Genomic DNA, 72,089 nt, shown 5'->3' with positions numbered 1-72,089 from the left:
GGCCCTTGAACAAGTATTGTCAGATATAGGTCTCCATGGGGGCAATGTCAAAATCCAGCGGGACGAGAAAAGATCAAGCAAAGAGAAGGATGCTCCTTCCAAACCATCCATTGGGGGTGTCAAGGCTTGCAAATTTTTATCTAAACCACTAGGCATAAAAGATGTGAATTTGACAAAGCATGGAAGGGTATGTCTTTGCATCTATGTTAGCAAATTTGAGAATTTGCAATGGAAAAACTACATATGGCCGGGAAGGACCAGGAGCCAGCTACTTACAACACCAAGGTTGAGGTGTGGTGTTCCATACGTGTGCTCTTTTTTATTTATGACAAGATATTGGTCACAAGAGGATCTCAGTAAGTTTAAGGAGAACCTACAGCTTCTGAAGAAATTATTCAAGATAGCATGGATAGAAACACAAATTACTCATTACATGGTACTCTCAAAACAATTTTTATGATTAGAATTAACTATGTCATTGTCTGTGCTAACCAAATTTTCTTCATATGCATCACATCATTTTCAACCATTTAGCATACTTCATTCAAAATTACAAAAACCCAGGCATATGGAATACCCAGGGCTTAGAAAGTCTCATTACATGGCGATGAATGCTTACTTCAGAGACACTCAGCATGGTGTCTCCCGAGACAAGGAAAACAATCTGAAAGAGATTTTCCAATGGTTCTATCGTAGAATCCTTCACCACATGTACTAGAAGAGAGTATTGGCATCTTCGGGAAAAACACAAGAAATTAGAAAATTACAACAAAGAAAAATTAAACGGTCTAAGGCTTTCAACAACTCCAATGCTCAAGAAGGCCAAAGAAAATGGAGAAAGACACTTGAATATGTCAACGATAGGTGGAGCAAGAAATTGAGTGCTTGACACAACATGTACTTCAATAAATTACGGGAAAATTAGACAAACGGTAATGTGTTTACCACAAAACATGTACAAATCTGCAATTTGCAATGCTTAAGACAATATGTACAAGTCATAAGTTGTGTTTCAACTTGCTGAGATTTGAGATATATGTTTTGGCACATTGCCCTTATATCTTGACATCATGTGTTTGCCATACTCTAAGCGCTCATTTGCATCTTGTTTTCCTAAGGATAGTTCCATTTCTATATATGCGGCACGGCCACCTATATACCCACGACTATATCCAGAACAGTCTCCCAAAAAAAAAATTCGACAAGAATGACTTTGTCCACGTTGTTTGGTAGCATCAATCCACCAAGGAAGCATGATAGTGTCTTCATGGCAAATGTTGCAAGAGACACTTCTTGCAACATTCCATTGTGAAATACGAGTATTGGTGCCTCACAAATTTTGTCTAGATATTGTGAAAGAGTTGCATCTCTTGCAAGATACTCTCAAGTCCGATGACGGAGGAATTCATCCTTTTCAACAATCGAGGACTGCAGACAGAATTAAGTGTCAGATTCAGAGAAAGACAAGGGGTGGGGGGGGGGGGGAGATTACCATGAAACTTTCATCTTGCATCCAAAGTTCGTCCTCTATTTCTTCATTGGTCGTTGAGGGCTTCTAACTATTCTTGATTGCTTGAAAATTAGCCTCATCAAGGAGTGTCTCCTCATCAAGTTTGTCCTCTATTTCTTCATTGGTTGTTGAGGGCTTCTAACTATTCTTGATTTCTTGAAAATTAGCCTCATCAAGGAGTGTCTCCTTATAATTTTTTGCTTTTTGGAAACATAATTTGAGGCACTCCAATGGGTTGTTGGAGGTTTCCATTGCCTCGTCATCACTGTTATCTTCAGAGAAAAAGTTACTCCTCTCCTCGTAGAATTTGGAGAGGGTGCCTAGTGCAAAGTCTTCCCTTATACTAGATATACTTTGAATGTCATGGAGAAAAATTTATATCTTGCTACCAAATCTAAATTATGGCACATTAAGAAGCATCAACTCAGCTTGTTTCTCATTGAATCCAATCACATCCAAGGGAAGCTTGTTTTTTGATGTTTTCACAGACAACATTTTGCATTGTTCAACCTCCTTTGCTTTAGCCTCAAATTTAATGGCCTCCTCTATCTCTTCCACTTTGTTGTAGTCCTTTTCATTGTCCTCTTGTTCATCTGGAGGTAGATCTTGTTCCTCCATGATTTCATCAGGGTTTTTCATAAGACTAGTATGTAGTATATTTAGATAGAAGAGAAATCCAAAGGACTCCTGGATAAGCTTGCACTCCTTTTTGTGAATAGGCCACCATAAGTGTTTGTATCACAATGGAAATTGATTGTATTTTTTGTATGAAACTCCTTTGGGATCACAATTTTGAAGTAAATAGCCACCTTGACATCAAGACTCACCCTGCCCTTTTGCACCTCCAGCTCAAAACTCTCTCTTTTAGTCCTTAAGAAATCGGTGTGCTGAGCAAGAAGATCATCAAGATTAAAGCTAGCATTAAACATTTTGGATACCTTATGAAATTTTTCATCATCTCCTACATATATTGCAAAGTCAGACAGCCTTTCATCCATGATTGCAAACTCGTCCACAACAAATGTCTCTTTTTTCATCTTTTCTTTTGTGTTGCACTTTGTAGGTGGCCCACAGACAGTGCACTTGATGATGAAAAATCCACCCTCCTCTTTAGTGAGTTGAGCAGAAGAACCTTGGGGGTTGCATTGTCCTCCTGAATTCTACTATCCTCTTGACTTTCAAAAGGTTTTGACTCCACCTCTGCAACATCTACATCTGAGTTCATGACAAGCTCCTTTGTTGCCATACCAAGAATATCTAAAGGCTCATTGAAATCAAAATTTTGTTTCACTGAACCTATTAACAATTGCAGTGAACAGGAAGCTGCTTGTTGCTGCCAAAACAAACACTCTGGATCTACTTTAGATCTCTTTCTTCTATGAGCCTTGATGCCTGGAAAGTAGGATAGTTAAAAATCACCAAAAAAAAAAAGCAAAGGTGTATGGATGTAGCTATAACTATATAATACTATATAAAGAATCCTGCTTTAAATACACACACACGCAAACACACTCTGAGACTATCTCTCTTTGGTACTATGGAATATATATATATATATATATATATATATATATATATATATATATATATATATATATATATATATATATATATATGTATGTATGTATGTATGTATGTATGTATGTATATAGTCCTTCTTGGCTCGCTCTCTCTCTCTCTCTCTCTCTCTCTCTCTCTCTCTCTCTCTCTCTCTCTCTCTCTCTCTCTCTCTCTCTCTCTCTCTCTCTCTCTCTCTCTCTCTCTCTCTCCTCCTCTAAATTTCTATGTCTCTCTCCCTCTAAATCTCCCCAAGCTCACACGGTGGTGCTCGCCAGCATACGGATGTGTGTGACAAAGGAGCTCCAAGAACTACGGCTTCAAGAAGAGAATGTCCTCAAGGTCCGCATTGGAGGCTTACCTCAAGTGTGGGACATATACAAGGAAGGCTTCATCGAGCGCATCAACTTTCTCAATGAAACCCTCAAACCCATTCATGTCAAGATAGAAGTTGTCACTTGCAAGGGCAACAACAAACACATGCCAAAAGGACATGCCATTCTCCAATTTGGGGACAATGAGGGGCGGCTCCGACTTCTCCAACAATTTGGGGACAATGAGGGGGGCAGGTGCGACTTCTCCAACAATCTCACCTTCTCAAAGATACTAAGTTTTGGATCGCAAAGGAACTCACCCCGCTACAACTCAAATGCAAAATTGAGGAGCTCAAGAAAATGCACGCAACAGCACCGGACCAAAGGTAAGTAGGTGTTAGCAGCAAGCTAACTCGGATAACATTTTTTGGAGCTTTTATTATAAAAACACTTATTATTTTGATGAATCGGGAATGTTGTAACTCCTACTTTCCAGATAAACGGTGTAATTGATGAGCCGGGGCTACAAGCTTCCACATTCTATCAACCTATCTTTAGTTAGAGCTCCCAGATTATTAGTTTTGACCACCGAAACCTTGGCTAAGGTATAAAAGCTAATTTTTGTAAGTATTTTGTAAGTCTTTGAATAATAGAACACATCATGAGCTAACGGCGCCCACTTCTCTCCTTCTCATGCTTCCTACTCCCTTCCCGGTTGTCACATTGTAGTGTCCTCTGTTGCATTTGCAACCGCATGTAAGAGCTCTACGCGTTGACTTTAGCATTTCATGGTAATCCGTAGCTTTTGGTGTCACCGATCCGCGGCCTAATTTCATCATAAGTAGAAATTTACGCTTTAAAATCATAAAATAATTATAGGTGGGGTATTGGAGCATCATTGCTAAGCATTTAGATGCATTCTGGGTCGAAAAAGACTAGGTCAAAAACTCACTGTTGTTAATAATTGTAATTTTTGCACTTAACCTAAAGTGAGATTTGAGACCATAAGTATGTGTCGTTAGGTCTCATAAACATGTCCTAGAAGTTTTGTAATGTTTGGAATTCGTTTAATGCTATAACGGTTATGATTCGTTGTCGATTAGCGACTAGCTTTTGGTGATTTCGATCATTTGAGTGTAGCTTGAGTTAGATGCGAGTTGTCTGTTGTTTTCCAAGAGATTGACAACCTCTTGTAGCCTCTATGCACTAGTCAAGTCAGCTTCATTCCATGGATTGACAATTATATTCGTAGTTCTCGCTATGTCTGCAATAAGATAGGAGTGAGGTTAGACACCCGTCCCACATTTGGCGCCGCTGTCGGGGATCGAAGAGACCTAAACTAGGAAAGACACGAGTGTCTTGTGTAGTTGTCCTTTAACTTCCTCTAGGATCACCTAGAGTCAAAACTTTCTTTTTAAAACCGCATAGCTTAAGATTGTCGTCTTTTGCTGTGTAGAGGTATCTTGGAAGTAAGTGTACTTGCTAAGTACCTTTTAGGATTGTAAGACTGTAGGATTAGATTGGATTTTGAGAATGATTGATGGACGAGACAAGTCTTAAGGTCAAGGCTCAAAAAAACATAAAAAACAAGAAAACAAGTGTTTGTGGACACTTTTCACAACCCCATTGCAGTCGAATCTAGGAGTAGGGTAAGTAGAATCCGAGGTGGAATCTCAAAACATTGCTCTCTCCATAAGAATCAAATGTCTAACACTACAAAATTAGACATTTTTGCACATTTGAGTATACCACAAGGTCAAGCATATCAAATAGACCACACAAATCAAATTTGGTGGAATTTGGATCACAAAAGTGCGACTTTAAGTCAGATTCTCAAAAATTGAGTCTGCGGACACAAAACAGTTGATAACTTGAACAAATTTTGTTCAAAGTCGGTGAAACTTGTCCACAGCCCTTAACAAGTTGAATACTTGGCAAAACAAGCCAAAAAGTGCAAAAAATAGAGAAAAGTAAATAATCACGATTATTTACTTCTAATACACAGAGACAAAATTTTGGACTTTTGAGCTTGTACAGTGTTAGAACAACATAATACAAGACCACTGGTCAATTTTTGGGTTCAATCGAATCCAAATTAGTATATGTTCACTCAATTTCCAGGTTGCAGATGAGTCCTCTGGCTTTTTGCAAAAGTAGAATTTGAAAGTCTCAATTGCTGACTCACTTAGCTCAAATTGAAGTGATATACATAGACCAATCACGATAGTTAGCAAAAAATTGTATAGCCGTTGTGAAAGAATAGCTAACTTGATTAACATTGATACAAGAATCGGGTTGCAGACAAGGAATTGAAAGCTTGACAGGAGTTGCAATCAAGTCAAGTGGAAGAAACCGATAACGAGTCAATCCAACGGTTGACAGGAGTTGCAATCAAGTCAAGTGGAAGAAACTGATAACAAGTCAATCCAACGGTAAGTACTCTATCCAGGGCTTCACAAGTCTACATGAACCTTAGATCTGGTCGAATACTAGCAAACCAAGGCATATTTGGAGAGACCGCTAGTAGAGTATCCATCGTAGAGAGTGTGAATTAAGGCGATCACTTGGACACTATCTTTGAAGAAGTCTTAGACACTTTTTCAGAATCAACATCTGAAATGTCTTCCTATTTGACTCATTGAGGAACCGAATGACAGTGCGGTATAAGCACATACTCACATTTTATAAGTAATGGCCATGGAGCTCAGGTTTAATTGGATCCTAATGAAGAGTATGCCATCCGCATTGATGACCATGACATAGAATTTGAAGAGGAAATTAGGGCAAACAAAGAAGGAAAAATATATATAGATAAAAACGAAACTCGATATTTGCAAGTTGAAAACCTTGATGTGATAGACAAATGGGGGTTAGAAGTAAATTACCATAATTCCATATATGGCAACAAAAGAAGGACCACCGACTTTAGAATTCGAGGGATACGATCAAGATGATTTGAAGCCTTTGAAACGGCTTAGCACGGATAATCCTAGGATCGGAGTCTATTGTTGGGAGGATAGAAACGTCAAAGATCTTCTATGGACTTCTCACGCCAAATCAAGGCAGTTAACACTTGTGAAGATCATCCATATCTTCAAAATCAAAGACAAGGGTTCAGCAGATCTACCAACCTACCTATTTAGGGATTGTTATAACAATAACTTTGTTACGATGAGTCCTGAGGAGGTAGAGCAAACCAAATACCAAGGGTACTCCATAAGAGATTGGATATTGGGCCAAGGATCAGAAACCATTACAAGAGAGGAACTCCACGAGAGATCTTTTGGGCGCAATGTTAAAAAACCCGAACCTACCTCATCACAAAGAAAACCGAGTGACAGTAAATCCAGTCCAAAGCTACATGAGTCACTATTTCCAATAGAATGGTTTGAAGGACTCGGGACATGAACAACTGCTAGAAGACCAAGAGTTGAACCAAATAGACGCTGATTTTTAAAAATGGGTCAGAAAATACAATGGATCTAGGGATCCATATGAGCACTTAGAAAGCTTTAAGCAAGTGCTAAGATCAGAATGCATATTTGATTTCCATACTCAATTCGAGGGATTTGGAATGACACTAGAAGGAAAAGCACTGACATGGTTCCAAAACATTCCACCGAGGTCAATCATGGACTTAAACACATTAGCTCAAGGATTTGTATCTGCATGTTCCAAAACGGGGATCAGACATAATACGGTAGCTCAAATCTATAGCTTCAAATAGAAACAAAGTGAGTCTATTAGGGATTGTGTAGCTAAAATGAAGCAATATATTGCAAGATGCCAAGAACTAGAAATACCTGCAGAAGAAAGATTAGTATCATTGTTTCTAGAGGACTGCTGAACAAAAAACTTTATACTATATTGTATAGCAAGAAACATATGACCCTAGAAGAGTGTGTATCGGATGCCATTGACTTGGGAGACAATTGTGAATATTTTCAATGAAGATGATGTCCCCAAGAATAATCAAAGTGAGAAAACAGCATCCACCCAACCAGCACAAGTGGGAACGGTTGCTGCAGTACCGCTTACAGCCATAGGAGACATGCTCAAAAGGATGAATAAAATGATGAATAACATGCAAAAAGCACCTATGAGGGGACCAGGGCAAGGGATACCTCAACAGGGATAACCAATTAGGCCACAGAAATGGTGTGCAATCGAAGTTAAATGGACCAATCATGAGACCAATGAGTGCTATTACCAACCAAAGTATGATGGGAATGTTCAATATGTGCCTATGAGGCCACAAGGACAACCCATGTATAGATATCAACCTAATATGACACCAACTCAAAGACCACAAATGGGTATGGAAAGACCTTAACCCGTGTTGGGTCAACAACCTCCTTATCATGGACATAATGTAGTTCTGATAAAGTACATGCATTCTGAGGGAATCATAGATGAACAAGCACTTGTGTCTGTTACACCCTATGTTGAGCCTAGTCCATCTACATTAATGGTAGAAGGAGAGTGGTATAGTTCACACCACCACCAATGGAAGAAACTGTAACTTATGCTACACCAGAGCTTGCACTGATGTACTATGTAGCTAATCAAGGTGTTAGACCTCCGATGGTAAGACCCATGATTAAGCCAAGAACTAGAAACTATCATAACTGTGGTGCAGATGATCACTGGAAAAATAAATGTCTAGAGTGTGACAAGAACATTAAGCCAGTTGAAGCTTTTTGTATACAATGTTGCAAAAAGGGATGACACTTCCCTAAAATATTGTCCAAAAAGTCCTTTAAACAAGGGTAAAACAATAGTGAACGTAGTCTAGGTGATACCTAGTAGCTCATTGGAGAGTGAACCTTTTGTTCCAATCAAGGTAATCACCAGAGCCCAGGCTAAGAAAAAGAAATATAACTCCTCTGATGACTCAAAGAATACTAAAATTTCCTCTCAAAAGACCAAGAGAAGAAGAAGCCAAAGGTATGAGATAAGAAAACAGAAACAAAGGACTAAAATCGAGGAGAAAGCGAAGAAACTATTCTAGGAAAAAGTGAAAGAAACTGGAACTGAAATCAAGGAAACCATGGTGAAATCTGGAGGATTAATTTTGATAGACAGAATTTTTGAGCCAATCAATGCAGCCTTGGAAGCTTACCAAGCGGGTCTTAAAGCAGGCCAAAACATGGAAAACAAATGAAAAAACTATCCCTCTCCAAATATGGAAGCAGCTAAGCTTAAAGCTTATCAAAATCTGGTAAGAATTACTCAAGAGATGCTAGAAAAACAAAAACCCAAGCTCGAGAGTATAGCAAAACCTGAGGAGCTTGTGGTAGGAACCAGTAAACCCCACCTTGAAACTAAAGAGTCAGAACTCATAGTGCCTGACAGTGAAGATGCCTTAGATGGAATTCCATTCGTGGAAGAAGGCTGGCCGGGACACTTATGGAAAAAAGTTAGAGAGATTAATGATGGGAGCTTAACTTTAAACTCAACTCCTATAGAGGAAATTTGGTTAGACAATCTACCTCCTCATAGGGACATGGATGTACAATCCTTGTATGGGGATTGCGGCTCTGAAGCTTCAGGAATGTCTAAACCAATGACTCTGAAAACACTTACCCTCTTACTTGGGAGACAACAAAGACAATTCCATAGTGTGTAAAACCATTCAGATAAAAAGAGCGGAACAGACCCTAGAGGTAGACAACATCCATTCAATCATGTCTACACCCATTCAATGCACTCTTACCTTAGGAAAACTGTTAAAAATCAGACTATATTTATGGAATGATCTATAGAAAACTCTAGAGAAGGTGGGGATAATAGGGCTAATCGCAAAAAATTTGGCAAAATTGAAAAATAATTGGATAACAAAGAGATTAGATCCGTCCCTATGAACAAAGTCGGAGAATACTACGAGAGGGAAGAAGGAAACACAACCCTTCCAGTGAGATATAATGATGTAGAAACCATGGCAATACTGGAAAGTGGGGTCAACATAGCCATAGCCACAAAACTAGTATGGGAATCATGGGGAAAACCAGCCGTTAGACAAACTCAAATGAAATTGCAATTGGCTAATGGACACATCGAAAAACCCTTAGGACTGCTTGAAAAAGTGATAGTTAGTTCCTGTGGAATTGATTATCAACATACTTTTGCAATAGTGGACTTTGGAAAGAAACTCAATTATGAAATCATCTTGGAAAGACCTTTCCTGCGACAAGTACAACTCATTCAGGATTAGGGAAACAATTACCTGTACTTGAAGCAAGTGGGATCAATAACAAGGGTTAATCTCAAAGATCACACTTATAAAGATGTCATGAAAACGCCCATCAAGAATTTGACTCAATCTCTTCGGCTAAAACAAATCTTCCATCTTGGTTAGACAAAGATACACCTATTTGGATGTGTGGAGCCTCAGAAAATGGGAGATTAAAATGAGAAGAATGTATCTTAGAAAGGGATTGCACAGATAAAGCCCATATACTTGAACCCTTTTTGGACATTTGTTTGATCCATTTGAGTGGACTCAAATTTTAGCAACAATGGATGTGTATGTAAATACGTCTATGCCTACTCGATTTTGTAATGAGGATGGCTATTGTTACCATATACATGTGGTAGTGATGTGTGTGAACACAGTAGGACCGCCGGGGCATTTTTTCCCTCTTTAGGAGGTTTTTTTCCCTGTGCATTGTATATACGCCCATAACTCTAGGGCTATCTATCTTTCCATTGCACACTAAGTTATACACTCTCTATTGTGTGCCTTGAGCTCCCTTCGTCTTCTCCAAGCTGTGTGTCTTTCTCTGCAACCCTAATTCCAACAATTGGTATCAGAGCACGTCACGTCCTCCAGGGCTTAGTCGCCAGCTGCTCCAGCATACGCCTGCTCACTTTCTCCGATTTCAGTGAGCTTTGGCGAGTGTTCGCAGGTCGACAAATATTTTGGGATCGCTTGAAGAGCCTGGTCTGCTCAGAATTTTGATTTGGGCTCATTTCGGCCTCCGTTTCCACTACAGGCGGTACTACACAGGCTATTTTGTCATTTTGTGCAGAATTTCTGTCAGTTCCGTTTTTTGCATAACATGTGCCTTATAGTCTTCTACGGTTTGTGCTATATAGCACAGGTTGTTCCCGCTACATTTCTCCTATTTTCGGGCAGTTTTCACATCAGGTGCAGCATTTACCATGGCTGACAACAACAACACAGATGTGTTCACGATTGTTGCTGCTGAGGACAGGTTGCATGGGGACAACTACCCTATGTGGGCTTATATGATGCAACATGTTCTTGTGTCAAAGGGTGTCTGGAACATTGTGCAGAGCATTGATGTACGTCCTGGTTCTGAGGATGTAGGCGATGTTGAGGATGTTGCAGGTCTTGCTACAAGGATTGCAGCTGTTAGAGTTGTTTTGCCTACAAAAGAACAAGCTCATTGGGATGTTAAGGATACACAGGCTCATGCATTGATTGCGTTATCTGTGAAGCGCACTATTGTTCCTCACATCCGTTCAGCAAAATCTGCAAAACAGGCTTGGGATATTCTAGCAGGTCTTTATGCAAGCCGCAATGAGGCTAAAATTGCTTTGCTGCGTAAAGAGATGGAGTCGAAGATTATGGATGAGGAAGATGATACGGACACTTTCCTTGCTAGTGTCAAGGATATCAATGAGCAACTTATTTCTGCAGGAAGTTATTTCAGACAGTTCCCTTGTGCAGACTGTTCTTGATGCCTTACCAGATTCTTACCAGACTTTTGCTGGTACTTGGAGACTTATGACCCAAGGAAATCCTGAATTTGTCAAGTTTGATGCATTATGCACATTGTTGTTGCAAGAGTCACTGTCCAGAAAAAACAGGACTAGACAGCGTGCAGTTGAACAAGCTTTTATTGCTTCTCAAAGAAAGGGTGGTAACAGCAATGCAGCCACTTCTTATGGTTCTGCTACGAGTGGCAAAAATTATGTTCCTAATGCTTCTGCTGGCAGCAATCGTCTAGAAATTCTAGTGATAAGGGCAAAAAGAAGATACGTTGCCATTATTGTAAAGCTAATGATCACTTGATCAAGTCTTGTCCTAAGTTGAAGTCCAAAGAGGCTAAGAAGAAAGAGGGTGGTTCCACTGCAAATGCTGGTTCCACTACAAATGCAGCCATTGTTGAGTCTTCTGTGAAAGGAGACTGTGTTGCTGATGTTGATGCAGAATGGGCTTTTAGCGTAGAGTGCACTTACAATCCTGTTGTCCATGATGCATGCTTGTCAGTTGCTGCAAATTCACATGTGTGGTATTTCGACAGTGGTGCTACAAAGCACATTACCTCACATCGTGAATTGTTTACCTCTCTCAAGTCTGTCCCTCATGGGAATTCAGTCACTTGTGCCAAAAACGCCACTTATCCAGTTCAGGGAGTTGGAAAGATTGTGCTCACTGCTGCTAATGGCATTTCCTTCACACTTGTTGATGCACTTTATGTACCTAGGATCAAGAAGAATCTCTTGTCTGTATCTGCACTTGCTAGACTTGGACTTGTAGTCAAATTTGTGGATGACAGATGTACAGTTCATGATCTCAGTTTTGGTGATGAAATTGTTGCATCTGGAGACAATAATGTAAGCTCACAGGACATTGGTGATGTACTAGAGACAATAATGTAAGCTCACAGGACATTTATGAAACTTTGTTGCCTCTTTTCAGTGGTGGAAATACGAATGTAAGTTCCAATGAGGCAAATGTACAGCCTATGGGGGTTTCTAAAAATGTTCTAGATCAGCCTATTACTGATGTAGATGTACATGATGTACTTGATGAGGAAAGGGCTGAAAATGAGTAGGCTAGAGGTATGCCAAAATGGCTGGTGCACACTTTGCGTGACAGTAAATTGGATGCACCTTTGTCTAGTCGTACTCGTTCAGGCTCTCGCCATGCATCTTATGCATCAGATTGTTATGCTTTGGCTGTGTCTAGCTTACATGATGTTGAGGAGCCTCTGACTTTTGATGAAGCACAAAATTCAAAAAATTGGATGGCTACCATGCAATCAAAATATGATGCACTTATAGAAAATGACACATGGACTTTATGTGATTTGCCTCCTGGCAAAGAGGCCATTGGTACGAAGTGGGTTTACAAGTTGAAACGCAAGGCGGATGGTGAGATCGATCACCATAAGGCTCGACTTGTTGCAAAGGGTTATGCACAGCAAAAAGGCATAGATTATGAAGAGACTTTTTCTCCCACTTGTCCTATGACTACTGTGCGTTTTCTATGTGCATTGGCAGCTCATTTTGGTTGGGATGTACATCAATCAGACATTGTTACTGCTTTCTTGAATGGTGACATATTTGAGGAAGTTTATGTAACGTAGCCTCGCGCTTTTGTCATAAAAGGACAAGAGGACAAAGTGTGCAAATGTAACAAGGCTTTGTATGGGTTGAAGCAATCTCCTCGTGCTTGGTATGAGAAAGCTAACACTCATTTGGTCAAACAAGGCTTTCGTAACAGTCCAACAGAAAGCACATTGTATGTAAAGCGTGAGGGTGATGTACTTCTCATTGTGGTTCTTTATGTTGATGATTTGCTGATCACTGGACCAAATGAGAGACATATTGCTGAATTTAAGGCTGATTTGAATGCTACTGTCAAGATGAAAGATTTGGGGTTGTTGCATCATTACTTGGGTATACAGTTTAAGCAGTGTGATGGTGGTATTGCCTTGTGTCAGAAAAGTTACATAGAGACATTGCTATGTATGTTTGGACTTGAGGATTGCAAACCTATTGCCACTCCCATGGAAACAGGTTTGAAGTTGAGTCTACATGATGCCGGTGATCCTGCTGATGTCACTCTTTATCAAACTGCTGTTGGTTGCCTCATTTATTGCCACTCCCATGGAAACAGGTTTGAAGTTGAGTCTACATGATGCCGGTGATCCTGCTGATGTCACTCTTTATCAAACTGCTGTTGGTTGCCTCATTTATGTATGCAACACGAGGCCAAATATTCAGTTTGCAGTCTTACAGGTCAGCAGATTTATGCATAGCCCAGGGTCTAAGCATTGGTAGGCTGTCAAGAGGATTTTCCACTACCTTAGTAGCACTTTACATCTTGGCTTGTTTTATCCCAAGGGGGGATCATTGTCGCCAAACTTACATGCTTTTTCGGACTCAAATTGGGCTGGTTGTTTTGACACGCGAGTGTCCACAAGTGGTTTTTGTTTCATGCTTGGCAGTTCATGTATATCATGGTTAAGCAAGAAGTAACCTACTATGGCCACTTCGAGTTGTGAGGCTGAGTACAGGGCAGTCTTCACAGCTACGGTTGAGTGTGTATGGCTCAAACGCCTTATGGATGATTTGGGTGTTGGACAGGACACTGCCAACACTATCTACACTGCCAAAACTATCTACACTGACCGTCAGAGTGCATTGGTAGTTGCGAGGAACCCAGTTTTTCATGCTCGCACAAAGCACATTGAGGTGCATTACCACTATGTCAGGGAGAGGCTCTCAGCAGGAGAGATCAGCTTGGCTTATGTGCCAACACAGGACAACCTTGCATATCTTTTCACAAAGGCATTGTCTCGTGAGAAGCTTGAAGCTTTCCGCAAAGCTTTGGGCTTACTCCCCTTTGTGGATTGATCATGTCCTCAGGGCATGGCACTTCCCTTTACTCATGTGTCAGCTCTTGTTCACCGCATCACTCCAGAGGGGATTTGTTACCATATACATGTGTTAGTGATGTGTGTGAACACACTAGGACCGCCAGGGCATTTTTTCCCTCTTTAGGAGGTGTTTTCCCCCGTGCATTGTATATACACCCATCACTCTAGGGCTATCTATCTTTACATTGCACACTAAGTTATACACTCTCTATTGTGTGCCTTGAGCTCCCTTCGTCTTCTCCAAGCTGTGTGTGTTTCTCTGCAACCCTAATTCCAACAGCTATGACATAATTTCCATACAAATGATCTCAACCCTTCACATTGAAGACAAAATTCAAGAACCCAAGGACTTAATGAAAGCTCAGTTGACAGCAAGTCTTTTTAGACCTCTACTATGATGCTACAGACGAGTTAGAAGAATGTTCAGTTACCTCAGATAATTTGAGGTCGAAAAAAGAACATGTGAGAGCTAAACTACTCAAAGGAGGGGAGGAGAAGTTTTTTAACTTTCCAAACTAGAAACCAAGAAGAGAGAAATGGTATAGAAGAAAAAGAGACATCAAAAACTTGAAATCTAAACCTATGCCATCAGTTTCTTGTAGAACATAGTTTCTGATGCAGATAGATGCACATGATTGTGTCAAAGACAAAATCATGGGTAGATATCCTTCAGACGAAAAGCAAGAAATATCAAAAACATCGAGAGAAACGAGAAAGAAAACTCAAGAAAAACTTAAATACTAGGACAAGGATTCAACCGTGACACGAGTTGAATTGAAAAAGAAATATCAAGAGTTAAAGAAATCTCTAAAGGAGAAGCACACCACGGAAATGGAAACCACCGAGGAGGAAGGTAAGGATGTAATGAGTGTTCCATCCCATTACAAGAAATATACTCTCCAAGATCGAAAGATCATAGTCAAACAACTTGTCAGGGAACTAAGAAACAAGGGTGAGTCCTACGAAGGACCTGAAAACGCAAAAAAGTTAGATCTGGCCGAACCAGGAGAAGAGCCTCGACCTACCTACATTGCAAACGACCTGACGGAATAAGAAGAAGAGCTTTTGTTAAGCTTACTAAAAGAATACCGAGATATGTTTGCTTGGTCTTATAAGCATCTCAAGGGTGTTGATCCAGAAATATGTCAACATACCATACCTATGAGATAGTGCAAAACCAAGAAGACAAAGGCCATATACTTATAATGAAACATTTGCCAAAAAGATCAAAGAAGAGATAGAAAAGCTCAAGGAAGCCGAATTTATTTATGAAATTGAACACACACATTGGGTGTCTCCAATTGTGGTAGCACCCAAGAAAAATGGAAAATTAAGAGTGTGTGTCAATCTCAAGAAAGTGAATGTAGCTTCCATTAGAGACAGCTTTCCTCTTCCAATCACTGAGCATGTTTTAGAATGAGTTGCAGGAAAAGAAGCTTACAGCTTTTTAGATGGCTTTTTGGGATACAATCAACTTTTGGTTGATCCAAAGATCAACATAAAACTGCCTTTGCAACTGAATAGGGTATTATTGCCTATTGGCTTATGCCTTTTGGATTAATTAATGCTCCTGCCACCTTTCAAAGATTGATGAGCCATGCTTTTAAGGAATATCTTTGGAATTTCTTGGAAGTATATATGGATTATCTATGTGTACATTCATCAATCCGGGCTGATCATTTTGAACACCTCAAAAAGGTATTCGAAAAATGTAGACTTTATAGGATTTGCTTAAATCCTGAAAAGTGCACATTTATGGGTAGACAAGGAAAAATTCTTGGACATGTAGTGTCTAAAAATGGCATAGCTACTGATATGGATAAAATTCATGTTATTGTTAAATTACCTAGACCGACAACAGTCAAAGGGGTTCAAGCTTGCATGAGACATTGTGGATATTACATACGATTTATTTACATGTACGCTATAATTGCAAAACTCATGTACAGCTTAATTACACTCTTTGAATGGACGAATGAGGGTGAAGAATCTTTCATGGAGCTTAAGAAATCCCTCACTTCAACCCCAATATTGAAAGCACCAAATTGGAATAAGATATTCCACATACATGTAGATGCTTCCAATTTTGCCATTGGGTGTATACTAGCTCAACAAAGAGACAAAAATTTTGATTTTCCTATTTCTTATGCTAGTAGACAGTTGAATACGGCAGAGAAAAACTATACAACCACCAAAAGGGCAGGATTAGGAATGATCTATGCCGTAAAAAAGTATAGACGTTACCTATTAGCTAACAACTTTGTGTTCTTTGTGGACCACCAAGCCTTATTGTACTTGGTCAACAAGCCATGCAACACAAGAAGAATAGTGAGATGGTTTGTCATTCTTTTGGAATTTGATTTCACTGTAGTAGTGGAAAAGGGAACCACTCACCAAAGTGCAGATCATTTATCAAGGATTATTTCAGGTGAACCACCAAAGGGAGACGATGATCTACCAGATGCATATCTGTTCTCTGTGGAAATGATACCCCGATGGTCAAAAAATATGGTATCATTGATGACCATAGCTCAAGTGGATTTGCAAATACCACTTCCTATTACAACCGAATTAATTGGGCAATCAACTATGTATCAACTTACTACCCGAAAGATTGTACAAAAGAAATCGGGATGGAATATTGCCTTTGTGTATTAATCCTAAAGAGAAAACCTAATACCTAAGTAAAGCACATATTACCATAGTGGGAGTTCACTTTGTGGAAGACCAAACTATGCAACGGATATTGAGACTTGGAGTATTTTGGCCAACCATGATGAGCGACGTTCACTCATTTGTAAAAAAATGTCATCAATGCCAGAAACAAGCACCCATACCTCGTGTGACATTGTTCCAATATCATTCGTTCCTAAGTGGAGTAACTATCTAGTTACTTACTTATCAAGCCGAACATTTCCTGAGGGTATGAGTAAATGCCACCAAAGAGCAATTGAAACAAAAGCAAGAGACTATGGTCTTATTGGAAATCAATTGTATCAAAGAGGGAAGGATCAACATATGTGTCTTTGTGCAAATGAAGATGAATATATTCCCATTATAAAACAAGCACATGCTGGATTAGTTGGAGGTCACTTTTCTAATGAAAACATCGCAAGAGCAATCTTGATGGCAGGCATATGGTAGCCAACATTTTTTGCAAATGCCAAAGAATATGTTTGAAGGTGTGATGCATGTTAACGAGCAAAAATGCCAACCCGTGTAGATAGCATGCATTTAAGTCCAATGATGGGGGCTAAAGCTTTTGCAAAATGGGGTATAGATTTTGTCGGGCCAATACAACCACCGGCTTATAGAACCCAAGATCAATATATCATAGTAGCTACATACTATTTGAGCAAGTGGGTAGAGGCTAAGGCAACCCAAAAGAATGATGCCAGAACCACAGCCGCATTCTTGTATGAGAATGTGTTCACAAGATATGGACTGCCAATAGAAATTGTCAGTGATAGGGGAACTCATTTCCTCAATGAGGTAATTGAGTATCTGCTTAATGAATTTATGGTCATCCATAACAAATCAGCTCCCTATCATCCACAAGCAAACGGACAAGCTAAGCACACGATAAATTTTCTTAGCTCGGTATTAATTCAAGTGGTTAGTTCAAGATGGATTGATTCTGAAATGAATCTCCATGCCACTCTATGGGCTTATAGAGTCTCATTCAAGACAGCTTTAAATGCTACACCCTTTAACCTTGTTTATGGTCTTGATGCCATACTGCCGATAGAATTTCTATTTCCGACACTAAGTGTAGCTAAGGATCTTGAGTGGACTGGACATGAATTGTCAAAGAGGCTCAAAGATTTAGGAAAGCTTGATGAGCAAAGGTTAACTATTGTAGCTCACATCTATGCACAAAAGAGGGAAAAAAACAATTTTTTGGTTCCCATCTAGTCACAAAAATCTTCAAGAAAGGGGACTTAGTTTTAGTCTACCCCCTTAAACAACACATTTCCAAGTTTAAGAAAAAGGGAAACGGACCATTTATCATTGAAGATGTATCCCCAAGTTGAGCAGTTAAGTTGTCCACTCTAGATGGTGAACCAATGGCTAATTGGATTAGTGGATGCCGTTTAAAGAAGTACAATTTGCCACTAACCAATGAATTGCTAGAAAAGATACTTGAACCAAAACAGAGAAAGATGAAACGATAGTAGGTCATTGACGAAGCACAAGAGGAAGCTCTGCTTCAAGTACTCAAAAGGAAAGCTTCTCTCAAAAATCAACAAATACCTATTCTCATCAACACTCTGGAACTAGATAAACGACTATGGGAATTACAAAAGGATTCAGTGTCAATAGATGATGGGTGGTTAGAAGGAATAGACCTTTGAATCAATGTACAAGTGAACAATCATAGCACAAATGCATTGGTCGATACAAGAGCTCGAGTAAATGCAGTCAGTTATTCCACGTACAAGAAAGCAACAAATCAGTCTTTGACATCGGGAATATCGGCTATCAAAGGATGCAACAAGAACCCAACACTGACATTGGGAGTAGTCAACTTAAATGTGATAGCACATGGATGTTTGCGTCCTCATCATTTTGTATGCTTACCAGATGAACACATGAATGAAACAATGATTCTTAGAATCAAATGGATGCAGACATACAAGGCAGTACCAAATTGGGATACCAATCAACTCAAGCTATCACCTAAACGTGGACAACTCATTTTCCCAATTGCACCAAGCAAAGAAGAATGGAAAAAAGGTTACCAGCCAAAGAAGCCACAAAGCAAATAATCTTCTCCATCCTATAGACAAGCAAATGCTACAAGTAGCATGCAAGGAGTCAGGCATATCTGGCTATCAAAAGCACAACTCAAGGACAAGACGTTTCAAATTTGGATACCCAAAACATCATCTACTATACCAAAGAAGGTTCCAAAGTTAAAAACACAAAGAAGAGCATCTTCGAGCAGGGAACCTAACACAAGATGTATTTGGAGGAAAAAGAAGCACTTATCTTCTCCGCAAATTGTACAGCCTATGAAGCAATGGAGAGTTAAGTCTCAAAACATTCAACCACAATAATTCATCAAAGAAAAACCAAGATACGAATGGCAAGTTAAAGCTCAACAACCGTCATCATTGATCCTAACAACTAAAATCAACGTGCCAAAACATCCTGATGGTACAATAAAACAAAGAGAACACAAGCTACAAGGTTTGCTCTTTGGAAAACAATAACAAGAAACCTCGACCACAGAAACCCTTGAGTTAATTACTCAAGACCCAACTCTTGCATAGCATAATGGTTTGAATTGCATTGATCTTCAAAGCATGGTAGAGCCAACCAAGGCTATGCATAGACACAATTCTTCAACCCATGCACATAGTCGTCTCGAAGTACACCATCTAGGAGGGGTGGAAGGGAACTAAGTAATTAAAGGCAATGTTTCAAGAGGGAGGATGTTAACGTATGATTTTTTGCAAAATTACCTAATAATACCCTTACAAAATCATCAACTGGGAAAATTTAGCTGATAACATCTCCTCGATGAGTGTAAATAGTGTATATACTATCAGAAAGTCATCAAAAAATGATATTTTTTTGTTATTTTCATCATTTTTCTTGATATTGGGACTTAAAAATAGAGAAATCCACCAAAAAACAATAAAGCAGTGTTTCTCAATTGATTTTCTTAAATATTGATTTTTCACTTTGCTTTTTTTTAGTGCATTTTATTGTTTTCTTTGATTTTTTCAATAAACAGGTCAAACATTAATAATAAATAGCAAATGAGCTGAGATGGAGAAACTGAAGATACGCTAATGATCAAAAGGACAAGGCGAACAGGTACAAAAAATTTCAATTGAATCGACAGATGGAAGCGGGAAGCCTAAATTAGGCTGCCAAGGCCTACTTTCGCAAATTCTTGCAAAATGAGCTAACGGAATCCGATTGAAGAAATTTTTGAGTCAACCGCCACATATCTCGCTACCTATAAGGCATCCCGCTAACGGCGAGGCATCTTGCTAACCGTTAGGCATCCCGCTACCCACGAGGCATCCCGCTAACCGTGAAGAACAAAAGAGAGCCGATAACCTCAACTTAATCTTCGCTAACCGCGGAATCATCTCACTACCCTGAGGAACAAAAGATATTTTTCAGCAATTCTTCTCTTTAAATGATTCTTCAAACATGATCAACCAATTCTTCATATCAATTAGTAACAAGTTATCAAACAATAACAATTTACTAAGCAATAACAATTCAACAAACAGTGATAATTTATCAAACAGTTCTTTCACTAATCTATGAAAACATATGCTTGTTTCTTGAGATAGAATCATGTTTCTTGGACGGTTTAAGGGTTTCCCTATGCTTGACTTCCAAGGTCAACATGGATAGCAATCCAAAATTATAAATTTGTCTTACCGGATTAGCGACATGTTCAATTACCTCCCATATTTGAAGTTGAATGGTTTCACTTTCTTTTGGAGTTAATACCTCCGCTTGAGTTATGATTGGAGTAGATGATATCGTCTTTTGCACCTTCTGTAAGATGGAACAACATAAGCAGCCTTCAATCTTCAAGTCACTCGCTTCGGGCCCATCATATTGAGGTAAAGAAGAGGGAAAGAGAGAAAGAGAACTCAAGAATCCGAAGGGCAAACGACGATGGTAGAGAAAGAGTTGGTGATGAAGATGGCTTGGGGAAGAGATCTTGAGGGAGAGAAGGTAACTCCGACGTCAAGGCAAGAGAGCTTTCGCTTCTGAGAGTGTGTGTCAATGTCTCTTGAAAGTGAAGGGAGAAGGGTCTTTATATAGGCTCTCAAGGACAGCTAAGAATAGAGGGAAGCAAAGAGAGGTAAGTTCGAGTACGTTCACGGCTTTAAATTTTTATTTTTATTTTTTTTATTATTTCTTATTTTGCGGATGACAATGAGGCCCCAAGTACTTTGAAACATTTGGCGCGATTTTGAAACACTATGAAATCCCTCAAAATTTAGAGATCCAAGATCATGTGTTGTTTCTTCCCATAAATCCTTGAGCTAAATTTTTTCGTACTTTATACTTTTGCATCGTTGACTATGCCAAAGAGAGTATCATTTCTAGCTACTAGCACCATTGTTTTAATGAAAGTAAAAGCTATAATACATCTACATAGAATAGATTGATTTTTTATCACTAGGTGCTTTTGGCCAGCTTTTCAAAATGCTAGTGTAATACGTTTGATGAGAAGTATCAGACAAGCACCCCTTCATTGTGCAATTTTTACAAGCATTTCAAAATGCTGACAAGGAGTATTGAGTAGGATATGAAGTGATAAATCGAACTCAAAAGAATGAGAAAGTATCTGAAGACGGAATTTTTTTGTAAAGCCTTTTGAAATGTGGATAATGTTTTTTTAAAGCAATATTCACTCCAATAAGAGTGGGTGATGATTATATTAAATCAAATAAAAAAGAATTGCTATAGATCCATGCTCACACTGAGCCAAAGAGGACAACCACCAACCTGAGACACTTATAGATACCTATATTGGTTCTTAAGAGTGAGCTTTTTTACAAGGAATTAGCTCAAAACCTAAACAATAGGGTAGAGGCAACTAAACCCGACAATACAAATAACAACTATATGTAGTGTCATGAGAGACATGATATCTAATGGTCTCCCACGCCACCCGAAAGTGCATCTGGTATCGACATGCAAAAAAATCACTAACAAATAGAAAATAAATCAGCTGAGCAAGGTACCTTCATGAACCAATTTGATCCACGTAGTAGCTCGTAGAACATATAAACCAACATTTTGAGGAGAGTGGCTTCAAAAAAATAAGAGTGATTTATACTCACCTATTGTCAAGTAGTTAAACCCTTCACCACTTTAATCATTTGGGAGCCACTTGAAAACAATAACTTGTTTAAGGTTTTATAAATCATAGAAGATAAGTTGTTTTTAAAAAATAGGAGACTACTTTTCACCATAGCCACTTGAAGAGCGTTTGGAAACGCTAGTGAAAAGGTTTGAGTAATAAAGAAATTGGTTTTCAATCTTTGAGTGGGTATTCCATCCTCACCATGGCTTATTGGGAAGCATTTGGAAACGCTTGTGTAGAGGGCTTGGTGAGAAGAGGGGCAAGGCAATTTTTTTCAAAAATTTTTTTCAAAAATTGAGCGAGTAATAATTTGCTCACCATGATCGATTGTGAAGCATTTGGTAATGCTACTCCAAAGGGCTTGGTGAGAAGGGTGCACATGGTGAGTACTAAGTATGTAGTAATGTGCTCACCATAGCATTTTGCAAAGCGTTTTGAAATGCTACTCGAGAGGGCTTGGTGAGAAGAGTGCACTTGGTGAGTACTAAGTGCATAGGGATCTACTCACCATAGACTTTTGCAAAGCGTTTGGAAACGCTACTCGAGAGGGCTTGGTGAGAAGAGTCGGCTTGGTGAGTAGTAAATGCATAGCGATCCACTCAGCATGACGTTTTGCAAAGAATTTGGAAACACTAGTCGAGACGGGTTGATGAGAAGGCCATCCCTTTGTTGTCGCTACCTAGTTGCTTCCAAACTTGTTGTAGAAGAGGTGAGTGACTAAGGTTGTGCTCTTGTGATTAGAAGAGAAACACGGTTGCATGTGTTGTGGGGTGTTGGTGGCGTGGGCGTTTAAAGGACAATGTATGGAGATAAATCAGAGGATGACATACGACTTCCTTTTAACGGTATTGTTTTGCATGCAACAAATGGTGAGGACAACTATAGTGGACTGAGTTGTAGATGATTACATCCCAACATGTTGATCTTAGATGGTGGTGGCTATGCACAAAACCACCTCGTGTCAGCTTTAAAAATCTCTAAGTGGATGTCCTCATACCTCGTGAAACTTCATAGAGTTCTGTCAATGATATGACATCTTTCATAGAGTATATACTACATGTACCACCTAATTTTTGCACAAATTGTGTCAAAACTAGTTGCTTGTAGCTTGCATTTGGAAATTCTATCAGCTAAGGATCAATGACACTACAAACTTTAACATCTAAGCACTAAAATTGGTATTCTCAACTTTTGGTTTGAATGGTTTGTGACAAGGCCCATTGTGGATGAAAAATCCAAAATTATGCTAACCCCATCAAATATTTCATCCAAAAAGAAAACCATAGCTCTTTACTTGAAAACGAAGACCTCATCCAACCCACATGACACAATCTGTCACAAGCAACTCGTTTTTGGCTTGAGAGGTGGTAGTCAAAAAAAAATTCACGTCCTTAGATCCAAGCTTCTTCCATTTTCATTCATGTCTCTTTTCTTCCTCTTGCTTCTCTAGTTTTTATCAATTGTTCTATTTGCCATTGTAGTCAACGCCCTTGGCTATAAGTCAAACCTAGGGTGTGATTGTTTATGACCGCAAATAGCAATAGTTTGGACGACATTGAGTGACTAAATTAAAGTTTTAATAGTGTCAATGTATGCCACCCAATGGACCCTATAGCTAGGCAAATGCATTATTATCAAGCCTTTTTGTGGGAAGATGAAAGTAAGATTCAATTGGAGTTACTTTCAGATTTGATAAGGCACCTACCAAGAATAAATTGGATGACTATTGGTTGCTTTACATTGATTTATTGCTTTCCCAATAGGTGCCATATTGTGACCATGCAGCTTGCTACACACTCACCATTATGGCTCTCAGTATAAGCAGTGTGGAAGTTAAGGGCCACCTTGAACAAAGCCCCTGTTTACGAGGAACCTCTCATATACCATGGTCTCAATAGCACTCTCTACATGATATCGACTTATTGAAATGTATCTATAGATGGTTCTACAAGGCCATATACTCAAAGAGCGTGCCCCCAATCACTCTCTCTCTCTCTCTCTCTCTCTCTCTCACACTCACACATGCACACTTACATTGTAAGCAACACTTGCTCATTTTTTTCCTTTTTCCAACTCTTTTCAACTTGGCTATGAGACTAAAGTGATTTACTCTTCAACACTTGGGAAGGTAAACTTTCACTTACTTGCTTTTAAAAAAATGTTTCAATAAGAATAATGAATCTTTTATATTTAGTGAAATTAATGAATCTTACAGGGTTATAATAACCTCACTCATATATTGTGCACTCCTCTCTACTTTTGATCAATAAACAACGTAAGGTTGATGAAGGAAAAGTGACAATTTTCAAGCATAAAATAATTTTGTAGAAAAGCTAAAGAGAAAGTCTTCAATGCATATAGCATATAATACCTACGTATTACAAATTTGGTTTTCTTCTTGTTGACCTTTGAGCTAGTTTATTTAATTTGGTTTTGTCTAAAAGTTATGTTGAGACACGCTTTCTCTTAAAATTTTCAAACGGCTACAATACTATAAACCATTTTTACAACAAATCGAGTGGCATCCACTCAAGGTCTATAATATAAGTCACTTATCTATCCAGACATTGCAATATAAATAAGTGATCTTTTTTGTTAAATTTTCTTGCATAGTTGAAAAGTTGATGATTGCAAAAGAGGGAAGATATGATAAGTGCAAAAGAGGGAAGATACGATAAGTGTCAAACCTAGCTGTGTGTTTCTTTTTTTTTTAAGGTTTTAATTAATGCATACAAGCATTGAGAGTGGTTGTTATTTGAATTTAGGGTTAATTAAGCTATTTAAAAGAACAAAATCCTTTATGTATAGTGAGCAATTAAAGCCATAAGAAATAACCAGTCACTCTATTACATAGAGGTGCTTGATACAAGGAAGATATGTTCTCCTGCGCAGGCCATTTAAAACCAAGAAATAAATTTACACAATGGTCAATATTAGGAGTAAAGTGAATTACAATGTAATCGATGTGTTTTCTTATTTCCTTTCTTTTGCTCGCTTTATGTCCCTTGCTTGCTTTTCAACGCTCATTAAATGATATCACCCCATTCTGTCATATACCAAGGGTAAGGACATGGCAACCACACGATGCATTGAAGAAGAAGAAGAGGCCAACATGGCTAAATTACCCACGACTACCAGCTCCAAAGCACGGACCAACAGAAGAATACATGGTGAAAACCCTAACAAGCGCCATGACCTTCTTTAAGAGCCTCCCTGACCTCTCATGTGCAATGCTTTATTAGATCTGCAGAATGTTGCTCCCCTGCATTCAAGCTTTTCACGAGCCTGAGCAAGCAGGAGCACCATGGATGTCTTTCCTCGAAGTAAACAAAGGTCTATGCTATGATTTAAGTGGACAACCTTCAGAAGAAGTCCTCTATGGCTTCTACGCTCGATGTATGTTTCTGCCCTCTAGCAATATGTTGGCATTTGAAGAGGCATTCTATATAGGTTTCTTCACATGGTGAACGAATATATTTGGGCCAGTGATCAGCAACCTTACATCAAGGTTTGCTGGCTATTCAGCCATTGAACTTAAGAATAGAGTCACCATGCAGATTTTGCAAGTCCCAGACAAAGAAAGAAGAATCAGATATAAAAAAGCTCTCCATGCGCTTAAAGATCTCCTCGCCAGTCGCCAACCCGAAGACTACTTCAGACCATGAAGCTTTGTCAAGGGACGACACAGTCAAGGAGAGGGGGAATGTTAGCAGCAAGCTAACTCGGATAACATTTTTTGGAAATTTTATTGTAAAAACACTTATTATTTTGATGAATCGAGAATGTTGTAACCCCTACTTTCCAGATAAACAATGTAATTGATGAGCCGGGGCTACAAGCTTTTAGATTGTATCAACCTATCTTTAGTTAGAGCTCACAGATTATTAGTTTTGACCACCAAAACCTTGTCTAAGGTATAAAAGCCAATTTTTGTAAGTATTTTGTAAGTTTTCGGATAATAGAACATAGCGTGAGTTAACGGCACTCACTTCTCTCCTTCTTGCGCTTCCTACTCCCTTCCCGGTTGTCACATTACAGTGTCGTCTATTGCATTGCAACCACAGGTAAGAGCTCTACGCGTTGACGTAAGCATTTCATGGTAATCTGTAGCTTTTGGTGTCGCTGACCCACGACCTAATTTCATCATAAGTAGAAATTTAAGCTTAAAAATCATAAAATAAGTATAGGCGGGGTATTGGGGCATCATTACTAAGCAATTAAATGCATTCAGAGTGGAAAACAACTAGGTCAAAAACTCACTGATGTTAATAATGGTGATTTTTGCACTTGACCTGAAGTGAGATTTGAGACCATAAGCATGTGTGCTTAGGTCTTATAAACATGTCCTAGAAGTTTTGTAATGTTTGGATGTCGTTTGATGTTGTAACGGTTATAATTTGTTGTCAATTAGCGACTAGCTGTTGGTGATTTCGGTCATTTGAGTGTAGCTTTAGTTAGATGCAAGTTGTCTGTTGTTTGCCAAGAGATTGACAACCTCTTTTAGGCTCTATGAACTAGTTGAGTCACACAGTGGGCGGTATACTGCAGAGAGAAGGCAATCATACAGAAGTTCCGATCTCCCAAGCCCTCCACCACTCTGCTAAATACCACCCCCTAGCCCCTAGTTTCCTCTCCCCTTCTTTCTATTTTTGTACCGACCTTCGGGTCCTCCATCCCCATGTCACAATTTTCCTCTCCCCTGAGAGAGGAGACACCTCTTTTGTATGCTTGTTTTGGTCCCATAGGTCATATATGACCTCTCAAGAGGACAATAAATCAATCTCTCTCTCTCTCTCTCTCTCTCTCTCTCTCTCTCTCTCTCTCTCTCTCTCTCAAACACTTTCTAGCATTAGTCCTCTAAATTTAATAAAAGGGCCCCCATAGAACCCATTTTTGAAAAATAAAAAGGGTTGCATAAGGGCAGCCGTCAGTATGCTTGGAGCAAGGGATTATTTTTTGAACCAAAAGACTCCCCCCTCTAACCAACTAGAACCGTTGGACTCCAAGACTATCTCCCACTTCCCCCAAAAAGGGACCCCACCACTCTTAGCAACCTAACTATACCACTTCTTGGAAAAGCAAGGCAGGAGAGGACTCCTCTCTATAAAGGACAAGAAGGAAAGGACAGAGAAAAAGAAGGGACGGGCTAGGCTTTTTTTTTAGGGTACTACCACAACACTCTCACCTCAATATGGACTCCTCCTCTTAGGTCATTTATCACTTAGATTTCTTTTTGCATTAGGGTGACATCGATAACAAGTGTGGATTTCTTAAGACACCTGTCTTCCACCAACATGTACTAGCATCCTCATGTTTTTATTTGTGGCGATGGTGATAGGTAACATGGACATCCTAATTCAACCTCTGGTGATACTTTCCATTATTTGGTGCATTCTTCTCCCTATCTCAATTAATCACATGTAAAATATTACCGCATGAATGGAACAAGAGGCTTGGTTTGAGTAAATCCTGAGCAGTTATCCACTATGTTTTTAGTGAATTGATGATTTTTTCCAATTTCTTGGCAAAGGCAGTAACTGATAAATCATGTCACCTACTCTCTCTCTAGTGGCTAGAGTAGGCCATGGGCCTACCTCTAGTCTGTAAGACCTTCTCTCTTTTGCCCTCACACAAGGGCCAGAGAATTATTGTTGCTATTTTTGCTAAGTATTTTTGAAAAATCCACTAAGAGGATTCATTAGCCATGATCCATCAATTCACCTTACTGAAAACAATTTTATTGCAGTAGGCTATTTAGCCTTTTCTTTAAATTTTTGTTTGGGTTTTCTTGAAATTTATGGGATTGTTTTGGAAAATCTCTGGTATGTCATTTAGACCCATTGTTTTTCTCCCCAAGTTGCCCATAAAGAATGAAGGGGGTTAGTATTCTCACACACTTGGACCGGATAGGACAGCACCGCATGATAACTACACCCGACCTAACTTTGTAACTCTTGATGGGCGACAGCTGGGAAGCACCACTTTCACAAATCGGGTATGGAGTGTTGTTTCTTGCACCTCCCCCCATAGTACAAGGCTTGCTTCTCTACATTCGCGAACAAAGCTTCCACCAGACATTAATCCAACTTGATGGGGCTACCCTGAGCACCGACAAGAATTTTGAAGCCCTGATCTTATCGCAACTCGACATAGCAGCCTGGTTTTTCTTGTACTCACTGTCCAGGGAAAACCTGCAGGCTGCAATGATGCGTCTACAAGAGCTTGTCACAAATCTGCCCACCATAATGGAGCATGACGAAACAAAGCGCAAAAATTGGATGGACAATTTGCCAAGTCTGATGAGGCGGTTTATGCAAAGCCATGGTAAGACCTTACGCAATGACCCCATGCTAAAGAAGCGCAAGAAGCACCTGCTTAATGGAAGCTCAGAGATTACTTTCTCACCACCCACAGAAACCAACAGCTCACTTCTCCCCATAGACCTAGATGAGGATGAACAGCACATCACAAAGCACGGCTTCTCTCTTTCAAGCCCACAACCCACCTTCACCAAGAAGCCAGTTGAGTCTTAAAGAGACCCATACATACCATGCAGGTTACTTGAATTAATACTTACTGAGGCTCACCATAAGCCTTGGCCATTGGGAAATTTTATTGTGCTTGCTCCTTTTAGTGAGGGCTTGGTTCTAACAATGCTGAACAACAGGGACAAGCAGCCTAGTCGAATCGGACTGATGCAGATTTTGGAGGGCAACTCCTCAAACATTGTGGAGAATACTTTAATTGCGGCACCTTTTAGCATTTCAACTTTTGACACCCACAGTTGCAAAGCAATCCTTGGGTGTGTAATAGGGGTTAAAGCACTCATTTTGACTACTGGTCATGATACCAACTACACGACACAGGTCTGGAATATCCATAGACCATTTTTAAAATGTGGTTGCAAGATACTCGGGTTGGTCGACCAGTGCAAGGACAACAATGTCCTCTGGTTCGATCAACCCCTATGGATGATTATGCACCATCTGTAGACATTCTTTCCCAACTCCTCTCTCAAAAACTCTACAATACTCTTTCTCAATTGGCTGGTGAAGGAAGCACGGGAAGCTCTAAAGGCCTTACTGATTCACATGCTCTATCGTGAGAAATTGAAGGAAGCCATGAGATTCTCAGTGTTGTTCAATCAGTTGCCTCCAACTGCAAACATGCAACATGAGGTAGATCTCTTCATAAAGCACACCATAGAACCTACACATGAGCATATGGATGGGAGGAAGAGAGCTCGGGTTGAACAGAATTGGCACACTCGCGGTCACAGACGCTATCTACACCTCTACACCACTCCTAGGCGTGGCCACCCTTCACCCACTACATTTGTTAGTAGCAACAGATCATCTCATGCCACACCAGTTTTTCCTCCTAACCCCACTCAAGCCTCTAACCAACACCTAGAAATAGGCTTTCCTTTAGCTCTAATGTGGGAAACATTGCCAAATCTTTACTATATGATTGAGCTATTCTTGTATGATGTACCTTGTTTTTGAAATTGGGTTTCTTTCTAGCTGACGGGTTATTAGGGACCCACATGGTCATTGGCATTTATCTAAAAAGGAAAAAATGAAGGGATCTTCATCCCCATCCGCTTTGTAAACCCCCTACTAGATTTACCTAACTGGAAACGTTTTTTCAGCTTCTTCTTCTTTGGTCTAGGTGTGATCACTACTCCCCTTTGGGGAGAATGCATGCTTAGCTGGTCATTTGACCCACCCCTAAAACTCACGATTTGTAATGCTAGAGAAGTATTCAATTTGCAATATAAACATGGATGCCAATGCTTAAGATACCCTCATGAAGTAGATGGCATTTGGGGACACATCCTCTCTACTAACTTAGAAATATTCATGAGTAACCCTCTCTCTACCATATGCAAATAGGGTTTAGGACATATACCATCAAACCTCATAATCTTGAACAAGCCATGAATGAACTTCACCAAGTGTTAGATCACCTAATGTTGGCGGATACGCCGTGACGGACGTCAGCACAGCAAGAATTCACCTAACAAGATTTGTCAGCTAAGGACGAAGCTCGACCCGCAGGCGCATGGAAGCAAGTGTAGGGTGTCAACCTACACTCGACCAACTCTCGATTAATTCCTACAGAGGTCTCTACCCAATGTCTAAGCTACAGCCTTCAAGAGTGCTTAAGAAGAGGTTTCCTACAACGCTTCCAAGAGCCAAATACCCATCAAACGTTCTTGAAATGCCACAGAACTTGAAGGAGACCCTCCTAACACCAATAGGTCGCTCTCCCTAAGGTCCATGAACCAAAATCCCAACCCTAAACACCTGGTGCAAAATCACGTAGGATGTCTGGCCAAAATTTTCAGGTCGTCGTTTCCAAAAACTAAAGTGCCTAATGTGTAGCTCTACTCAATGCGAATGCGTGGATATGCTGCAATGCAAAAACAGACAACGTATGCTCACCGAATCACCAAATAAAGCTCGTGGGTCGAGCTCACAAAACCAGACCGTACGCCCGCAATGTAGGTATCGGCGCATAGCTCTCGTCGGGAGCAACACGCTGCAGTTCTCTGCACTCAATTCCGACCACCGACGATAAACTCTCTCTCTCTCTCTCTCTCTCTCTCTCTCTCTCTCTCTCTCTCTCTCTCTCTCTCTCTCTCTCTCTCTCTCTCTCTCTCGTACACAGTACGCTCACTCACAGACATAACTTTTTTTTTAAATGACAAAGGTTTTTTTCATTAAGGTCCAAAAGTGGTATAAATATCTTACAATCTCAAACCCTAATGTTCCAATTTTACCATCTACTCAATCTAAATGTCAAAAATGGGATACAATTTGGAAACTTCTATAAGCCCCAATATTTACAAACGTGAAATGTCGGTTTTTCTCAATAAATGAATAATTACAAAAATAATATTCCGCCGAGCTCCGTAGGGTGTGTCCAGCTTCTAACACTCCCCCCCTCCTTGTTCATGTCATCCTCGACATGGCTGTTGAGCTGCTTCTTCAGTGTAGGCTATCTCTTATCTTAAGAAGTGACTCATATCTCACATGTGGAGCCAATAGCGTCGGGCCGAATATGTTTGTGCTGATTGTGAAGAAGCCGGTGTAGAAGGCTTCTTCAAAGGCTTGGAGGTGATAAGATAGCAAAAACATAATCCTTTGATACAATGCATGTATCACCTCGTGAGAAGGCTGACTAGACAGATTGTATGCACATCTATATGTATCTTGAAAGAAGAAGATACTGTATGTCGCCTCGCCTGGTTTGAAGGTCTCGAAGACTGCCAAAAGTGTTTTACATATCTTTCTCATCATGATGCAAGATAGGTCAAGTGAGCCAGTGAACAATTTGATGACACCCGTTAGGGTTTTCATCATGTATTGCTCACTTATTCTCTCGCCTGCCTTCGAGCCTGGCAGCTTCGGGTAATTTAGCCAAGTAGGTTGGCTTCTCTGCAGCAACTCATGGGCTTTCCACGTCCTCATCCTTGGTAGAGGACAGAAACTGAGGTTATCTTTGATCACTTTAGGTGCCTCTACCAAATGGATTAGATATTGAGGATACTTTGTCAGCCATGCCTTTCTCCTGGGCTGAGAGTCCACTATCAGCTTGACCCCTTCAGGTTTGGAGATGTCTTCTTTGTACATAGGCATTGTTGGCTCCTCTCTGATCCACTTGTTGATTGTGGCAGCTTCAGAGTTCAATAGAGGATATGGGAGAGAGGGCTGTAGCCATTCACGCCGAAGGTTGCTGGCATCTATCTTCTAAATAGTCATTGATTTAAAGACCCTCTGCTCCCATTCCAAGGCTTCTTTGGCTGTGTCTTTGACTGCCGCTTCTATGGCCTTTTGCAGCTTCTCTTCTTCTTCTTGTGTCAGATCTTGTGGCTCTTGTGAGGGTCCTACCAGGATTTCCTCTTGCATGGTGGTGTCCACTGGATCTGACACATTCTCTATGTCGATTCCTTCCATGGCTGCTGGCCTGGTGCTAAACCGCTGCTCTTCTATTTGCTACTGGCCTCTCAGCTCTTCTATCTGCTTTTGAAGTGTCTTATTTTCTTCTTCCGCTTGCTCTCCCATATTAACAAGGAGGTAGTTCAGATCGGCATTTATCTTTTTTGCCTCTTTGAGCTTTCTCTTGATGGCTTCTAGCTCATTCTTCATGGCTTGATTTTCTTCTTCTAGGCGGGCCTTTGCCTCTTCTCCAATGTTAACTCCTTTTGGAGCTCCTTCATTTGTTCTTCATATAAATCAATATCTGAAGTAGTGTGAGTCGAGCTAGTAGCTCTGACTCTGGCCAAAGATGCTCGTAGCCGTTGGATGGTTTGATCTTTTACTTTCATCTGGTCTTTTAGCTTGATGACCTCATCCTGGCTCTCTTCATGCTCTATCTCTGCCTTCTCTTTGGCATTCCTCAGGGCTTCCACCTCCTTGGATTCTTCAGCAAGTTGTAGGGTTAGGTTGTCCCTTTCTCTCTCTGTATCTATCAAGGACTTGCTGATTTTCTTGTATTCCTCTTCAGCTCTTTGAAGTCTTTGATCTGCTGCCTGATTTTCTCGTTCCATCTCCTGGCATCTTTGTAATGCCGTGGCCAGACTGGCTTGTAGCTCTGTTTGTTTCTCTATTTGCTCTTGGCTTTGTTTTTGTAGTGTGTCAACTTCAGCCTTGATCTGAACTTCAGTGGTTTTGAGATTAGCAATCTCACTTTCCATGGCCATCGATTTTTCCTTGAGCCCGGTTAGCTTGTGCATCACCACATCCCAGTCATTGGTAGGTGGCTGTAGGTCCACTATATCATTGGCCATCTCTTTCAGTTCTACTAACCGCAGGCTCTGCATCTGTTCTTTGGGCCTTGTGATTGCCAACTCAAAGGCCACAGTGGTTGCCTCTTCTCGAGAGTACCCTGCAGCTAGTAGATCAAGAAATGCGCTAAAATTTCTTTCCTCTGGCTCTGGCTGCTCATCTTTGGGCTTAGCTTCTTCTTTCTGCTCTTCCCCTTTGGTCTTCTCTTGCTTGGAGTCCTTGATCATCAGATTTGTCTAGCTCCTCCTTTTGTTGGGTTTGTGGAGGGCTAAGAGGAGGTGGTGATGGCGGTGGGCTAGATTCCCTGCTTGACGGTGGAGTTGCTGGCTTTTTCTTGAAATCCCTGTCCACCTTTGTCTTTCTCTCTTTCTCTTGGCCTTCCTACTCTTCTAGCAGTTGCCGTCGTACTTCATCCACTTCTTCTTTTGTAAAAGGGACATTTGGGATATTTTCTGTTGTAGCATCCAGGATCTCGAAGTTTGTGATGTAGTCTTCAAACCTATCTATGTGCACCCTTTGAGATGATCCCGACATGGCTTCTAGTGATGGCTTCCATAGCTCATTCAAATCCCCCTTGAGTGCTCTTTCGGCTCTGAAGCTTTCCATCAATCTTTCAAGCCGTGCCGCTTTCTGTGATTTGGTCTCCTTGATCGGCACTTATACACTTTCCTTCTTTCCTTTCTTCGATTCCAGCAGCTCTTCTAGCATGGTTTCTAACCGGCACTTTAAACGTGTGGCAACTCTGGGTGCTTTGGGCAGTTCTTCCTCTTTATCTTCTTTGAGCATTAGCCAGTCATTCTGTGATGGAGGGTCAGGCCAGTTTCCCTTGGCATGTAGTGCTCCATAGACCACTTTTGTTATCAGCTCACCCGGAACAATGTAGGTGGGATTTTTGTTGCCCATCTTCACCAGGTTGTCATGGATATAAGCAGCATAATTTATCACCTTTGGCTTGCTCTTCTTCATTGCCCAGGTGAAAGTGGTAGCAATGGCTCTAGGCAGCATTCTGTACTTCTGTGGCCGCTTTGTACACATGTGGAAGTACTGGTTGTAGAGCTGGCTCATGACAGCCACTTTAGGGTTTGCAATGTCTTCAAAAGTATAGTTGTTCTTCTTTTTGGAGTACACCTTGACTTCATCTTTTCTCTTGGTCACAGTATCTCCCTTGGTGGAGATGTCTAGTGCAGCTTCCACCACCCTTTCTGTGATGATAATCATAGTGTCTGGCTTGCCTTGCAGATCAGTGACTCGGGCCACTCCATCTTCTTTGATCGTGGTCACAAATTCTCACACTCGTTTTATGTCAATCCCTGCTGGCAAAGCTTCAAAGTAGTTATGAAGGTCCTGCTTCTCTAAGTACTCTCCCATCTTGCTTCTGACAAACTCATTGAGCTCCCGTGGTATCATGGGTAGCTCTACTGCATTTCCTTCAGGATCTTTGAACACGCCTTGGTAGATCTTCAAGCCTTCAGGATCTTTGAACACGCCTTGGTAGATCTTCAAGTCATTGGATTCGAGCAAATCATCCTGAATCCATGTGTTGGTTGGCTTCAGGGTTCCTTCTGGGATGACAAATGGCTCCACTTCTTCTAAATAGTCTTTTATTGTCATCCTCTTCTCCTTTGCCGATGATTTTGCGGCTGCCATAGATCCTGTTGCACTGAGTAGTCCGAAGTTAGCGTTTTTTCCATATCAGCTGATAAACTGAGTTCTAACTATCCAAAGGACTTGAAAATTGAAAATAAAACTTAAAAGGAACTTGGGAAACTGTGCATGTGCTCACATTATCATTCTGGCCAAAACTTATCATTTAGACATCCTATGCGTAGGATGTCTATTTCATCAGTTTTTGGTGAAACTTGGTATGCTGGTGGCCCTTGGCCTGTGCAACATGGCTATGTGATTGGAATTGGGTTTCGACATCAAAAAGTCATTTTTGGGCAGATTCAGGCTTTAGGCTCACAAATTGGTAGGATGTCCACAACAGGTGGCAAATGATATTCAAATGGGTTGAAAGTTGATATATTAGCTTTTTGCACCATGGTAATGGCCCCTATGAAGTCAGTTTTTGCACAGTAGGTCAAAATCATGTTGGAGACATCCTACCTATTTCAACAAAATTACTTGAGATTTGTTCTGTGGGTAGCTCTTGGCATGTGGAACATGGCCCTACTCTTGGATTTTGGTTTGGACAAGAATTAGTGTTGGTAAGAGCATGTGTAGTGTTTTTGAGCTCAAAAAGTGCATCTTGGAGGTGTTGGGGGTCAAATGTGATGGGAATGGCTTGAAACTTGATATATGAGCTCATGAAGGGGTAATAAGGAGATATGGAACTGAAAAATACCTTCGAGGGGCCAAAAATGTCATTTAGACATCCTATGCGTAGGATGTCTATTTCATCATTTTTCACTTGTGACCACACAGATAGGTTGGCAATGTGCTCATGAATGTATTGTGCAATTTTCATGTGATTTAAACAAGTTTTGGTAGGTCTATGGCCCAACATTGCCTCTATGCCTTGACTTTGCGTTTTTTGGTGCACATGAGGTCAATTTTTGTCCAAATGTGATGAAACTTGGTGGCTAGCTTGTACAATCTATTCAAAAACTTTATGTGATAAGAGATGTTGGGGTTGGTGCCCAGAAATGGCCTTGAGACATCCTACGCGTAGAATGTCTTGATGAAAATTATATTGGAGGTGCTACTGGTACCTGCCCTAAGTCCCCTTGAGTCCCTTTTAAGCATTATTTCAACAAAAAAGTCAAATTGATAGAATAAAATCCCTGTGTGGATTTCAGAGCCTCTGAGCCATTTTTTGACTTTTGGAGTGCTTTTCGGCCATGAAATTTCTCGATGTTGGTCTCCATAGCTTCCCGATCCCTTGGGGATCCTTGCCATACGGTTTTTGTCGACTTTGGCTTCACCGGAGCTCCGTTTGTCAATTTGTCGCTCTCGAAGCACTCGTGGTTGCGTTTTCATGTCTTTGATGACTTGTGGTGGTCTACCACCATAGGACTTGGTTGTTGATGGTTTAGAAAAGCCGCTCGTGAAGTTTGGTGGCAAACGGACATGCGGTTTGGCCGCGAGAGCTATTTGACGCTTTGTGTGTCTGATGCCGTTTCTGAAGTTTAGTGCCACTTCGGGTCACCGTATGGTCATGTGGGCTATAAAGACTTGTTGAGCATGTCGAGATGCTCCTACCCATGAGTTTTGGTAGCATTTGGGCGCCTTTCCGCTAATTCCCCATTTGGTGGCCTCTTGCGGGGCTCTAGGAATTAGGGTTTTTCCCGATGGTTTTCCGCCGCTTTTGGGCATCCAAAAGTGGTCTCCTATGCTATGGTAAGCTTCCGATGAAGTGTCATTGCTTTTGGGTTAGCCGTTAGGTGGTCACTTCTACTTGTAGGTCTCTACTGCCCTCTTTCTGTGTGAACCCTATGCTAGTTTTCGCGACAAAACAACAAACATGCGCGAAAAGCTCAAGGTGGTGAGCCTACCTCTCATGTCTGGAGCCTGTCGAGAGGTAGTGCGTGTCGTAGAAGCTACTAGAAGTCCCGTTCGCTCTAGGTGGCAGGAGCTCTCTCTCAAAAGGCAATAGTAGAAATGAGCTTAAAATGAAGTGAAAATTTCTTATAATGGGGGTCCCCGAACCAGTTTTCATGAAATTTGACATGTGCTCCCAAATTCTTGCGAGATGCGGTTTAGGCTCAAAAATTTCTTGGTTTGGACTCCATTTGCTCAATTTACGAAAAAATTTGACGTTTCGGTCAAAATCTGGCCAAAACTGCATTCTCATAATTGCACCCCCATTGTACCATAGGTTTTTCTATAGTCACTAATCATCCCCATATTTTTTGTTTTTCATTACGACCATTTTTCACCTACTTGTTGTATTTTTGAAGTTTTTCTACCAAAAATTAGTAAAATTAAAAGAAAAATAGCAAATTAAACCCAAAAAATTCTCAAAAATCATAATAAATCAAAAACATCACCATAAAACACTATATACACTCACATGCAATTTTTATGGCTGGATTTCTCCGTTTTTTTAATATTTTGCCCAAAAAATTGCTATTTTCACTTATATACATACACCTCGAGGCTTGATTTGGCGTTTGGCCCCATATACTTGTAGATTCATGTTGTATAAGGGCATATGTACTTAGGTTAGTCTAGAAAATTTCGTAATCAAACGACAACCCTTTAAAATAGTCAAAAAACATGCTCTTTTTTGCTTTTTTTGCCATTGGGTCCGCATTTGAGAATGCCTCCCTCCCTCCTAGCCGGAGCCCTCCCGGACGACAAGGTATCACCTCGGTGTATGTGCCATGAATGGGTGAAAACTCGTGCTAATGCTTGGCCGTGTAATGTGGCCCTATATGATGCATAATCGGTCAATGCATGGAAAAATTAATACTGTGCAAGAGGAGGTAATAAGCAGATGCTTATTGGCATTCGCCGTCGAGGTTTCCTATTTGTTGTTGATTTGGTCGGCAGATTTTCTTTGCAAGTAAAAGTTGTAACTCTACCGCTCTTTGTTTGATCGTCTTTCCTGAAAAAGTCGTTTGGTGTGCCGCTACAGTCGATATGGCCATGGTTGTCTCCTTGGAGAGAATTTTCGTGGCGGAATTGGCCATAGACTTTGTCTCTTTTGCTTTCCATTTGTAGCTTTGCTTTGGAGGTTTTTGGAGGTTTATTGCTACTTCCGTAGTTGTCATTGTTTTGCTGCTGATTGGCACCCACATAGATCGGTTTGCCGGTTTCATATGTAGTGTGTGTCTGCCTTCCGATGGTGCTTGTACTGAAGGGAGTTCTTGTTGCTTTGGTTTCAGTATCCCAATGCGAGTCGCACTTAAGTTGTTACTGAGCATTCTCTTTGGATCCATATCTGTTTTATTCCCTTGGCTTTTGGTTGAACTATCTGCTTCTGTTGACTTCTTCTGTTGTATTGTGGTTTGTTTGCCATATCACCTCTATCCTTCCTCACCCATACTTGTTTGTAGTGAACATGGTTGGCAGTTCCCTGTTTGTTCGCCATGGGTATCGTGTTGTTCTTTAGTGAAATCCATCCTTCTGGTTCTTTATCAAGTGATTGCATTGCTGCCAGCTGATTCTTCCGGGGTTGTTGAGCAAAGGCTACCACCTGCTGTTCTTGTGCATCCTGAATTTTGACTGCTTCCGCATTCCAATCTATCTGCACATTGTACTCTTTTTGCCAAGGTTGTCCCAACAACATGGGGTGTTTTATGCTTTCATCCTCGACCACATAAAACTTGTGCGGGTAAATATATTGATGTAGTTGTACATGCAATATAATCCAGCCCAATGTTTTTAGCGAATGTGATGTACTACTTTCCAGCACTTGTGGATTAACATGTAGTTGACATGTGGGCTTGAGCTATTTGTATAATCTGTAAGAGATTAGATTTTCTTGAGCTCCAGAATCAAGCAATGCCGTCGATTCAACTTGATTGCTACCCACTTTGACTGCAATTATCGGTTCCACTGTGTCTTCATCAAAATTCGTTAGTCGAATTGCATTTATTCACAACTGTGATCCACATTGCTGTTGTTGTCGTAGAAGCCGTCTTTTTGCAATGTGTTCTTTTGCTTATGTTTGGGCTTCTTCGCGTACCCTCTGTTTCTCCTTCATCCGTTTTTTTTCTTGATGGATTTGTTGAAGCATATCCTGTGTTAGTGGTACATGATATTTCTTTAATCAACACCCACTAATGCAATTTGGCATTTCTTCATCTTCTAATGTAGCACGCTTGACAGCTCCACTTTGTGATAAGTCACTAATCACAAAGGGTCCCATCCCTCGCTTTTTAAGTTTCTTGGCATGTTGCTTCAAGGTATAAACAAGTACATAATCACCTGTTTTAAACTCTTTTGTGCGCACATGCTTGTCAAAAAATTCTTTTGTCGTCTTTTTTTAGCATAGATCGAAGCTACAGCTCTCAAGCAAAGTTCATCTAGCTTGTCAAGATCATCTATTCTTGAAGAGAGCTCATGCCCTATCCATTCTAAGCGTTTCGCTACTTGTAGAGTTGGAATTAAAAACTCTATGGGTAATATAGCATTTAGACCAAACAACATGTTGTACGGTGTCGTTCCTATTGATGTTTTGTATGCTACTCTGTATGCCCATAGTGTTGAGTGTAACTGCTGATCCCAGTCTGTCCTTGACTCTGATACAATTTTAGTGAGAACCATGCATAGTGTTTTATTTGTGGCCTCAGCTTGTCCATTTGCCTGTGGATGATATGGAGCAGATTTTCTATGTATGACCATGAATTCCTCTAGCAGATATTCAATGACTTCATTAAGAAAATGTGTTCCTCTATCACTAACAGTTTCTATTGGTAATCCGTATCCTACAAAAACATTCTCATACAAAAATTTTGCAGTGGTTCTTGCGTCTGCTTTTTGTGTTGCCTTGGCTTCCTCCCATTTCGTGAGATACTCCGTAGCCACAATGATATAATGGGTATGGGTGCGATATGCAGGGGGTGAAATAGGCCCCACAAAATCAATGCCCCATTTTGCAAATGCCCTTGCTCCCATCATTGGCCATAGTGGCATCTCATCTCTCTTTATCGGCACCTTGGTGCGCTGACATGCATCACAACGCTTTACAGATTCCTCAGCATCCATATGCAATGTAGGCCATCATATTCCTACGGTTAAGACAATTTTTGTCGTCTTATCGCCTAAAAATGGCCTCCACTTATGCCTCCATGTGCGTGTTCTAGAATCAGCAGGTATTCACTTTCACTTGCACAAATTCTAAGTTGATTGTCCTTTCCTCTCTTATAGAGTTGGTTCCCAATTAAATTATAGTCGCGAGCCTCTAGCTCTATAGCCCTTTTCCGTGCTCTTGTTATGTTTTCAAGAAACGTCCTTGTGGTTAAGAAATCAATGATATATTGACTCCAGGCAAGTGCAATGTTTACCTGAAACAATGTTGCGTGATCCACTGGTCATTTGGCACTACATATAGTACAATTGTTAACATAAGCGTGTGTGTCAGCATACATAGTTGGCCAATAAACCCCTAATTGTTTCAGTCTCTGGTGTGTTTTCATTATTGAACAATGAAATGCACAATCCTGGACATGTGCTTCTTCAAGATAACACTCGAATTCCTCCGGATTTATACATAATCGTAGAATTTGGTCCGATCCTAGATGATACAGTTATCCTGCAATCAACTGGAAGTTTTTTGTTTGTCTGATTGTTTACTGTTTGGATTTGTCTTCCTTGTTATCAAATCTACCTCCAAAAGAAAGAATGCTAACAATTTCCTGAGACCATTTGGGTATCATTTCAATATTGAAAAGATAAGCGTCAGGTATGTCATCATCTACTCCTTCAGGAGCTTCCCCGTTTTGCAGCCTTGAAAGGTGATCAGCCCGTAGATGTGTTTTACCCTTTTTGACCACCACTGTGAAATCAAAATCTAGCAATATAATAAACCAGCATACAATTCTCCTGGTATTGCATGGTTTATTTACTAGATACAAAAGGGCTTGATGATCTGTGAAGAACACAAATTTGTTTGCAAGCAAATAGTGCCGAAATTTCTTTACAGCATAAATCATTCCTAACCCCTCTCTTTCAGTGGTTGTGTAGTTCTTCTCTGCACTATTTAATTGTCGGCTTGTATAACAAACTAGGAAATCCATTGTTTTGTCTCCAGGTTGAGCCAGAATACTCCCGATTGCATATGCAGATGCATCAATGTGAACATGGAATATCTTTTCCCAATCTGGTGCCTTAAGTACAGGTGTTGATACAAGGTTTTCCTTAAGCTTTTGGAATGAAGTTTCACACTCCTCAGTCCAGTCGAAACTGACTAACAATCGATACACGGGTTATGCGATGACTGCATACATATATATGAATCTTTGATAATATCCGCAGTGTCCCATGAAGGATTGCACTTGTTTCGCGTTACTATGACTTAGATTTTGTTTAGGTCAGTGGTTATGCCATTTCTTGAGACAATGTGTCCTAAGATGCGGCCTTGCCTAACCATAAAAATGCACTTTTCCGGGTTAAGACAGATTCGATATGTTCTGCACTTCTCAAATACCTTTTGTAAATGGTCAATATGTTCCTCTCGTAGAAGAGAGAGTGTACACAAAGATCATCCATATATATTTCTAAGAATTTTCTCAGGTATTCTTTGAACGCATGCGTCATTAACCTCTGAAAGATAGCCGGTGCATTGGTTAAGCCAAAAGACATAACTCTATACGCATATATTCTCCATTCTATGGCAAACACTGCTTTGTGTTGATCCTCTATTGCAATTGCCAGTTGGTTATACCCTGAAACCCATCTAGAAAGGAATAAGCTCGTTTCCCAGCTGTTAGGTTTAATGGCCATGTGGCCGACCACCCATCACTAACTGCCGCTAACCCTAAGCGTACAGCTATACACTTGTGTGAGCCACTAACACTAAGTACAATGTGTATTGTGCCTTAGTGCATAAGATAAGAGAAGAAAGAAAGGGGGCATATAGTACGTTGGCTCTCCCCCTTCAACCTGTGTGTGGCTATGGTGGTGTGTGTGTGAGTATTCTTCTTCCGTTGTGTGTGTGTGGCTATGGTGTGTGTGTGTGTGTGTGGCTATGGTGGTGTGTGTGTGAGTGTGTGCGTGTGTATTCTTCTTCCGTTGTGCTCCCAGCTCCTCCCCATCATCTGGTATCAAAGCGGTTTCATTCTCAAAATCGTTTCCGTGCGCGCGCACTTTCAAGAGTGCAAATAGGATTCCGATTTCGCCATTGGCAAGTTCAACTTCCCGAGAGCGTTTCCAGTAGGTGTCATGGGGTTTTACCCCCTTTTCGAAGCCATTCGAGCCATCAGAAACCCCATTCGAGGTACGGTTCAGGAGCTGAAATTTTCAGCCCTATTATGGTAGTTTGTGCTGCAGTGCTTCCATAGCCAGTTACAGGTACCATTGTTGCAGTCTCTTCCATCTACGAGATCCCACGGCTCATTCAGGAGTGTGTAGCCTCTTTTGGAGTGGCCTCATACACACACATAGAGTGGGAGCTTGACAGCATTGTCTTCTTCGACTACAGGTACAGGTACAGGTTTCAATGCTTGCGATATTATGGTTCCATTGGGAGTAGTTGTTTATGCGTACATGCATATGTTGACACTTTTGATAGTGTTCGAGCTCTTTTGAGAGCGGATTGACTCCCCGCAGGGATGTTTAGTTGCAGGCACATGCTTTTGATGCCTGTTTGAGCGTCTTGACAGAGTTGTACGTCTTTGTGGATACTGCCATTGTATGCTTTTGTGGAGCCATCTTTTGGCTATTACGGCAGTCCCGGCCATTTCTGAGACTTGGTCCGGAAGATAGCCATTTCTGAGACTTAGCTATACGTTTTTTGCTGCATAACCTACGTTGTTGAGGGTCGATAGCGTGAGGTTTTCATTGAGCTGGGGTATTCTCAAATGTGGAGATACCTTCGGTGATACAGGTAGCTGGAGCATCTCTTACGAGGCCTCGCCATAGGATATGTATAGCGTGGTATAGGTGATTTTGACGCCGAGTTGGCGGTCTATGGTCAGTTTGACTGTTTATGCGCCTCAGTTTGTCTCTATACAGTGTGCTTTTGAGAGGCATTGCTCTCTTTTATGCTTTGTGGGTGACATACTTGGTCATTTTGTCTCGTATTTTGGTTGACACAGTCCCAAATACAAAGGAGACTCTGCTGAAATTTTCCCAGAATCTTTTGGTAGTTTTGTCACTATGTCTACTAGCAAAGACCGTGACATTTATGACATAAAGAAGTTTGATGGCATTAATTTTCAGCTTTGGAAGAACCAAATGCATGATGTGCTTGTCCAAAAGAAGCAAAAGTTGCCTATTACCTATGCGGCTATAACTGAAGATATGCACATGACTCAGTTTCAGTGGGAGGAGCTTGATGAGCTATGGAGGTCTCCGATTAGACTGCACCTTGGAGAGTCGGTGTACTTTTGAGTGTTAGAATGCGAGATTGCTCATGCTTTATGGCAGAAATTATGCGACACCTATGAAAGGGATACGGCTAGCAATAAGGTTTTCCTGATGCGAAAACTTTTCAACCTTCGTATGAAGGAGTCAGCTAGCGTTGCCAGCCATATCAATGATTTTGATTCTCTTTTTGCCCAGATTCGTGCACAGCGCATGACCATTGATGATGAGATGAAAGCAATCTTTTTGCTTTGTTTGTTGCCACCGTCTTGGGATATCTTTTGCACAGCTGTTAGTAACTCTGCTCCTAATGGTACGCTAAAGTACGATGATGTAACTAGTGCACTTTTGTCAGAGGAGATGCGTCGAAAGACCATGATTAGCTCGCATCATGGCGAAGCTCATTATGTGCAAAGGGATGATAAGCAACGTAAGGGCCGTTCTTCGCAACGTGAGTCCAAGAAAGAGGGCAATAGAGATGCATCAAAGGATAGATCAAAGTCTCGTGGTTGCCGCAATGTTCAATGCCATTATAGTGATAAGTTTGGTCACATTTCGGTTAAGATTGAAGAACTGAACATAGTCCAAGATGACAGTGATGCACAAGACATCAATATGTTGACTGAAAATAATGATGTATTTTATGATGCACAAGAAACTCCATCTTTGCAGAGTTTTATGCCAGTTGAACTCCTTGTTAGTGGTGAAGTGTCCCATACATGGATTCTTGATTCAAGCACTTCGTTGCATGTCACACCTAATAGGCCATGGTTTACTATATATGAGGAAACCTTTGGCACTGTTACGCTAGGTGACAGCTACTCTTGTGATATTGTGGGCATATGTGATATTGTTATGGTTATAGCAAATGGGGTAAGGTTTACCATACATAATGTGCGTCATGTTCCAGCTTTGACACGAAATTTGATTTCGGTTGGACGTCTTGATGACTTGGGTTACAAAGTCACTTTTCATCAGCAGTCTTGGCGTATTGCAAAAGGTCATCTTATTTTAGCCCATGGTTCTAAAGTTGGTAAACTTTATCCTCTTTATGTATCTGATAAAAACAGTGTTCTTTCGGTAACCGATCTGCCAACTGTTGCTTTGTGGCATAGCCGGTTAGGACATATATCAAAGAAGGGAATGGAGACACTTTCTCGTTTGGGCTACTTACCATCTTTATCATTTTCTGATTTTCCCTTTTGTGAACACTGTCAATATGGTAAGCAAACATGAGCACATCGTACACAGTCATTTGACAAAGAAAGAAAACCCTTAGAGCTTGTGCATAGTGATTTATGTGGGCCTATGCCTTCTAAATCCCATGGTGGTGCGTCCTATTATGTTACGGGGGATATTTCTGGGCGAGCAGTTTTCGGCGAGCGCTTTTTAGGAATCAGGTGAGCAGATTCCTAAAAAGATGCTCCCTTCCTCTTTGTGGACTATCTCTCTCTCTCTCTCTCTCTCTCTCTCTTTACTATCTCTCTCACTCTCAAAGAGAGAGAGAGAGAGAGAGAGAGAGAGAGAGAGAGAGAACTATAGGTATGTAAGCTAGACAAATTGTTTCAAAAACAATATAGACAGGGGTACTTAAAACAAGAACTCCCATTAAAAATAAAAAAGTTACATTTTATTAAACTTGCACTACATAAACAAGAAGTGTTCATCTGTTGGAAGGCCTGGTTTTAGTAGTTGATGTGCTACCTTCGATTGGCATATTAAGATTCACCACGTTGCTTAGCTACTGCCTCATTTCCTCCTCATCCTCCTCTGTGATGAGCCCAATTTTCTTCCAGCAAGAGAAAGCTAGTTGTCCCGTCTCGTTCAAATTGATTAAGCTCCTCATATTGAGTTCCTTGCGGCATTGATACAGGCGATACACGTTGATGGTTGCCTTGAGAGCCTGACGAAACCAGTCGGCTCCATACAATGCCTCTCCATTTGGAATGGCTTCCATGGCATCCTAGGCAGACTTTATTTTACTCGCAAGATCGTCGGACATAGTGAAAGAAGGAGAGGTGTGCTAGGAAGCTAGTGGACGCTTTCACAAAAAATAACTCAAGTTATGGCAATTTATAGCCACTTTGGTAATATTATATTATTTTATACACGATTTGACACATAAACAACCAATACTCAAACATGAAAAAAAGTTGCAAATGAATGTATCCCAATGTGACCATCCTAAGATAAAATTAGAAAATAGTACAATTGTTTAGGTAAAGCATACTAAGAAGAAGTGAGCATTGTCAAATGCTATGCATCCATGCCTGGATAAGTCCGGCTTCGACTTAGTGCCCTAAAGATATCAACATCTTCCAGGATTGGTTGATGGATAAACATGTTCTCATTTTGGCTTAGCCCTAGCACACGCAGATAAATAAAATACAAATGTTTACATGCAAGATATGGTTTTTGCTTTGACACCCGTTCCATGAAGTCTGGGCATGTGCACGATGCCTGGTGCTAATACAAACTTTGTACATCCCGACATGACCATCTTCATTGTTCGTCTCTAGTTTGAAGACCTCACTAACACCATCTGCTGCACATATCTCTTCTACGACCTTCGCTCTCAGGGCTAGTGCTAGACTGATCTTGCGAGCAGCATCCTCGGAAATGGAAGTCCGATACCGTACACGTAGACCCTCCCGCAATGTGGCTCTTGCACTGCCTTCAGGAGTGGATGCATCTTTTGACTTGAAAGGAGAGTTTGTCATATTTTGATCTTGAGAAACTAGCGTTACATTACATACTCCTTCTTTGCTTAGCTCCACTTGATACCCCCCTTCATGCAATATTTGCACCTCATCCTCCGATAGGTTGGTGCCCACATGCACGGGCCAAGTGTGTGGTGGATGAAGAGGCTGCGGCTCAATGTTCTGGTCTACTATATGACAATGCAAGACATGATCCGGACAAAACCAAAACCATTGACGCACCACACCATTTGGATGTTTTCGATATCCTTCAAACGATGGGGCTGGTATACCAAGGCTAAAACCTGCTATACTGCATCCACACCTACGTCCGCCTCTTGGTGTGCCGCTACATGTGACGCTACTACCTTGTGGAGTTCGACGTATGGCCCACATTGCCTCATTGACCTTGCGCTCAACTACATACTGCCCACTAGAACCTATACTTCGTTTTAGGGTTTGTGATACCCCTTCTTCTGCAAAGTTGATCTTATGTGGTCTTCCACACTTCTTGCGATCTTTGGTGACCGAGTTGTACTCAGGCCTATGTGATGCATCATCTTCCATGTTGATAAACTCATTTGGCTTCCGTTTTTTACCTTTATGTCTCCTTATCTCCTGTTAATGGAGTTGGTTGTTTATACATTGGAGTGCCCTCAGTAGCCGCATTCACTGCTCTAATCACTTGGCTAGGACGTTTTTCATGGCTTTCCGTAAGCTTTTGTATTGATGGACCCTTCCCAATGTCTTTTCCATGGCTGTATGAAATGGCCTTTGTGCTCTGTAAGATGGAATTTGAAGGTCGGTTGTACATGCATCATATAATGATATGGGTTTACGAAAACCCTCCCCTGCTAGCCAGCTGCCATGCTTGCTCTCCGCAAGGTTAGTGCGTGGAGTGTTCGGTCCATCAGAGCTACTTTCTACACATGTCATAATGCCACCCCAATGTGCAATACGAATTTCCCACCAACTAAGCCATGAATCCATGTATGGAATGTTACGGTCTATGCAATGACCGTTACGCCACCATTGGAGTATCAGACGAGCCTCTGCTGCTGCAGCCTCTTTTGTTGGTGCTTGCCTCCACTTCTCACACATTTCTTTGTGTGTGTGTTGAGAAGCTTGCACCACATACTTCATTGTGTGTTGATTCAAGCTTTGCTTCCAATGGAAAAGACAAGAACGCTCTCGGCCGCTCATTGTATTGGTCTTGTCACCACCATTGAAAACAATTTGAACTGCATTCCAATTTGCTTGAGCTTCATCAGCCATGTAGCCAAAGAAATTTGCTTTGTCACACCCACATGATATCATTACATCATTAAGGCACTCCCAAAACAAACATTGCGTTTTCATGTCTTCCTGTTTCATTTCACAAGTTGCAATAGTCAAAAGGTCCTGCATGCTGCAAACAAATTGTTTTAGAGAGAGTAAATGGAAAGCCACAAAGCTCTTAAGATAGGTTATGTACCTTGGATCATAGACATGACAGGCCATAGTCACCCAATCGTTAACACGTCTGGTGTGATCAAATTGGATCCACGCACGTCGAAGATCACCATCCCGGTCTTGTCTCATTCGGTTGACTAGGTCCACACCGGATGCCGGACCAATTGTAGACATTTTGAAGACATAACATTTCTCCCCCTCCATACCTTGACCAAGAAACCGACTTCCATGGAAAAACTCATATGTGCAGTCTCGCTTCAGTTTTAGGAGTGCATCAATGCCAAAAGATTCTTTGTCAACCCCTCTATGTAAAATAAATAATGACCTCCGAAACCTGCCAATGTTAAAAGTGTTTCGATTAAAAAATAATTTAGCATAGAGTTTTGCATCGAAATAAGAATCTACGAAATGCTCAACGTGCCCAACTCCTCAGCGATTGCAAATAGTTGTTGCTCACCTAAAATACCTTCCTTGGTGTTGTACTTATAATTTCTTTTGCCAAACACATTTGAACCTTCCTGGCTCCTGCGTGTGGGTCAATAGTCAAAATCCTTTGCACCATCAGCTTGGTGTTGTCCGTTAGTGTTTTGGATGTGCCGCTGTGCACATCGTGTCGATGTGTGCCACGATGAATCATGCCTCTAGTGGCAGTCTCATCGGATGGCATGACATAGTATACTACACAATCACATGTTGCAATACAAAAAGCAATTGCCTTACAAAAATGGCATGTATGGCTCTTATCTCCAATCTTACAATATTCCCCAGGTCCACTTGCTTTTTGTATGTACCCATTGAAATGACTTGTATTGGGAATATGGTAATTAACCAAGCGCACACATTGTTCATTCATGCACTTGAGAGATCCTATGCAATGACTAAGACGCACTACACCTGCAAATACAATATTGGATGTAGTAGGCTTCGACCACAAATGAGGATCATACTTATGCTCCATCGCATCTATATGGTGCAACTTTCCCATGGTAGGTGGAAATTCTAGAACGAGATCGCCATTGTAAGACCTTGGAATCTCTGTAACTTGTTCCACTACTTTGATTTGCATTAACAGCTTTGTCAATGTGCCCTTCTTCTCGGCCTGTAAGAGCTTTTGTCTTGTAGTCCTTTTGAAGTTGTTTAAGGGCAAAACTCGAGGGGGGTTACATAGATCTATTAACTCCTTCGGACTGAATTGCATCTTTGACGGACTATCCACAATGCAAATAGGAATCATGCTAGGTGAGCCGGCATACTGTGTTTGATGAGATACGTTGACTTTGTATTTACGTGAAAGCTGCTCATCCAATACATAGATGAATTCACCCAAATTGTTGAGAGTCCTCTCAAGAGGCAAATTCATTTCAATATCACCTACTTCGATAACAGCATCTAAAGTTGTAAATTGCATTGGAGAAATTAATTCTAAAAGAAATGATTCAGATATTATGAATTTACCATTGTAAAAAGGATAACAAAACTCTTTCCCCAAGAAATATAAAGAGCAAGCCATAATAATATGCTAAGTAAATAATTAAGCACAAGATCACATTGTATAAGCTAAAACAAATTGATTATATACTCACGTCTAATAAGTAGTCGTTATAAATTTAAAATTAATATTATTTTATTAAATTAAAATATTAATATTAAAAAAATGAAAATTTAACAAAAAAATACAAAATATTTGTTTGTGACTGTGTGTGTGATCACGGGCTGGAGCGTTTTGCGTGGACGAAAGCAAGGCACTAACGCAAGATGGTCCTTTTGTTGTTGCATTCGCCTAGAAAGAGGCAGGCGTAGAAGAGAAGGGTTCGTAATTCCACCAAAATCAATAGAGTTACAACCCACCCAAAAAAGTTTGTTGAAGTCATGTTAACCGTTGCCAATGTGAATGTCCTCTTGATTGAGTACGCAGTGTAAGATTTGTTTTATATCTACGAAATTTGAGAAAATGATTCTCTGTAGTAGGCGTCTCCAATTTTGAGCCCAATTTTAATTAGGTATGCTAGACAAAGTTAGGCAGCTTTATTTATGAAATCCATCTACTGGTTGGAAAACTTGAGGGGGCCGGATGAGACGGGGGCGGGCGGAGGCCGTAGGTTGGGTTTGGGGGGGGGGGGGGGGGGGTGGCCGTGGGCGTAGGAGCGGAGGCCGCATGTTGGGTTTGGGGGCGGGGGGGTGTGGGCGCATGTTGGGGGGGGGGGGGGGGGGGGGGGGGGGGGGGGGGGCGTGGGCACAGGAGCGGAGGCGGGGGCGAGATTAGGGGGGGAGGGGGATGAGCGGACTCGCCCATGGCCGTGGGCGCAAGAGCGGAGGCGGGGGCGAGCAGAGGCCGCAGGTTGGGTTTGGGGGGGGGGGGGGGGGGGGGGGGGACGTGGGCGCATGTTTAGGGGTGGGGCCGTGGGCGCAGGAGCGGAGGCGGGGGCGGGATGAGGGGGGAAGGGGGAGGAGCGGACTCGCCCATGGCCAGCGCGTTGGCCATGGGCGGCCCATGGCCAACGCGCTGGCCGTGGGCACGTGGGCGCCTCTGCCTCTGGCCACGCGTTGGCCAGAGGCAGGCACACGCCGAGCGTGTGCCGAGCATGTACCCGCCTCTAACCAACGCATGGCCAGAGGTAGAGGCGCCCGCGGACCCACGCGCGTCCACGTGGACACGCAATGCAGGTGGCCGTTGCGTGTCCACGTGGTCTGGCCACGTGTACCGTCGCCAATCGACGATACACGTGGCTCGCCACATGGTCACGTGCCCTGCCACGGAGGCAGTAACGTGGCCATGTGTCCTACCATGTGTACTATCGCTGGGCGGCAGTACACGTGGCATGACACATGGCGCCTCTTAGCGTGTGTGTGTGTGTGTGGACACACACACCAACTTAAACGCGCACACACACACACAGGCGCGTGTGTGTGTGGTGCACACACACACATGCGCCTGCGTGTAGCGTGTGTGTGTGTGTGTGCGTGCACACACGTACACACGCATGTGCACGCGCACGCACACACGCTTCACACACACACACGCACGCACACACACACGTGCACGCGCACACGCTGCACATACACATACACATACACACACGCTGCACGTACACACAAAAGCACACGCACACATGCACGGACATGGCAAAACACACACACAGAGACACATTCCTTTCTCTCATACACACAGTCATTAAAAAAAATTAATTAAAATTAAAATTAATAAAAAATTAAAAGCTTTATAAAGTGACCTTCTCTTCTTCATTTTTTTTCTTCTCTATTCTCTTGTGCTACACAGATCTCTGTGTCTCTCTCTCTCTCTCTCTCTCTCTCTCAAGTTCACATCTCAAACTTCCAACCTACAAATTCTCATAAATCATCCTATATCTATTTCTTATACATTATTCTTCTTTCTTGCAACCATGAGAACAAGAAACCAAACAAAAAATACTGGTGCAATTGATGAGGGGGATGTTACTACCTCACAAGAAGTCCCTCCGTTAGGCACACAGGATACCCAACAATCTCAGGCATTCAGTTCTTTGGATCATATTGTATCCATTGTAACTGGAGTGGCTAGGACATCACAATCAAGCGCCGGACCCAGTCATCTTGTGGAAACATGTACCGCTATTGAGAATGTCAAAGACGAAGTGTTTGGAAATGTTGTCGACAAACACATTTCTTTGGGTTGGGTGGATTCTCACAGAGTACCATACGATGGGAAACTTCCACGATTGCCTCTTTGTCGACTTCTCTCAAACCCCGCCATCCGCACGCATGATGACCATGTGACCGATTTGCAAATGTCTATTGCAAACAAAAGCTACCAACCAACGATGGCAAGATTTATTGTTAGTGAACGAATTCCTGGGGAGGATCACAAACAATTTACTCGCCGTGGTCACGCTGCGAGGGATCTTGCAATGTCATATGATTTGGACGAAGAGCTTCGCCAAATCCCGGAGCTTAGTCACATGGTCGAGAGGTACTTTGTGGTTTGGGATGGTAATCACCAATTGGAGGCATGGATGCGGTGGATGAACGAGAATGACATTCCAATTGAGAAGGCGCCAAAGGTGGAGTGCGTTCTAGTTGACTTTCAACCACATGAGGCAGAGGAGTTTCTATTGGTTTTGGGTATGATCAATAGGTGAGCCCTTTGTTTTTTTGCTAATTTAAATGCATCTTACTTGTAAACTATATAAATTACAATCTATTGTTAAACAGAGCCACGAGGGTTTCAATGCCATACGACTGCTCATGATATTTTCATGATGAGAAAGCTAGGGTTGGCGGACCCTACATCACTTCTGCAAAAATTCCCCGAAAGAGCGCGTTTGGCAGCCGAAAGGGCTTTGAATTTTAGAGGTCCAAATAAGTCTAAGTGGTTAAAATTGCCAATGGTTGTCCTTGCGCAACTACTTTGAAAGGTATACTTCAAACCAATTGTATATGAGAATATGTTTTGATTACGAAATTTTATTAATTGTATTTTGATTGAGTCTTTTGAAAATAATAGGAAGAGTTCGATCATATGTTTAGTAGTAAAACGGAAGGGCTGCCATCAAAAGGGAGTTTTGACTACGAGTTGGCACCTGACGCTTACGAGGAAAGCATCAATCTAGCGCTCTCTCAAACGGAGCAATACTTTACGTGCAAAGGGCTAGAGATAGCCACCATTGCAAATCCAAAAAATGGCAGCGATTTCTTCCAAAAATGTATTTCATTTACTGGTTGGCGTGAGAAGACCATGCAAATGACACCCTCGAGAGTGGCAGAGGTAGCGCGCGCACGCATTAGCCCAACAGAGTAAGTAATAGTCGTTTAAATCATTGGATATATTCACTACAAGAGGCTATTCATATTAGCGACGCTCACACAACGACGCTCAAAAAAAAATTTCCCGGCGTCGCTACTTGTAAATTTGCGACGCTCATAGCGACGCTTATAGCGACGCTCATAGCGACACCGACTGGGGTAAAAAAAATAACAGAGAGCGCCCAAAAACTCAGATCTCAGATCTGAGTTTTTCGACGCCCTCAAGCAAGGAGCAGGTAACGCTCTCCCTCTCTCTCTCTCTCTCTCTCTCTCTCTCTCTCTCTCTCTCTCTCTCTTTCTTCTCTACACACACACACACACACACACACACACACGAGGAGAGGAAGGAGAGCCAGGTATGCTGCTTCCCTCTCCTCACTCTCATGTTCCCTTCCCCTCTTTCTCTCTCCCTCTCTCTCTCTCTCTCTCTCACACACATACACACACACACACATAGTGTTTTTGAGAGAGAGAGAGAGAGAGAGAGAGAAAGAGTACAAACATAAACAAAAACGCACACACACATACATAAACAAAGAATGCACACACACATTGAGAGAGGAAAAGAAAGAGAGAGCATGCATAAACAAAAAACGCACACATTGAGAGAGGAAAAGGGAGAGAGAACATGCATAAACAAAAAACCGAACATTGAGAGAGGAAAAGAGAGAGAAAACATGCATAAACAAAAAAACGCACACACATTGAGAGAGAAAGAGAGAGAAACTAATTTAACATCGTAGGAAACTAATTAAAATTAAAAGACCTAAAGATCTAGCCGACGAGGAGTTGAACTCAAGACCTATTATTCAAGAGGGAAATGGCATAACCAATCTATCATACTTGGCATGGGTGATAGAAAGGTTATACCATTTATCTCTTTTTATTGGCACACACATCCACACACGCGCACACACACAAGAAGAAGAGAGTTATAACGTCGTAGGAAACTATCCTAAAAGACGTTAAAGATTAGGTTAGATGTAGACTTACGTTAAATTAGATTTAGGTTTATTTAAGTTAAATTAGATTAGATTTAGGTTTATTTTTAGTTAGATTTATGTTTATTTACGCTAGATTTAGATTTTCGTTATATTAGATTAGATTTAGGTCTCCATAGACTGCGATGCGTGCATGAAGCGGGTGAAGAAATCCCTCAATGGAATATAGGGTATTGCTGCCTTCACTCATGGTGGGTCCGTCGATCCAAAAGTACTGGTGAAATGTCTTCAGAAGATAGGGAAGAAGGTGGATCTTCAGGGCGGCAAGAGTCACTACATCCCCGACAATGACCATCTAGACAACCTCTAGTCATTCAACAGCAACTTCAAAGTTAGTAACAAGAGCAAGAACGGTCCAAAGGGCCAATTGCTATTGTCGGATGTGGATGGAGATGAGGCAGCATCACCGCCAGAAGTTAACTCTCACATCTTTAGTGATGAGAATGCCAACTCTTGCCGAGTTATGTGAAAAATTATGTGTTAAATCAGTTTTAAGGTTCTTATAATCCCTGTTAGTTTAGTTCTTTGTTTTTAATATAACATAATTTACGTTAGATTTAGATTTATGTTATATTAGATTAGACTTAGGTTTATTTAGGTTTACCCACACACACACACACACACACATACAAGAAGAAGAGAGTTTTAACGTCGTAGGAAACTATCCCAAAAGACGTTAAAGATTAGGTTAGATGTAGACTTACGTTAAATTAGATTTAGGTTTATTTTTAGTTAGATTTACGTTTATTTACGTTAGATCGAGTCCACGCAAGAATTACTTATGGTTTAGGGTTTAGAGTTAGACGAACAGTGAAAAGATCTACTGTGAAAAGATGTTAAGATGCTGTGAAGTGCTACAGCTAGAGAAGAGGCAAAGGGGTTTTGTCCACTACATGCAGTATCATGTAGACGTGGGTCTGTAGATTTCTTGTACCCACAAAATATAGGTATTGACCAATAAAGACGAGATTATAACCCGGTGGTTCTGATCTCGGTGCACCTCTAGACCGAGGTGTGCGGGGATTGGACATGACTAGAGAATGTGAGGTAGAGAGAGAGAGAGAGAGAGAGAGATAAGACGAAGAATGCCAATAGAATATTAAATTTGTTGTCCAGGTTATAAGATTTTTATCCTCATTATGAGTAGTGACGAGGATGTGGGACCGTCCAACCGAAACACCTATCTCTCAACGAGGGTCTTATGTCCTTGTAATCAATGCAAGCATGCTGTGCGACGGACAAGACGTGTTTCTTTGCAGCACGTTCGCGAATTTGGCAAGTTCGATCCATCTATTATAGATCGAGTTGTTGCTAATTATAACTCGTCGGACTCTGACGCTGGCCAACAAGCAGCAATCTTGCAACCCAATAGACGTGTTCCCAGGCGCTTTGGTCAAGCAGCATATGTGAGGCCACAAGATGTAGCCTCTGACAGCTCGGGGGATGATCATGCAGAGCACATTCCCAACGAGGCAATGTTTGAGCGTCTGATGGATCGATAAAACTCCCTAAAGCACCATGGATTTTCACAGGAGCCCAAGAACGCAAAGTAAAAGAGACCATTCGATCTTTGCGGACCCCCACTGGCGTAATGCACTCGCTCCGAACGTGTTTTACTAAAGAAGGAAAGCTTACCGGTTTGAAGTCACACGATTGGAATAAAATGTGTCAGGTACGTTCATAGTGGACTTTAATATCATTGCATAAAATGTGGACTTTAATATCATTGTTGCACATACTTTACAGTTTATTTTACCGGTTGCCATTGAGGGATGTTTGTCTCTCGACATCCATAACACAATCTACAAACTTGCAAAGCTGGTGCAATGGATCTCACAAAAGGAGATCAACGTAGACTCCATACCATTCGCCAAACGAAATGCTGCGGAGCTTCTGTGCATGTTTGAGAAACATTTTCCTACTACCATGCTAACCATTTAGGCGCATCTTCTTGCCCAGACGTCGGTGGAGACACCTGACGTCCGTACCCCCATCGACACGCTGCTAGAGACCTCTGCCGGGACACCCAGGTTTACGCGTCACCGGCCAGAGGGCTTGCCTTACTCCGTCGACTTCAGCGGCGGCATCATCATGGATGATGACGGCAAGAAGGTGATCTTGCGCATGCGTGGTCTTTGCTCTCAGCTGTTTAGACACTACATACTAAACAAATGGAGTTAAGTACCAAGTGATTTAAAAAATAGAGTCATCAGCATACTTCATGATGAGTTTCCTGTTCCAACACGGGATCAACGCTTCAATGAAGACCTGATGAAGATTCGAATGCGCAAATACTGCAAACACAAGCGTTCCGAAGTGCAAAAAGCAATCAAGCATGGGTGGAACAGGCCAGATTGGCTGGCCAAAGAAGATTAGAAGAATGCGAAGAAAGCAGCGCGCGAGAATCCCGACAAGTGGAAGCAACAAAAGGATGCGGCCAGAGCGCGAGTAGAGGCAGGGAGCTCGCACTTGGGGAGCGGTGGATGGGCATCATTTGAGGCCGATTTTGTAAGTGTTTTTGCATTGCTCTTTATGTTCGATAGTTTAGGGTTTATGAGTTTTTTAATTCTAACATAATGAAATCTTTGTATGTTTTGACAGTGGTCGATGACAGGATGTGATCCCACACCGTACGAGCGCGACTACGCAGGCAGGAAGGGCTTAAACGCCCTGATGGACATTCTCAGTTCTCGCGGCGGCATGGTTAGTATTAGGGTTTACTCTTTTCTATTTTTTGTATTGTTTTATAAATGTCGTTATATGTTTATACTTAGTGAAAGCTGTCTTATTGTCTTCTTTTGCAGAATCCGACAGATACGCCGCTTGGACGCGGTGAGACGTCTGACTAGACGACGTCAGTTTAGCCGTAGCTAGATAGCATTAGTTTACGGTTTCTCATAGCTTATGTATCATGAGACGGATTTTATACGTCTTTTTGAACCATGTATATTATTACATTTGTCAGCGCAGTTCATTTTGCCAATCAATTCTTTATGCCTATGATGTTGTACAATTGTCATTATTACATTTTTCAATCAATTCATTTTGCCTATGATGTGTACAATTGTCAATTTTACGCTTGTCAATTTTGCAAGCAATGCATCTTGTGGGTGACTATTTTGGGTCTATTATCTACCCTTGCACTTTTTTTAAAAAGTGAATTAAGTACAATATGGTTGATGGGTGGCAGGGCATTCAATGCCCTGTCACCAAAAAAAATTTCTCTCGGGCGTCGCTATAACCGTCGCTATTTATGGCTTTGTAGCGCCGCTATAGACTTCTGTGTAAACGTCGCTATAACCGTCGCTATGAGCGTCTCTATATAGCGACGCTTATAGCGACGCCTATAGCAACGCTCTCGTAGCGACGCTATTAGTGACGGTTTTAGCGACGCCGGGGGTTATAAAAACCCAGTGTATTTCCGTCGCTAACAGCGTCACAAGAGCACACAACCTCTTGTAGTGATTTCTTTTTTTATTTATGTAACAATAAAAAATAAGTCTCGCATTTCCTTTGATAGGAAGTGCCGATTGCTTGATTTGCTCCAAGCCGATGATGCATCCTTGAAGGACAAGGGCATCGGTTTGATGGATAAGGCCTGGATCCAGTGGCTTCGATATCACGTGTACTGGTGGCAGTTGGAAAGGTTAGATTTCTCAAACATTTGCACCAGCTAGCAGTTTGTTATGTAACTTGTGACTTATTATTTGCTGCTGCAGGAGAGTGCTTGAGATGGCCGAGAAAATGGAGGCCGAGAATCATGATGTTGCTATCCAACATGAGAAGGCTGAAGGTAGGCATGGTTGCATGCTTGCCCACACATTATTGACAGACAGACACAAGCACTTTGAGAAGGCCTTCAAGAAGTGGAGTGCTCGGATCAAATCCACACATGACCCCGAAGAGCAACCCGATTTTGCTTGTACGGCACGACACTTGTTGTACAGGTTCGACATCTTTAATTGACAAATTAAGACTATAGTAGGATACACTAATCTTGTTCTATGCAAATGAAAACTTTGTGGTCTCTCTTGTAGATGGTGGAGAGATGCTCTTGTCTTTCCCATTCCCGAGCACCCCAGTGATGCATGGTGCAGGTCGGAGAGAGAGGAGACGGGCTTATATCCTGACGAGTGGATAGATGACTTGCGGCCAAAGGGAGTGTGGCTCAAGTGTCCTTGGTGGCTGGACTACCCGGACAAGGAGTACCCACCCGAAGAGGAAGAACTATACATAGGTATGCCTCTATGTAGTTTTTACCTTTGCCATGATGCAATAGAATATGGGCTCAATAACTCTTCTTCTTTTAATTAATAGCGGAGCATAGTGCGTCACGGAAGAAAGCAGTTGTGATAGAGGATGCTCTATCTCCAAACACATCAAAGAAACAGAGAGGAAGAAACAGACCTCAAGGAAAGACTCGCAAGCACAACAAGCTGACAAGCAACGTGGGAAGAGAAAGAAGAGGGCTGTAGTTTCTAGCGACAATGAGAGCGAGCATGTGGTTGTGGAGAATTCTGTAGAAGTCAGCGATAGTGCTCATAGCCTTGGTGCTATGAGTCACAGTGTACCGACACTATCCTTCACTCCCAGACCAGTGGGGGGCATCCAGGAGTCCCCTCCATGTTCACCATCACATGGTAGGGCTGCAGAGGACTTATCAGACATGGCCAGAGTTGTGGGAGATAACCATCCAGGTACGTGAAAATGCTTAATGTTGTGTTGTTCTCTTTAGCATTGCTTGAATGATATATTTGATCTTATGTTGCTATATACAGATATGCATGTAGAGCCACGCCACCTTGCAGTGCATGCTAGTGCCAAAGAGTTGGCAAAAGCTATTCCAGATGTGTTGTGCAATGACAGGTAAGCCACGCTTATTTACAATCATAGTTATGTGCACACTTATAGTGCTAACAAAAACTGCATGCAGTTCTATGGAGTCACTACGTAGATTCTTGGGCTCTCTATCAGGCACAGGGCAGATGAACCCCAGCTTGAGATTGGGTGGCATATGTTTGGTGTACATGGCCTTTCCCTTACACACTAGGCCACATGCAGCTAGCACGGGTGGGGTTCCTATATGGAACCAATGGGATAGTGACCTTGTGGATGCTGCATTCCTTCTGGCATCCGAGTTTCTTTTGGTGGATGGCATGATTGTGGCGACATGTCGTGCAGAACATCTTTCCATCGTCACTAGAAGGCAGAAAGAGCTGGTTTCCATCTGTTGAGGATATTGTACTTACGGCTACCGGAGGCTAGTTGTACGACTGTTCAGGACTATTTAGAGGGGGTATGTTGTTTTTTTGTTTTGATAATGAATAGTAACTTCGATGTTCGTGGGTCAAAAAATAATGTTTTACTTGCTCCCCGCAGGTTGGTACTTTGTTGCTAGCCATTTTTTCACCCCCTAGAACTGGTGGGTGTCGGCTTCCGAGGTACGATCGAGCGGATGGAGAGATTGCAGCAACTGTACGTGGCTTCTCTGAAGATGACGACATGTTGTGGGAGAAGCTACCAGGATCAGATTCCACACAGTGGATGCTTGATCGTATGGGCCGGCCTTTTCGTAGAGGTGTTGAGAGGAGTCCAGCGTTTGCCAGGTGGTAGAACTTTTTTGTTAGCTGTTTTTATTGTTCCTATAAAATTATAGGTATAATAAATCTTAAGGTAACTTTTTTTTGTGTAGATGGCTACTAGGTACCTTCACAGACATGGGAGATGCTGTGTTGGATTGTTTTGCATGAGTTGGGACATTGGCAGCACAATGTTTACTACTACGTAGACATTGCATCAGTTGTGAGAAGGATTGGGCAGTTTTCAATGCTTGTTTGGAGCCAACTCAGCGCCTACCTTTCAATTTAGGCTCGACATTGATGTTTCATAGGAGTGTCAGAGCTCAGGTAACTGAGCAACCGCAGCAGGTGTTCGAGCAGCTTCATCCGCTTGACCCACCGTTCCCGACACCACTCAGCAGTCAGGGCGGGGCAGTAGCAGCACCATATCCCACTTTCACAGCCCCATTTTTGGCATGGCGTGCAATTGGACCGTCTCCCAGTGCATTCATTACCTCCACATCTGAGGCCCCACCCGGGGTTGATCCATTGCCTCTTTCACTACCTGCAGCCCCCCCCACATATAGTTTACACCCTTTGCCATTTGGAGTAGTTCCCCCACCATTTGATGCACTGCCCCCGTTGGCACGACCTTTGTTTCCTCCCAGAGGATATGGCCCCCCACCGCCCTTCTTTCCTCCACGTCACCCATGATGTATCAACCCCGATATGTATTTACTTTGGATGCAATGGAACTCATAGATTTGGGGTTTGCTATTTGAAATAGACCGTAATTGTGTGTAAGGAACTTTCTCTTATTAATAGTGTATTGAATGATTCCAAGGTGTTTTTTGTTTGAATGTAAGTTGGTCGTGAAATGACAATCAAATTTTAGTTGGAGAGAGAGAGAGAGAGAGAGAGAGAGAGAGAGAAGAGAGAGAGAGAGAAGAGAGAGAGAGAGAGAGATGGGTAGATTGTCCCTTCTTTTGGGAATCCGCTCGCCCGATTCTTAAAAAGCGCTCGTCAGAAATTGCTCGCCCAGAAATCGCGTCCTTATGTTACATTCATTGATGATGCAACACGGCATGTTTGGGTCTATGCCATGAAGTCTAAAGATGAGACCTTTTCTTGCTTCAAGAAGTTCTTATCGAGTGTTGAAACTCAGTCTGAACATAAGTTGAAAGCTTTGTGCTCAGACAATGGTGGAGAATATGTCTCCAAAGAGTTTACAGACATCTATTCAAGTAGGGGAATTAAGCGTGAGTTTGCAGCTCCTTATACCCGTGCACAAAATGGTGTTGCAGAACGAATGAATAGGACCATCCAAGAGGGGATTATGTCTATGCTATCACAGGCTAATTTACCACAAGCGTTTTGGGCTGAAGCATTATACACAATCGTGTATTTGATCAATAGATCACCACATGCTTCATTACAATTTCGTGTACCTTTGGAGTTATCGTCATGACATAAGTTGTCTTATGAAAAACTCCGTACATTTGGCTGCGAAGCTTATGCACATGTACGTACCCAAGGAGTTGCGTGCTAAGCTTGACCCTAAGTCCAGGAAATGCATCTTTATTGGCTATGGTGTAGATGGTCAATTTGGCTATCGTTTACGGGATCCGGAAATCCGATCATTAATCTGTAGCAGTGATGTTGTCTTCAATGAGACCAAGATGCATAGGCAGCCAATGAAAGAGGTTGAATTCCGGAAAGTGACGTTTTTCGATATATCACCTCCTGCACAGATAGCTCCAGAGCCAATTACTACACAGGCTAGTACAAGCTCTGATCAGCCGAGGAGATCTCAAAGAGTCTCACATCCGCCAGAACGGTTTGTTCCAGGCGTAGACTTTGTGTTGCTGACAAATAGTGGTGAGCCTTCTTGTTACAAAGAGGCTATGCTAGCCAATGATAAGGTTCAGTGGGAACATGCTATGAAGAGGGAGCTATCCAGTATTGCAAAGAACAAAACATGGGAACTTGTTCCATTGCCAAAAGGTAGGAAAGATTTGCCTTGTAAATGGGTTTACAAGAAGAAGATTGCATCCAATGTTGAGAATTACAAAGCTCGTTTAGTGGCTAAAGGTTTCAAGCAAGAATATGGTGTATATTTCCAGAAAATCTTTTCTCCAGTGGTCAAGATGACGACACTAAGAATGTTGCTTGCTTTGGTTGCCCCCACTGAAGATATGGAGCTTGATCAAATGGATGTCATTATAGCTTTCTTACATGGTGATCTCGAGGAAGAGATTTATATGCAGCAACCTGAAGGGTTTGTGCTAAAGGGCAAGGAACATTTGGTCTGTAAGCTTCTGAAAAGTCTCTATGGCTTGAAGCAATCATCCAGACAATGGTATCAAAAGTTTGATGCATTTATGCGTTCCCTAAGCTATAAGCGTAGTAATGAGGATCCATGTCTTTACGTGAAAAGACAACCAAATGGACAGCTTATTATGCTTATCCTTTATGTAGATGACATGCTTATTGCTGGTCATTCTAAGAAGGGCATTGCTGACTTGAAAACCAAGCTGAAAAGTCAATTCGACATGAAAGATTTAGGTGAAGCCAATCGCATTTTGGATATGCGCATTACTCGTGATCGTAAGAAGAGGTTGTTGTACCTTTCTCAAAAGAGTATGTGCACAAGGTTCTTGATCGTTTCAACATGCAAAAGGGGAAGGCCTTGAGTACTCCATTGCCTGCATATTTGAAACTTAACAAGAACGATTGTCCCAAATCTGCTGAGGAAAAAGCTGCGATGGCTAAAATTCCTTATGCTTCAGCTTGTGGTAGTCTCATGTATGCCATGGTGGCTACAAGACATGACATTGCACATGCAGTGGGAGTTGTCAGCAGATTTATGTCTAACCCTGGTAAAAAGCATTGGGATGTTGTCAAGTCGATTCTCAGATACTTGAGTGGCACTGCAGATAGACAGTTATGCTATGGTTTGGAGAGTTATCCATTCAGGGATTTGTAGGGATTATGCAGGCTGTGTTGACAGTCGTAAATCAACAACAGGTTGGATTTACACATTCGCTGGTTCTGCTATTTCTTGGAGATCCATTCTTCAAGACTGTACATCCATTTCTACCATAGAGGCAGAATATGTTGCATTGAGTGAGGCATGCAAGAAGCTATTTGGCTTGCTCGCCTAGTGAAAGATCTTGGATTGGAGCAGTGTACACCAGTTCTTCATTGTGACATTCAAAGTGCTATTGCCTTGGCTAACAATCCAGTGTTTCATTCCAGAACGAAACACATTGATGTGCGTTATCACTTCAGTCGTGAATGCCTGGCAAACAAGAGCCTTGATTTGGTGAAGATTCCTACGTTAGAGAACACAGCGGATGCACTGACTAAAAGTCTCTCTAGCCATCAGTTTCAACATTGTCGTGCATCGATGGGCATTGGGTGGAGAGTGGTGCTCTTCCATTTTTATAGTCTCCCACATTGGCCATCAAGTGGGAGAATGTTAGGTTTAATGGCCATGTGGCCGACCGCCCATCACTAACTGTCGCTAACCCTAAGTGTACAGCTATACACTTGTGTGAGCCACTAACACTAAGTACAATGTGTATTGTGCCTTAGTGCATAAGATAAGAGAAGAAAGAAAGGGGGCATACAGTACATTGGCTCTCCCCCTTCAACCTGTGTGTGGCTATGGTGGTGTGTGTGTGAGTGTGTGCGTGTGTATTCTTCTTCCGTTGTGCTCCCAGCTCCTCCCCATCACCGGCCACCCTCTCAAGTACATGTTCCGTGATCGGCAAGGGATAATTATGCCTTATGGTGGCTACATTTACCTTTTTGAGGTTCACACACACTCGTAGTTTTCTGTTCTTTTTGGGGACAACCACAATGGGTGACACCCAATCTGTATGCTCGATTTCATAGATGAATTCAGCATCCATCAGCTTGTCGATCTCCTCTTTGATTCGTTTAGCAAATGTGTCATTATATGTATAAGGACGTTGTTTGCTAGGTTTGGCATCTGATTTCAAAGGAATTGTATGTTGGCATATCGATGGATCAACGCCTTTGAGGTCTTTGTAGGACCATGCAAACACATCTTTATACTTCTTGAGAAGCTGTGTTAATTGTTCTTCTTCTTCAGGCTCTAAATCAGTTGCGATATAGACCGGCTGAGGCTTTTCACTTGGTTCAGCGAGGTCTATCTGTGTTGCATTTTTTGGCCCATCGTAAGATTCTTGGTTTATTCTTTCCCTAACTAGTGGTGTCATTATGATTTTTCTTTTCTGGATGGTGAATTTCCGATAGTGTGATGGTACATTCATGTTTCCTTTTTTTGACTCCTCCTTACCATCACTTTCTCCCTCAGTAGTCCATACCTCTCGTAAAGACCGTTTTAGTTCTTGGTATTTCTTTTTACGCTCCAATTTGGTCCACTCTGGGTCTTTTGTTGTTTCTTGTTTTGATTTTTGAGATTTTTTTTATTTTGTTTCTGTTTTAGCTTTCCGTACTTGTTTTATTTCCTCTTGCGTCCGTTCCCTTCGCACTCTCGAGAATCTTCCTGATATTTGGTCTTTTACACAATTCTCTGCTTTGACAAGCATTAGATAGTTAGTTTTATCTTTTATTCTGGGCATCAGGTTCTCTCCCATTTTGTTTTCTGCTTGTTTTCTCCTATAGCGTTCCTGGCGTCTAGCGTGCTGATTGGCAAAATCATAAAACTTGATATTCTCTGTTTTCTCCCCATGCTCGCTTGAGCTGTCTGAACACTCATTATCTGCACGGCGCGCAGGGAGCAATTTTGTCACTGCAACATAGATATAATCCAAGGAAGAGGCCGGCAATCCCGTAAAAACACATTACAAGACCTTGGGGAATAAATGCAATCTGTTTGGACAAAAGTATGGGGATCAAATCTTTGCCAATGCAACTAGAAAATCCAGCGAGTAAAAAACTTGTTGCTCCACAGACGGCTCCACAGACGAGGATACAGACCCAACACAATTTTACAAATGTACGTAATCCTCTTATGAACTCTACTTGGATCCATGTGGGGCAGGAATTCATCATTATTATTTCCTCAAATCGCGTAATAAATGCTTTGATTTTATCGTTGGATTTATTTCTACCTCCCTATCCTTTTGTTCTGCCATCCATTTTGTCTACTTCTATTTCGCCTACATAAGGCGATAAAGAAATAAGTTGTAGCTATATTTTATGATTTGTCAGTCCATTTCTATATTCCAGGAGTCGGTATAGTTCTCTTGAATATGAGATTACTAGATCGTTGGTAACACTGACAAAATTGCTCCCTGCGTGTCGTGGCGCACACGGGCTTTTTTTGCCCCGTCCAACCCCGCCCGGCACCGCCGATGCGTCACATGCCCTTCTTGACCCCGTACCCCCCCCCCCCCCCCCCCCCCTCGTCGCCCCGTTTCGCAAAATTATCACCGAGACGCTCCCCCCCGCCGCCCGGTGGATGCATGTTCGAGGTTCTGTGCACGTGTGTGCCTCGGCGGGCGAAAATGGAGCCATGGTGGTGAACTTAAATTTAACATATCCAGCAATTCAAATACTTAAATAAAAAACAATGTACATATTAAAATTGAACAATTGTATGGAATGGTAGAAATTTGCCATTTGATATTATAGAAAAAGATTACAAATCTCATGAAGAGAGAGTACATGGGATAAACTACATCTTATGAAGGCATCCTTCATTTCTTAAATTTATTGCTAAGGCTAAATACGTAATTTTTAATGTTACATGCTTTGCATGCACCATACAGGAGACACCATCTTGAAAAAGCTGCACCAAAATGTCTTCGGCGGCATCCTGTAGGGCCAGTAAAGCTGCACATTGTATTCTTGTAACGGAGTCATTATATTCATCGGTCATCTCTCACACCACCCGAGAGAAGGCCGCTTTGGGTATGATTGGCTCAGTGCTCTTTTAATATTTCCTGATCTCACGCAGAGCCACTGCGTCTAAGCTCCATCTCCGTTTTTTTTGTGTTGGTGGTGGTGGAGGAACAATTTGCCTAGCCCATTGAGGAGGATCATCTTTGTATTTTTTCCTTCTCTCCTCTTGGGTTTGCTGCTCTTCTGGTGTCACCTTGTCCCTTTTTCTTTTTGCACATTGCTTGGCTCTCTGAGGGATTTTTGAAGGCTTTGAGCTCCCAGCCTTTGCTTGTTGGGTGGCTTGAGCTCTATCTTGTGTTGCCTTCTTCTCTGCCTCTGCTCGTGCTTGTAAGTTGGCCAAATGAGCTCTCTCGGCCTCAGCTCTCTGTCTTTCCTCTTGCTCTCTCTGTCTTCTCAGCTGCCTCTTTCTTTTCTCTCTCCCTTTGTCTTTTTCTCCTCTTGGTCTCTTTTGCTTTAGATACCGGGTCGCCTGGTATTACCTTGATTACTCTTTCTTTGATTCGTGGTGAAAACTTTCGCGGCGTATTATGTGGGGTGGCCTGAGCACCAGTGGTTGTGGCAGGAGGCGATTGCGGTGGATTTTCAAGGGGACCTCAATATTCCTCTCATGTTCCTCTAGTTTCTTGTGTTGCTCTGTGAAGAGGTGAAATCGGTGGGGGATCTGGAAGAGGTGTGCGAGTGGCATGGGTTATATCGCCGAGACCTTCAAATATGTGTCACATGTTGCTTAGATCATTTGGATTTGATGGTTGGGGAGGTTCTTGGGTGTTTGGAGCGGGCTGGGGCACTGGGTTATCGACTTGTGGTTGTGGATGTGGATTTGAAGCCATAGATTCTGCATGGGGTTCCAACTGCAGATTTTCTACGGTGTGAGTGGTTGTGGTGGTATTGTTGTTCGTAGTGCCAGTCTGCTTGTGTGAATCGTCCATGTGGTGCAAGATGTGAGTGCGTGTGCGTTTGTGCTCGAGTGGATCTTCTAGAATGTGCAAACAAGAAATGAACTTCAAGTTGTGAGTCTTGACTTATAAAGTACTAATTTTTTTATTTAAAAAACTTAAAAACTCAATAATACCATTAAAAATCCAAAACAATTCCAAAATTGTCGAAATTTGTTACATGAAACACTGATTGGGAAGTGAATAAATCACGTGGCATTACAATGCATGCTTAATGTGGGAATGATTAATGTCAGAAATTTATTGGTTTTCCACCCAACGTCTGTCATTTCATTGCCTTGTCGCCAACCACCATCGAAATCATCGATCTTTTGCACTAGAAGCATGATATGATTGCGATCGCCTCACGTTAACCACTTTCTCTATTCTGCATTTCAATCTTTTTTGGTCTTCCCACTAAAACTCTATAAAACCAATTGAACATTTTGTGGAGGGCATTGTTCTTTTTCCTCCCACCTCCATGCCTTGTATTTTCAAAATACACTGCTTTTTCTTGATAGTGTGAGCGCTCCATTCCTTTGCCTACTCCAGATGCCCAATGAGTCAAATGTGTCGAGAAAAAATGAGCTAGGAGCAAAAAGAATATGCTGCAAAAATATAAACCTTTAGTTCAAACACTGATGTTTTTTTACTGCAAAGACAAAGTGTTCAATCCACCATGTAATGTGTTATGCGTGTCTCCCCCCAGGCATCCACCATTTGCGCTGTGAACTATTGAATACAAACTTTAAAGTGGATATCTCATCAAAATTTAGATTTGCCTTTTCAAAACAAAAAATATCATCTACAGACTCCCACACACGTGCACGCTTAATTCCTTGGGCTGCTTCGTTACCTCTGTAGGTGGTAATGTCACACACCTTTTTCCACAATTGAAACTCATTGGGACTTTGGGAGTTAGAATAGTCTCAAAGCATATGCCTAGCTTTACTACCACCCATATTTTATTAGGATGATCCTGTGTACTTCCAAATGTCTTCCTATTCTTTGCTAGCTCTATTGCATCTCCATGCATGCCAACGCTTGATAGAATAGATTCAAGTTCTCTGATACACTCTTTCCTTCTTTCTGCAGGCTCCATATTCCAAGCATAATTAATATGGAGCATAAGCAACTTGTCAAGAATTCATAGACGGGCATGAAGAGTGCACATATGTACATTTATCAAAGGAATTGGTAGAATAGCATCCCAATTTGGATCGTCCATGTCTCGATTAGGGGGTACACTCTGGTTACAACTGAGGATACCTTGAAACCATTGTTGGAGTGCTTTACCCATTGTTTGTGTAGTGGTCACACCTTTCGCAGAATTGACTGCAGCCTTACCCTTACCCTTACCCTTATCCTTACCTTTCGCAGAGTTGAGTGTAGCTTTGTCACTCTTACCCTTACACTTATCCTTACCTTTCGCAGAGTTGACTATAGATTTGCCACTCTTACCCTTACACTTGCCCTCAGTTCCTAATGAGACTTTACTATGGCAGCAATGAATTCATAGAAAGAGGGTCATTGCACCTTGCTTGCATCCTAACATACACTTGAGAGTTTTCAAGTCTCCTGCCAAATGCCACTCCACTTGAAACATGCCCATACCAGAAACCAGCAATCGTTGTCCTTCTTGTTGTTGCCGAATGACGTCAACATTGGGGTGTGATTAAAATACCATTTGAGAGACTCATGTGTCTCATGTGGGAGATGAAAAGCTGCCAGCCACCAATTATTCTTCTTGGACTGAATACCTAAACAGGTGTTTCCCTTCTCGCTGGCATTTAGCTCAACATCAATACCCACCAAGGCTCTGTTCATAAGCGTAACGCTTATCCTTTTGATCCGTTGACCTTTGACAATCTAGCACTCATCAAGCTTCATCACAAATATAACTTTGCCATCACACTCTTCATGTGTCAACGCATAAAATTTGATCATTGACTCCTGGAGCTGCAACAAGTCAACATAGACATTATTGAACTTGGTGTAACAAAAAGATTTGTTCTCTTTTGATGGAAAGACATCCTCCACATATTGAAATCCACCCAACAAGCTTGCAACGTCATTATTGGCGCACCTTTTTGCGACGCTAACACTGTAAGGCGTTGGCAGCAACCTAAACAAACCTTTTGCTCTATGACTTAGTGTGACAAGTCTATACAAAGCTTTGTAGGCCTTGAAACTTATTCCTGTGTTGTCACACACCTCCATCATCTTCTGAGGTGAAACAATGCTCTTTAGCTCACTGAAATATTTCTGGCGCAAAATTTTAGCAATGCCAGCATTGGATGGATCATCGAATAGCTCCACCAACTCCTTTGGTTTGATGATATGCTGCAGCAGAGTATGTCTGATTGTTTCAGCATTGGAATCAATTCCCATCATCGTCCGAGCAAAGTTCCTACATATTGAAATAATATTACAGCAACCTACAAAAAATGTATGAAATTAGAAGCTTGCATTTCTATTCCTACCGAGTTTGACGGATACGTTTCTTTTGAGCTCCACCGCTTGAAGTTAGCATAGACATCGCATGTCTCTTGCACTTGCGAATGTGATAGCCCAATGGAATGTGTATGAGGTGATCAATTCGCCGACGCATATTACATGCAGTGTGTTGTAGCTGAACATAATTGTCTAGATGATGATCTTGCTCCATTTTTTGATGCTCTGCCTTTTTAATAAGCTTTGACATCTCGTCATTTAGCTGCTTCGTCTTCTCCTTGGCTTCCTCTTTGACTTGCTGAATGTCTTTCACGTACTTCTCTTGGAATGATGAATAGGTAGCACAGAGATGTTTTCTTACTTCCCTTTCATTGAAAAAAGCTGAATGTAATCTTCAGCAATAGCCAAACATTCCGTCTCTCCCATCTCCAATAAAACGCAGTAGCTGAGTGACATTACGAAAAGGCGGTGATGCATTGGTCATTGTATCTCCATTGTAAATATGGCCATCAACCCATAAGTTGATTTCCTTGCATCCATGGTTCCGTAGCTGGTCTCCAGCATTGGGATTAGACATGCAAGGCAAGTCGCACAATTGCATACTCCTGCTCTAAATTAGCGTTTAACCGATATCGTTTTGATTTGTTAGTAATTTCTTGTAGTGGTAGGTGATTGAATGACATTTATGTTAGTTAATCAAGCAAATTAGTGAGAATGTGTAATGTTGACTGCTACAAGCAGGTGAAGGTGGCTATGGAGGAAAGAAGTGGAGAGTACTCAGAGTTAGGAGAAAAGGATTATGTTGTGAAGGGAAGAAAGAAAGGGAGTGCAGCTCAATCTCCTTTGAATTCGAATTGTTGATCATGACTGTAGAGAGAGAAATGTTGCAGTAAGAGGTAACGGAGTTTTCCATTGCACTTAGCTAGAGCTGGAGTGGGAGAAGCATGAGAGAGAGAGAGAGAGAGAGAGAGAGAGAGGGAGGAAGTGGGGGATAGAAAGACAATAAAGGAAGAGAGTGGGAGAGAGGACAGGTCTACAACCTTGGAGGATCTGCACTTTTTCAGAAAGAGGCAGCCAAGAATGTTTCTTAATGATTGGAAGAGAAAGTGACATGAGAGAAAAGGGGGGAAAGAAAGAGAGAGAGTTGGCTCACGTTTTAGAGAGAGAATGCAGTGAGAAAATGTGAAAAATCTGCTTTTCTGGCAGGGGGAGCTAAAAAGTGCCTCCTTTAATGAGTTCTAAGTGAGAGAGAGTGTTTTATATGTTAGAGAGAGAAGAGGGGTGGAAAAAGGACATTTGAAAATTCATTTACCCCCTCTCCTTTTGGTTACTAAATAAACTATTTTCATATTAAAAATATGAAAATGGCTTTTTTAAAAATCTCAGCATAGGCCTTTTTGCCCTCTCTTTTAGGCTTGGTCAAACTTGGCTTAAGCTTTAAACATTCCCTTAAACTGCCACATAAAGAGACCCTCCTGTACCCCATTTACTTCCTAATGGATGGATACAAAATTATGAGAGAGAGAGAGAGAGAGAGAGAGAGAGAGATACTTACTCGAGTGAGTAGGGTCCAGATACACAGGGACCAAAGAAATATTTGCTATAGCCTTATAGAGACAATTCATTTATATGATTTCAAACCCAAGTTTGACATTGGAAATCCTCACAATAAATTTTTGGCTTTCCACATATCAATCCTAAAATGACACTTAGCTTATGCATGTGATATATTTTAGAAGACATTATGATCTCCTGTGTCATTTTTGTGCATACCCTTGTCTATATTGCCCTTGGTCCCTTTCCCTAGAAATGTAGTCATTCTTTTTGTGGATGAAATAATGCTTGTGCACCGTGTTTGTGAGGGGCTTGTATGGTTTTATATGTTTCACTAATTTAATCTCTCCACTCCAATTTGTGAGTATGGCAAAAAGAAAAAAAAAACTTTTTTTTAGCAGTGAGGGTGAATTGATGAGATATATTAGCAAGAGAAAAAAGAATCACATATATTCCAGGCTTACATTGAGCCACGGATACCATCATACAAAACCATGAGGAGTATATAGATTCTGCAAGGAGGAGGGAGCCCGAAGCATTCTTAAAGTCTAATGAGATTCTCGAATGTAAATATGAAGACAAAAGAAATAGATTAAACACAAGCTTAAAAAGCTTGACAACATGCATCACGTCTTGTCCAAATTAGAAGAAATAAAACCGCCTTTATCATGTGTAGGTCTCTGTCATTTTGGAAAATCAATAAAACTTTTAAAATACCTAAAATGGAAAAGTGAAGGGAGAGAGAGTTTAAAAATTAAAATTACAATTATTGGTGAAGGCATTGTCAATCCAACTCTATAGTTTCAAATCAAGCTCTGATTCTGAACAACCAGGTAGGTGAGAGAAGAAGTTCAAGATTCATACCTACTTAAGTGAAACTGATGCTTGCTCGGATCTGGAGAGATTTCAAATGCTTTATGTCGGAGCTAGGAGGATGGTAACCAAGTGGAAAGCACAAAAATTCCATGATCAAGAAGAATGTCAGCTACCTCCTCACCTCAATGTCATTCAAGTTCTAGACAGAATTCCAATCCCAAAGGCATTCATCTAATACTCAAATTCCTTGTCAAGTTCTAGCTCTTTCCATTTGGTGATCACGGTGGTAAGTTAAAACTCTTGACAAAACCACTCTCCCAAGTTAGAACTCGTAGTTAGTTAGCTATTCACAATTCCTATACACAGTCCAACACGAGGAAGGAAAACTGCAAGAGCATTCACTGAAGAGAAGAATCACATCAGTACCCTTGTAGAAGGATCAAAGTAGGACTCTCACGATCTTCAAACATGCTCTCACGGTGAGGAGACAGAAGCAAAAATAACCATTAGAGAAGCTAAAAAAGCACGTGAGATTTTTAGGACAATCTGAGTATTTTAGAAGAGCGCATTGAGAGAGGGATGAGAGACTCTCTCATTCACATAATACTTGGCCCTCTGTCAGAAATGGAAAACCTAAAATCAACATTGATGCTAGTGATTTGCAAAGGCACAAGCATATAAATTGGAAATTGATGACAAAGCCTCGCAAGGGAAAAAGAGTCTGAAATAGTGACAGAGACAAAAACAGATTACCATGTTAAGCCCAAATGTCAAGAGACAAAAATTAATTACCATGACAAACCTAGGCGTGGAAAGGAAACCAATGACCTGAAAAAAGCATTCCTGACATTCAAGGTAGTAGGAAGGATAACCCGATGTCCATATCAAAGCCTTCGAACAATATGCTAACCTCAAGCATATCGACAAAGAAGACTGAGCAGATTACTTCTCATACGCTAAAAGATGTTGCTAGAAAGTGGTACTATCACTATCCAACATGTAAGCTCAGAAGTTACAGTAAGCTGAAGAAAGCCTTTATTCTAGAGTTTAGTGAGAACACAGGGGATGAAGAGATTCTTTGTGAGTTAGAAAAAATATAGCAAGACATACTATCAGTAAGGAGCTATGTAGAGAGAATTAAGGAGCTCATTAGACAATTACATGAGCCACCAATTGAGAAAAGGATAAGAGCTTGGGTTTTAAATGGGTTCATGAGCAATCAGTTAAGGGAGCAAGAAGTACCAACTCCTACCAAGAAATTCAATGACTTGGTTCAAAGAGCACTTAAATTGGAATAGTAGGCCAATAAGGAGAAAGGCCAAAGAGCTAGAACCAGCTCAAGTTCTAGTGAATCCTCTTCAAAATATACATCATCGAGCTCCAGTTCATTTAACAACAAGCACTCTGAAGAACCACTCAATACTAAGAAGAAAGGAGCCTTCCCATCGAGACAAATCTTTGAGATTTTAAAGACAAGACCTTCACTTGGAAAGGTAGAAACCTCATGCATTAGTAGATGCATATCAAATCCACATTGCACCAAATGTATGCAATGTATGTACTATAAAGCTTATGGATATGTGTGGAATAACTACAAACTCATAATATACCATTTTAAAGAAGGAAAAGATGTATCATTGATTGCCCTAACCAACCCCAAACCAATTAAGCAAGAACAACTTGTTGAGAACTGATACAATGGATCCAGTACCAATGGAATGCCTCGGAGAGGAAGATACCAAATTTTCTTTGGTAGAGGTAGATATGAGTACTTTTTGGCACAATGTCTCAAAAATGTGAAGGCTAGATTGATCGAGGAAAATATGGTAGAGCTAGTACAAGTGCGCATGATCTAGGAGCTCTCATGTTATTATCGAAGAGAACCAGTTGATCAACACAAGCAAGGAAAAGAGAGCCAAAAGTGGGAAAAGGAAAGTGAAATGTGGAAAGCTAAAGGGAAATCCAAAGAAGTGGACAAGTGGCAAGAGCAAAGGGTTTTGGTTGCTCAGATTAGTCAAGATCTAGAGCAAAGAAAAACCAAAGTGCTCAAAGGCTCAATCCATTTTGAAGCTTTTGTAAGTAGCTTCAATGGTCAAGAAAAATGGAATCCCAATGCCTAGTTTAGTGTGCAAGTCCCGAGAAGACAACTAAAATCCTAATGAGTGGTTTGGATATGAAGAATCTTGAGAAGGAAGTTTTGCAAATCAAGACTGACTTGGAGAATGCTAATAAAAAGGGTCTAGAAAGAGAAAATATTCAAAAAGAACAATCTGATTTTTCACCAAAA

This window comes from Adiantum capillus-veneris, chromosome 21, assembly GCF_014529385.1.
Source record: "Adiantum capillus-veneris isolate H3 chromosome 21, ASM1452938v2, whole genome shotgun sequence".
Taxonomy (NCBI): Eukaryota; Viridiplantae; Streptophyta; class Polypodiopsida; order Polypodiales; family Pteridaceae; genus Adiantum; species Adiantum capillus-veneris.
The sequence above is the reverse complement of the archived record's forward strand: the minus strand, read 5'-3'. Positions refer to the sequence as shown.